The 71628-nt window shown below is 45.8% G+C and overlaps 3 protein-coding genes and 1 long non-coding RNA gene across 5 annotated transcripts; 1 reads left to right on the forward strand and 3 right to left on the reverse strand.

Annotated features, from left to right (window-relative positions):
• Positions 1-36009: 36009 nt before the first annotated feature.
• Positions 36010-43151, forward strand: LOC123077387 (pyruvate decarboxylase 1). The gene is made up of 6 exons (XM_044499656.1): positions 36010-36577; positions 37808-37971; positions 38063-38713; positions 39119-39236; positions 42295-42483; positions 42642-43151. Exons 1-6 carry the CDS (start codon positions 36089-36091, stop codon positions 42810-42812), a joined length of 1782 nt encoding a protein of 593 aa, XP_044355591.1. The 5' UTR covers positions 36010-36088; the 3' UTR covers positions 42813-43151.
• Positions 39510-42061, reverse strand: LOC123077388 (uncharacterized). The gene is made up of 3 exons (XR_006436612.1): positions 41517-42061; positions 41254-41320; positions 39510-41075 (listed from the first exon to the last, which is right to left on the reverse strand). It is a non-coding gene; the product is annotated as an uncharacterized lncRNA (long non-coding RNA).
• A 1335-nt stretch (positions 43152-44486) lies between the features above and the next one.
• Positions 44487-46582, reverse strand: LOC123077389 (GABA transporter 1). The gene is made up of 6 exons (XM_044499657.1): positions 46368-46582; positions 46167-46289; positions 45653-45940; positions 45436-45566; positions 45139-45354; positions 44487-45044 (listed from the first exon to the last, which is right to left on the reverse strand). The coding sequence occupies exons 1-6, from the start codon at positions 46561-46563 to the stop codon at positions 44661-44663; spliced, it is 1338 nt and encodes a 445-aa protein (XP_044355592.1). The 5' UTR covers positions 46564-46582; the 3' UTR covers positions 44487-44660.
• Positions 46583-61296: 14714 nt separating this feature from the next.
• On the reverse strand, positions 61297-62907 carry LOC123077390 (transcription factor bHLH51). Of its 2 annotated transcripts, XM_044499658.1 has the most exons (3): positions 62739-62907; positions 62366-62659; positions 61297-62020 (listed from the first exon to the last, which is right to left on the reverse strand). In XM_044499658.1, the coding sequence occupies exons 2-3, from the start codon at positions 62384-62386 to the stop codon at positions 61517-61519; spliced, it is 525 nt and encodes a 174-aa protein (XP_044355593.1). In that variant the 5' UTR covers positions 62387-62659; positions 62739-62907; the 3' UTR covers positions 61297-61516. The 2 variants fall into 2 exon arrangements, with proteins under 2 accessions (XP_044355593.1, XP_044355594.1); XM_044499659.1 differs by having other exon boundaries at positions 62366-62745.
• Between the last annotated feature and the right edge of the window lie 8721 nt (positions 62908-71628).

Genomic DNA, 71628 nt, shown 5'->3' on the forward strand with positions numbered 1-71628 from the left:
GAACCTATACAATTTACCATTGTATCGGGTGTGTTGGGGACACGAGAGACTCTTTGTTATTTGGTTGCAGGGTTGTTTGAGAGAGACCATCTTCAACCTACGCCTCCCACGGATTGATAATCCTTAGGTCATCCACTTGAGGAAAATTTGTTACTGTCCTACAAACCTCTGCACTTGGAGGCCCAACAACGTCTACAAGAAGAAGGTTGTGTAGTAGACATCAAGCTCTTTTCTAGCGCCGTTGCCGGGGAGGTTAGTGCTTGAAGGTATATCTTTAGATCTTGCAATCGAATCTTTTTGTTTCTTTTTTTATCACTAGTTTAGTCTATAAAAGAAAACCACAAAAAAATGGAATTAAGGTTGCCTCATATGCTTCATCTTTTTAATATCTTTCATGAAAATAAGGATTCCGATAATTGTGCCAAAATGTTAGAAGAAGAATACATTAAAATGTTTGGCACTAAATCTTTGAATAATGAGCATGATTGCAATATTGTTAGTATGAACTCTTTGAATATTCATAGTACTAATGATGATTGCACTAGTCATGATGAAAATGTCTCTTATAAGCATGTCAACTTTTGTGGAGTACATATAGTCTGCAAGTACACACCAAATAGGGAAGATAGATTTTGCAAGAGGCATAAGTATTTAGAAACTAAATTGTTGCAAGAAAGGCTAGATGTTTGTGCTGAAAAATTAAATTTTCTTAGCCATGCTTGTGAACTTGCAATGAACGTGGTCATTTAAATATCCAATGCAAATTGTTTCATGATCGAATCATGTTCGAAAATTGTGATGACTTGATTTCCCTTGCACATCATAATGAACTTAGTTTGCTTTTGGGTTATGAAGAAATGAAACGTATAACTAAGAATATTCCAGAATTTTCCCTTGAGAGAGTTCTTGATTTTGATCTAGAAGAAATTTTTATGTATTGTGCGGTGAATTGTATTGAAAATCCTTATATTGTCAATTACATGAAGACAAGAAAACAAATAGAAGATGAAGAGAATACTAATGAAAGGGAAGAGGCTTCCCAATATCCTCCTATTATTTCTTATGATGAATCAGGTAACGAGGAGGAGCCTTCTATTCAACCAATCTCATTAATAAGGAGCTCCAAAAAGAGGACTAAACCCACACATAATGTGAAGAAGAAAAAGAAAAGACGGAGAAGAAAAGGTAAAAAGGTATCCCTCCCAAATGATGTTGCTCCTATTACTCATTGTGATGATGATAATTGCTATACTATTGGTGCTATCCGTACTATTAATGATGAGAGTGATTACACTTATGATATGAAAAGGCCCAAGCTTGGGGATGCTATGTTTGATGAGAATGACATGTTTGAGAATTTATTTTCTGCAATTAATGTTTGTCCCAAGCTTGGGGATGCTATGTTTAATGAAGATGATATTTTTAGCCTCCCAAGTCTTGAAGCAAATTTATTATGATGATAGCATGCCTCCTATTTATGATGATTATTGTGATGACACTTATGCTATAGAAAGTAGTGATGATTATATTTATAAAACTTGTCATGATTATGATTACCTTTTTTCTTAACCTTACTCTTTTAATGTGGAAACAATTTACAGTATTCGAGTTTCTTATGATACTCCCACTATTCCGAATGAGAAGAATTTTGCTTATGTGGAGAGTAATAAAATTTCTATGCTTGTAGATCATGAAAGGAATGCTTTATGTGATGGTTATATTGTTGAACTAATTCATGATGCTACTGAAAATTATTATGAGGGAGGAATATATGCTTGTAGGAATTGCAATAATATCAAGTTTCCTCTCTATGTGTTGAAAATCTTGAAGATTTGCTTGTTTTACCTTCCTATGCTAGTTGTTTCATGCTCCAATAAGTTGTTTGCTCACAAAATCCTTATGCATAGGAAGTGCGTTAGACTTAAATGTTCTAGTCATATTCTTCATGATGCTCTCTTTATGTTTAAATTCTTATCTTTTATGTGAGCATCATTGAAATCATCATGCCTAGCTAGGGGCGTTAAACGTTAGCGCTTGTTGGGAGGCAACCCAATTTTATTTTTATTCCTTACTTTTTGTTACTGTTTAGTAATAAATAATTCATCTAGACTCTGTTTAGATGTGGTTTTATGTTTTCATTAGTGTTTGTGCCAAGTAGAACCTTTGGGAGGACTTGGGTGAAGTCTTTGCGATCTTGCTGTAATAAACAGAAACTTTTGCGCTCACGAGATTAGATGCCATTTTTTACTAGAGAGTGCTTTTAGGTTGATTCTTTTTGAAGATGATTAATAGACAAATTCTTCACGTCCAACAATTTATTTCAGAATTTTTGGAGTTCCAGAAGTATTTTTTTAAGTCAGATTACTACAGACTGTTCTGTTTTTGATAGATTCTGTTTTCTATGTGTTGTTTGCTTATTTTGATGAATCTATGAGTAGTATCGGAGGGAATGAACCATAGAGAAGTTGGAATACAGTAGATATTACACCAATATGAATTTAGAATGAGTTCACAACAGTACCTAAGTGGTGATTTATTTTCTTATACAAACGGAGCTTACGAATTTTCTGTTAAGTTTTGTGTTGTGAAGTTTTCAAGTTTTGGGTAAAGATTTGATGGACTATGGAATAAGGAGTGGCAAGAACCTAAGCTTGGGGATGCCCAAGGCACCCCAAGGTAATATTCAAGAACAACCAAGAGCCTAAGCTTGGGGATGCCCCGGATGGCATCCCCTCTTTCTTCTTCGTTCATCGGTAACTTTACTTGGAGCTATATTTTATTCACCACATGATATGTGTTTTGCTTGGAGCGTCATTTTATTTTCTTTTGTTTTGCTTGCTGTTTGAATAAAATACCAAGATATGAAAATCTTAAATGTTAGAGGGTCTTCACATAGTTACATAATTATTCAACTACTCATTGATCTTCACTTATATCTTTCGGAGTAGTTTGTCGTTTGCTCTAGTGCTTCACTTATATCGTTTTAGAGCAGGACGGTGGTTTTATTTTGAAGAAATTGATGAACTCTCATGCTTCACTTTATTACTTTGAGAGTCTTAAACATCATGGTAATTTTCTTAGGTTATGAATTTAGTCCTAATATGATGGGTATCCAAGATGGGTATAATAAAAACTTCCATATAGAGTGCATTGAATACTATGAGAGGTTTGATACTTGATGATTGTTTTGAGATATGAAGATGGTAATATTAGAGTCGTGCTAGTTGAGTAATTGTGAATTTGAGAAATACTTATGTTGGAGTTTGCAAGTCCCATAGCATGCACGTATGGTAAACGTTGTGTGACAAATTTGAAGCATGAGGTGTTTCTTTGATTGTCCTCCTTATGAGTGGCGGTTGGGGACGAGTGATGGTCTTTTCCTACCAATCTATCCCCCTAGGAGCATGCGCGTAGTGCTTGGTTTTGGTGACTTGTAGATTTTTGCAATAAGTATGTGAGTTCTTTATGACTAATGTTGAGTCCATGGATTATACACACTCTCACCCTTCCACCATTGCTAGCCTCTTCGGTACCGTGCATTGCCCTTTCTCACCTCGAGAGTTGGTGCAAACTTCGCCAGTGCATCCAAACCCCGTGATATGATACGCTCCATCACACATAAACCTCCTTATATCTTCCTCAAAACAGCCACCATACCTACCTATTATGGCATTTCCATAGCCATTCCGAGATATATTGCCATGCAACTTTCCACCATTTCGTTTATTATGACACACTTCATCATTGTCATATTGCCTTGCATGATCATGTAGTTGACATCGTATTTGTGGCAAGGCCACCATGCATAATTTTTCATACATGTCACTCTTGATTCGTTGCCCCTCCCGGTACACCGCCGGAGGCACTCATATAGACACATATTTTGTTCTAGTATCGAGTTGTAATCATTGAGTTGTAAATAAATAGAAGTGTGATGATCATCATTAATAGAGCATTGTCCCATGAAAAAAAGAAAGTCCAAATAAAAAAAGAAAAAAAGAAAGGCCAAATAAAAAAAGGAAGGCCCAAAAAAAAAGAAGGGACAATGCTACTATCCTTTTTCCACACTTGTGCTTCAAAGTAGCACCATGATCTTTATGATAGAGAGTCTCTTATTTTGTCATTTTCATATACTAGTGGGAATTTTTCATTATAGAACTTGGCTTGTATATTCCAACAATGGGCTTCCTCAAATGCCATAGGTCTTCGTGAGCAAGCAAGTTGGATGCACACCCACTTAGTTTCTTTTTATTGAACTTTCATACATTTACAGCTCTAGTGCATCCGTTGCATGGCAATCCCTACTCCTCGCACTGACATCAATTGATGGGCATCTTCCTAGCTCGTTGATTAGCCGCGTCGATGTGATACTTTCTCCTTTTTTGTCTTCTCCACACAACCCCCATCATCATATTCTATTCCACCCATAGTGCTATGTCCATGGCTCGCACTCATGTATTGCGTGAAAGTTGAAAAAGTTTGAGAATACTAAAGTATGAAACAATTGCTTGGCTTGTCATTGGGGTTGTGCATGATGGGAGCATTTTGTGTGACGAAAATGAAGCATGGCCAAACTATATGATTGTGTAGGGATGAGCTTTCTTTGGCTATGTTAATTTGAGAAGACATAATTGCTTGGTTAGTATGCTTGACGTATTATTATTATTATTATGTCAATATTAAACTTTTATCTTGAATCTTTCGGATCTGAACATTCATGCCACAATAAAGAAAATTACATTGAAAATTATGTTAGGTAGCATTCCACATCAAAAATTCTGTTTTTATCATTTACCTACTCGAGGACGAGCAGGAATTAAGCTTGGGGATGCTTGATACGTCTCCAACGTATCTATAATTTTTTTATTGTTCCATGTTATTATATTATCAATCTTGGATGTTTTATATGCATTTATATGCTATTTTATATATTTTTGGGACTAACCTATTAACCTAGAGCCCAGTGCTAGTTTCTATTTTTTTTCCTTGTTTTTGAGTTTTACAGAAAAGGAATACCAAACGGAGTCCAATTGACCTGCCAATTTTTGTGGATTTTTTATGAACCAAAAGAAGCCCCCGAAGTAAAAGAGTTGGGCCAGAAGAGTCCCGAGCTGTCCATGAGGGTTGAGGGCGCGCCCTACCCCCTGGGCGTGGGCCCCTATCTCGTGGACAACTCGGAGACCCCCCCCCTGACGTGAAACCCACGCCAAAAATTCCTATAAATACAGAAACCCCCAGAAAGAAACCTAGATCGGGAGTTCCGCCGCCGCAAGCCTCTGTAGCCACCAAAAACCAATCGGGACCCTGTTCCGGCACCCTGCCAGAGGGGGGATCCCTCACCGGTGGCCATCTTCATCATCCCGGCGCTCTCCATGACGAGGAGGGAGTAGTTCACCCTCGGGGCTGAGGGTACGTACCAGTATCTATGTGTTTGACCTCTCTCTCTCTCTCTCTCGTGTTCTTGATGTGGCACGATATTGATGTAGCACGAGCTTTGCTATTATAGTTGGATCTTATGATCTTTCTCCCCCTCTACTCTCTTGTAATGGATTGAGTTTTCCCTTTAAAGTTATCTTATCAGATTGAGTCTTTAAGGATTTGAGAACACTTGATGTATGTCTTGCATGTGCTTATCTGTGGTGACAATGGGATATTCACGTGAGCTACTTGATGTATGTTTTGGTGATCAACTTGCGGGTTCAGTGACCTTGTGAACTTATGCACAGGGGCTGGCACACGTTTTCGTCTTGACTCTCCGGTAGAAACTTTGGGGCACTCTTTGAAGTTCTTTGTGTTGGTTGAATAGATGAATCTTAGATTGTGTGATGCATATCGTATAATCATACCCCACGGATACTTGAGGTGGCATTGGAGTATCTAGGTGACATTAGGGTTTTGGTTGATTTGTGTCTTAAGGTGTTATTCTAGTACGAACTCTAGGATAGATCGAACGGAAAGAATAGCTTCGTGTTATTTTACTACGAACTCTTGAATAGATCGATCAGAAAGGATAACTTTGAGGTGGTTTCGTACCCTACAATAATCTCTTTGTTTGTTCTCCGCTATTAGTGACTTTGGAGTGACTCTTTGTTGCATGTTGACGGATAGTTATATGATCCAATTATGTTATTATTGTTGAGAGAACTTGCACTAGTGAAAGTATGAACCCTAGGCCTTGTTTCAACGCATTGCAATATCGTTTGTGCTCACTTTTATCATTAGTTACTTTGCTGTTTTTATATTTTCATATTACAAAAACATATATCTACCATCCATATTGCACCTGTATCACCATCTCTTCGCCGAACTAGTGCACCTATACAATTTACCATTGTATTGGGTTTGTTGGGGACACAAGAGACTCTTTGTTATTTGGTTGCAGGGTTGTTTGAGAGAGACCATCTCCAACCTACTCCTCCCATGGATTGATAAACCTTAGGTCATCCACTTGAGGGAAATTTGCTACTGTCCTACAAACCTCTGCACTTGGAGGCCCAACAACGTCTACAAGAAGAAGGTTGTCTAGTAGACATTACTTATACTCTTCCTTATGTGATGTCATTACTCACCATAAGATTAGAATATAATATTTTTCATTTATTTCCTTTCTTTTTATTTAAAATGGAAGTAAAGAAAATAAAACTCAAACTAAACTTTATTATATATCTCGCACACGATTACAAGGATAGATCACTAAGCAAACACTCGAAAAGAAAGAATCAAACTAAACTTTTATTCATCTGAGGAAAAAGATAACTATGGATCGAACTAAGATAAGTAAAGGCAAAAGATAGTGGAGGTGATACGATGCCAGGGCACCTCCCCCAAGCTTGGCACAAGCCAAGGGGAGTGACCATACCCGATACTCAAGTCTCCTTTGGTGATGAAGAAGAAGGTGTTGGTGGTGAAGTGGTAGTAATCTCATCCTTCAGGCTCAAAAGATACTCCAATCTACTGATGACGCTCCGGAGGGCGATGATGTGCTCTTACAATAAAATATTTTCACAAGTAAGATATTTATTTTGCACATGAACCGTTTCAATGATCCGAAAAGCTTCAATCTCAGTGGGGGTAAGATGATCATAGTAAGGTTTAAGGATATCTTCTTCTTCCTCCTCAGCAGGCAAGGCTTGCTCAACCACCGGCGCTTGATCTCCAGTAGCTTCCTTGCACTTGTTCCCCTTGAAGGCTTCTTTGGGTTCTTCTCTCTTTCAACCTTCATCAACCAAGCATCCTCTTCTACATTGTTGGAGGAGGGAGTAGACATGATGTCTGGCTTAACAGATCTGATAGAAAACAGCGAGAAAAGAAAACAGAAGATTTCTCCGCAGTACGGAGGTCAATGGGTTTGGGGGTATATAAATATTTTTTTATCTTGGGAAACAAGCAAACGGAAGAAAAAAAACAGAGTCCGGAAGGTACCCGAGGTGGGCACAACCCACCTGGGTGCGCCTGGTAAGCTGTCGCGCCCTGGTGTCTTGTGCGCACCAGGGGTGCCTTCCTGGTTGTTTATTATTTTCCTAATTTTTAATATATTCGAAAACTGACAAAAAATATTTTTGCGGGTTTTTCGGAGTCCGTTTACTTACCGTATCACGTACCTCCTCTTTTTTCACGATTTTGGAGTATTCCGGAAGGTTTCATTTATGTGTTCTTCCGGTGTCATAGTTTTGATAATATTGCTTTCAACATTAATGGGTGTACCTGAGATATAATGTTTTATTCTTTGCCCGTTGACAACCTTTGGGTTAGTACCTTCGGCATTATTTATTTTGATAGCTCCAGATCGATAAACCTCCTCAATAACATACGGTACTTCCCATTTGGAGAGAAGTTTGCCTGCAAAGAATCTGAAACAAGAGTTGTACAAAAGAACATATTCTCCAACTTTAAACTCACGCTTTCGGATTCTCTTATCATGCAATCTTTTAACTTTTTCTTTAAATAACTTGGCATTTTCATAGGCTTGGGTTCTCCATTCATCTACTGAGCTAATATCAAATAGCCTCTTTTCACTGGCAAGTTTGAAATCATAGTTGAGTCCTTTAATTGCCCAATATTAATATGCTTTATGTTCTTACTCAAGAGGCAAATGACAAGCTTTCCATAAACCATTTTATAAGGAGACATACCCACAGGATTTTTATATGTTGTTCTATAAGCCCAAAGTGCATCATCTAATTTCTTGGACCAATTCTTCCGGGACCTATTGATAGTTTAACTTTATTTCTCTATTGCTTCAAGTTCAACTTGACCACTAGACTGAGGATGATAGGGTGATGCAATTCTATGGTTGACATCATATTTAGCAAGCATTTTACGAAAAGCACCATGAATAAAATGTGAACCACCATCAGTCATTAAATATCTAGGGACTCCAAACCTTGGGAAAATGACTTCCTTAAGCATTTTAATAGAGGTGTTGTGATCAGCACTACTGGTTGGAATAGCTTCTACCCACTTAGTAACATAATCAACATCAACCAAAATATGTGTATACCCATTAGAGGAAGGAAAAGGTCCCATGTAATCAAATCCCCAAACATCAAATGGTTCAACATCAAGAGAATAATTCATAAGCATTTCCTGACGCTTACCGATATTGCCAATTCTTTGACATTCATCACAAGATAAAACAAACTTACGGGCATCCTTGAAGAGAGTAGGCCAATAAAAACCAGATTGCAATACCTTGTGAGCAGTTCTATCTCCTGCATGATGCCCTCCACAAGCTTTGGAGTGACATTTCCGTAGGATTTGTCCCTGTTCATGCTCAGGTACACAACGTCTAATAATACCATCTACTCCTTCTTTATAAAGATGTGGATCATCCCAAAAGTAATGTCTTAAAGCATAGAAGAATTTTTTTCTTTTGTTGGTACGTGAAACTAGGTGGTATATGTTTAGCAACAATATAATTAGCATAGTCAGCATACAAAGGAGTGTTATGAGAAACATGTATTGCAATTGTTCGTCAGGAAAAATATCATTAATAGGTTGTGGGTCATCAAGAATATTTTCTAGCCTAGACAAGTTATCAGCCACGGGGTTCTCAGATCCCTTTCTATCAGTGATATGTAAGTCAAATTCTTGTAGCAAGAGAACCCACCTAATGAGTCTAGGTTTAGCATCTTTCTTTTCCATAAGATATTTTATAGCAGCATGATCGGTGTGAACAGTCACTTTAGAATCAACAATGTAAGATCTAAATTTATCACAAGCAAACACCACTGCTAAGAACTCTTTTTCATTAGTAGCATAATTGCGTTGGGCACTGTCTAGAGTTTTACTAGCATAATAAATAACATTTAGTTTCTTATCAACTCTTTGTCCTAGAATAGCACCAACAGCATAATCGCTAGCATCACACGTAATTTCAAAAGGCAAGTTCCAATCAGGTGGCTGAACAATAGGTGCAGAAATCAAGGCTTTCTTAAGTGTTTCAAAGGCTTCTACACAATCATCATAAAAAACAAATGGAACATCCTTTTGTAAAAGATTTGTAAGAGGCCTAGAAATTTTAGAGAAGTCTTTAATAAACCTCCTATAGAAACCAACATGACCGAGGAAACTACAAATACCTTTGATATCTTTAGGACATGGCATTTTCTCAATTGCATCAACTTTAGCTTTATCCACCTCAATACCTCGTCCAAATATTTTATGCCCCAAGACAATACCTTCATTAACCATAAAGTGGCACTTCTCCCAACTCAAGACAAGATTAGTTTGCTCACATCCCTGCAAAACTCGATCAAGGTTGCTTAAGCAATCATCAAAACAAGTTCCGTAAATAGAAAAATCATCCATGAAAACCTCAACAATCTTTTCACAAAAGTCGGAGAATATAGCAGTCATACATCTTTGAAAGGTAGCAGGTGCATTGCATAAACCAAAAGGCATACGTCTATAGGCATAAGTTCCAAAAAGGATAAGTAAAGGTGGTTTTCTCTTGATCAGGTTGTGAGACAGGTATTTGAGAAAAACCAGAATATCCATCAAGGAAACAAAAGTGTGTGTGCTTTGATAATGTTTCTAGCATTTGATCGATAAAAGGCAGAGGGTAATGATCTTTTCTAGTAGCTTTATTTAATTTTCAAAAATCGATTACCATTCTATAACCAGTGACAATTCTTTGTGGAATAAGTTCATTCTTATCATTAGGAACAACGGTAATATCTCCCTTTTTAGGGACACAATGAACGGGACTTACCCATCTACTATCAGCTATGGGATAGATTATACCTGCTTCCGGAAGCTTTAGTATTTCAGTTCTTACCACTTCTTTCATCTTAAGATTTAAACGTCGTTGGTGATCAACAATGGGTTTAGCATCAGGCTCCATATTGATCTTTTGCTGACATAGAGTGGGACTAATGCCCTTAAGATCATCAAGAGTATATCCAATAGCAGCACGGTGCTTCTTCAGAATTTTTAATAATCTTTCTTCTTCATGTTCTGAAAGGTTAGCACTAATAATAACAGGATATATCTTTTTCTCATCAAGATAAGCATATTTCAAAGTGCCTGGCAATTGTTTTACAAAAACAGGATCACCTTTAGGTGGAGGAGGACCTCCTAGAGTTTCAATAGGCAAATTGTGTTTAAGAAGAGGTCGTTGTTCGAAGAAATTTTTATCTATTTCATTTCTTTCATGCAGATGCATATCATTTTCATGGTCTAGCAAATATTGTTCTAGTGGATCAGTAGGGGGTACGGCAATAGAAGAAAGACCAATTATTTCATCCTTACTAGGCAACTTGGAAAAATTAAACTCATGAGACTCATCACCAAAACTTACACCGACGGTTTGTTTCTCACAATCTATTTTAGCATTAACGGTGTTCAAGAAAGGTCTACAAAGATAATGGGACAAAAGTCATCTTGTGGGGAACCAAGAACAAGAAAATCAGTAGGATATTTTATTTTCCCACACAAGACTTCAACATCTCTAACAATCCCAAGTGGTGTGATGGTGTCTCTATTAGCAAGTTTAATGGTAACATCTATGTCCTCTATTTCAGCGGGTGCTATATCATTCATAATTTCTTGATATAAGGTAAAAGGAATAGCACTCACGCTAGCACCTAAGTCACATAAACCATGATAACAGTGATCTCCTATTTTGACCGAGACAACAGGCATGCCAACAATGGGTCTATGTTTATCCTTTTCATTGGGTTTGGCAATTCTAGCAGCTTCATCACAGAAGTAAATAACATGCCCATCTATATTTTCTACCAGGAGATCTTTAACCATAGCAACACTAGGTTCTACCTTGATTTGTTCAGCAAGCTTGGGTGTTTTAATATAGCTTTTATTGACCACAGTTGAAACTCTAGCATGTTCCTTAATCTTAACAGGGAAAGGTGGTTTTTCAATATAAGCAATAGGAACAATTGGATCAACATTATATATAATAGTTTCATCTTTAGCTATTACCGGTTCTTTAATTTCTTCTTTAATAGGTGGGTGATATTTAAACCACTTCTCCTTAGGGAGATCAACTTGAGTAGCAAATGATTCACAAAAGGAGGCTACTATCTCAGAGTCAAGTCCATATTTAGTGCTAAACTTTTGAAAAGCATCGGTATTCATAAAAGATTTAACACAATCATATTTAAGCTTAATACCTGACTCCTTACCTTCGTCGAGTTCCCAATCTTCAGAGTTGTGTTTAATTCTTTCTAAAAGATCCCACCTGAATTCAATAGTCTTCTTCATAAAGGAACCAGTACAAGAAGTATCAAGCATGGATTGCTCATCACGAGAAAGCCGGGCATAAAAATTCTGAATGATAATTTCTCCTGAGAGCTCATGATTGGGGCATGAATATAACATTGAATTAAGCCTCCCCCAAGCTAGAGAGATACTCTCTACTTCACGAGGCCAAAAATTATATATATAATTCCGATCACGATGAACTAGATGCATAGGATAATTTTTTTGGTGAAATTCCAATTTCAATCGATTCCAACTCCAAGATCCAATATCATCGCATAGCCTATACCATGCCAATGCTTTTCCCTTCAAAGATAAAGGTAAAACCTTCTTAGCTTCATCTCTGGGTAAACCTGCAAACTTAAATAATCCACAAATTTCATCCACCTATATCAAGTTCATATCAGGATGTTCGGTTCCATCTCCTGCATAAGGATTAGCTAGCAGTTGTTCTATCATACCCGAAGGAGTTTCATAACTAATATTTTCAGTAGGTGCAGTAGGTTGAGGTAACTAATTGTGGTTCCGGTCGAGGTGAAGATACCCCGAACAAACCCCTCAAAGGATTGTTCTCCATAGTAACAAGTGACAATAAATTTCAGCACGTAGTAATAATTTTTCCTTACTGATTTCCACTTGCCAAGAGCGCTTCACTCCTCGGCAACGGCGCCAGAAAAGAGCCTTGATGACTCACAAGTATAGGGGATCAATCGTAGTCCTTCCGATAAGTAAGAGTGTCGAACCTGTGACGCCCGGATAATCAAGCTACAGTGAACCTCTGTTAATGATGCCACGTCACCTCGATTACTGTTGATAAACTCGCGTTGTTTCAAACCCCGTTCAAATTCAAATTTTAAAATCAAGTCGAGCTATAAAAGTTTTCAAACTTTAAAACTAAAATGTTTGAATAATTCTATAAATTCCCCTGATCATCTTGATGTTGAAACCGACTTCATTGGGCTCACAAATAAATACCTAGGAAATTAATAAGTGGTCTAACGGAAAATAAAATGGCCTTTTCAAAATAAGCAATTATTTATTTAACTCCAATTGCCTCCAAACATTGTGTGATAGCTCCTAATAATACAAAGTATTTTTGGGAAAAGTTTTAGTGGCAACAAAATTCATTTGATACAGAAATTAATTACAAAACATGAGCAATAAAAGGAAAAGAAAATAGAAACTAACCTACTGTGCGCCTGGGCCTTGAAGTGAATAGGCAAGGCCCAACCCACCTAGAGCTTGTCCCCAACCTCTCTGTTCATCAGAGGCTGGGTGGACGCCGCTCCTACGTCCGTGGCCATGGATGGCCACGTGCCGAGCATCCAGCCCCTCCCTGACGTCTATAAGGCCCCCCTAGACCAGTACGCGAACCCTAGTCCCCATCATCTCCCCCCTCTCGTGCCATCATCATCGTTTTTGTTCGCACCCGAGCGCTGCCCGCCATGGCCTTCGTCATCCTCACGCCCGCTGCCATCCCCGCGTGGTGAGGCCATGCCCGGACGCTCCTTCCTCGTCCAGTACGTCTTCCTCAAGGAGCAGATCGAGCAGGAGAGCCCCAAGTCGCCAGATCGAGCCGATCCCCTCCTCTGCTGTCGCCGGCGTTCGTCGATGGTCCCGGCGCCCTCTGCCGCTCCTAACCTTCCAACGAGCCACCGTGCGCTCCTACATAAGCACCCCGACATTTCCCCTCTACCAGCGCCATCAATCTTGCCCTCTAGTTACCGTCGCCATTGCTGTTGCTGCTCCACCGCCGCTGTTGAGCTCACCGTTGTTGCCCTCGTCCACCTCGGGATGAGCTGAAACTACTGCCGTGCTGCTGGGGCTCCAGTGAAACGCGTAGCTCCTTTGGTTCGTCAACAACATGTGGCCGTGGCCTCGATTTCCATTGAACCGGAGCCCCTGCCTCTGCCTTAGCACGTCGTCGGTGTCGTTTCCGGTCGTCTCCGGCCAAGATGCCGCCACCGTTCGACGCAGCTCGTCATGCCCGATCGAAAGAGCCCAGTCGTGCATCCGCCCGGGGCCGCCGTGGCCGCACTCGTGCTCCTGTGCGCGTCTGCTCCTGCTCATGTCCATCCCCACGCACCTCCTGGCCACGCGCGCGCATGCGGCAAATTCTGGCCGCCACCCCCGTGTGTCGCTGCTGCTTCTTCTGGCGCGCGCCTGCTCGGCTGCTGCGCTACCGCTTCTCGCTGATGCTCGGCTGCTGCGCTAGTGCTGCTGCTTGCTGCCGCAGCTGCACTGCTGCTCACTACTACTACTGCTCATGCTAGCGGCTGCCTTGCTGATGCATTGTTGCTGCTGATGATGATGGCCATGGCCGCCGTGGCGCTGCGCCTATGCGTACTGGCCATGGCAACACATCCGTGGCACATCCACTAGATGTGAGGCCGGCCCTTGCTCAATTAGTGCTAGCTTAGATTAGGATTAATTTATTGATTAATTAGTACTCCCTCTGTCAACTTTTATAAGAGCGTTTAGAAAGTGCAGTTCAAATTTCGTAACGCTACGCAAATTGTGTCGTTTCCCATTTTGCCCCCGCGCTCACTCACTCATTTCTCACTCGCTCTGCTGATTCCCCTCCCTCTTACCGCACTCCCTCCCCAAATCCCTAGCTCCCTCTCGCCGGCGCCGCTTTCCCTCCCGCCGGCGCCACTCCCTAGCTCGCCAGCGTCGGCGTCGCCCCTTCTCCCTTTCGCCTGCGCCGCTTTCTCCCTCTCGCCGGCGTCTCCTGCGCCACCTTCTCCCGCTCGAGGCAAAGTTTCCTTTTTTTACCAAGGTCGAGGAGGAGCGGGAGGACAGCCTTGTCCTGCTCAACGACGGTGACGGTTTTCTTCTGCTCGACGAACACCGGCACTCCTCGTCACTCTCGACCTGCAAGGAGGAGCGCCTACCCCATGTTGGGCCAGAGATCTGCTGGAGAAAGGAGTGCGTGAAGAAGCCCCTACAGCGGCAGAAGCAGGGGCGGGGGAGCGCGGACGCCGGGGTCGTCCACGGCATCGTCGAAGCAGAGCAGCGGTGGGTCCTCGTTTAGGCTGCGGCAGCTCCTCAATGCGCGCCGCCATCTTCCTCTGCTGTGTCGACGGTGGATTGCGGCGAAGTCTGTGTGTGTAGGTACTCTTCTTGCTTTTGTATGGATGTATGGATGATTCGAGGAGTACTATTGTCTAGAGAAGTGCATAGAAGAATTGCTCTAGGAACTCACGGATGCGAGTGGTGGGCTTGCTGCTTTTACCCCAGAAATAATCATACTGCATCTAGGAGTAAAATGCCAAATAGGAATGCCAATGATGTCATGCTGCTTCTTTTCATACTACGCTTCTTTTCATACTCAGTTTGTATCGCCAATTTTTGCAAGAACACATGTGCTATAGCAAATGCAGTGGAGCAGGTATCCAACCAATCACCTGTCATTTGCTACTATTATAACAAATGCGGTCTTATCTACCGCTTTTGTGAATCTTTTGTTCGAGTACAAATGATGAAATGTGGGCATTTAGTTTATAAGAAAATGCCAGTGCGGCAAGACTCTCAACAGTGTATGCTTTACATTGCTCTGCTTATGACCATGAGCAGCCTGACCATGATCTTTTAATTTTGTCCAATTAATCTACCACTAGAACGAGTACTCTTTCATTAGCCTATTTATCTACTTCCACTAGAGGCATGTTTGTGTTATTTTTTTCTAAGAGGTGCAGGAATAAAAGAAGGCTGACGGCAGAGTAGCATCTTATTTGCACAAGCTTATTTGGTGAATTATCAGCCGAGTCCTATTATATTAGTTGGTGAATTATTAGCACAATATTAGGAGCTCCTCGTTCATGTTGAATCGATGTAGAAAGGACCAGGAGTAATTATCTTCTCTCCTACTCCAACAAACAAAAGGAAATTTAGAAACTCTCCTCTCCAACAAACAACATAAAATTCAGAAATTTGCATACAATTCAGAATATTTCAGAAAATGTAATCATACAAACGATTGGAGTGCCTTCTAATCTTGCGAAGCTTGAGTTTCTTGTAGAGTGTAATATGACTGACACCCAATTGGCGAGCAAGTGACCTGAGAGTCGACCTTCTATTCAAAGGAACTGTGGGGATTTGGGATAGAGTATCATCCTTTCCTTTCCTCCCGCATCTTCGTTTCCTTCCGCTAGATACATCCACCTCTTGACCAAGCGCTTTTTGTCGCTCTGCTATCGTCCAGATTTTTCGAATATGTTGAACACCAACTTGAAAATTTTGAGAAACATCCTTCCTGTCATTTCTTTTGAACTTGCCACCCCTAGCCAGATGCAAGGTATGTAGTGCCATGTAGCCAGCATATCTCTGCTCATCTGTCATTGACTTTCTTTGCCTACGCAATTGCTGACCACCTACAGTAGCAAAAGAAAAAGAAACTTAGGGAAATGATGGAGGCCTTGATGATCACAAGATAGACCACATGTTGCGGGTAGCTAGCTAGAGTGGCCAGCAGGAGTACTTGCTGCTTGACCATGCACTGCTTCTTCTTCTTCTTGGAGTTCCATATCAACTTCTTCTTAGAGTTCCATGTCAATGTCTTCTTGGAGTTCCATGTCAACTTCTTCTTGGAGTTCCATATCAACTTCTTCTCGTGCAGGTGGAGTACTTGCTTGAGGTCCAGGTTCATCCTCTTCTGGTGGAGAACAATTTAGGTCAAGGTTCAACATCTTCGTGTTGCTGTTGTTGTTGCTATTGCTCTTGATATTGTTGATGTGTGCTGCTAATTTACGCCTGATGCTGCTACTAATTTGATGCAGCTGTTGTTGCTTGAGCTACTGCTGTTGCTGCTGTGTTTGTTGCTGGAGTACTTGCTTGAGCTACTGCTGCTAATTTGTTGATGGAGTACTTGATTGAGCGACTGCTGCTGCCATTGTGTTGCTGCTTCTCTTGCTTATATCTGCATGAACAAGTCCATCAAATGACACAATCTTTAGTTTATATGGTTCAGAACTGGTTAAGTTTATAAGCTAAAACATCAGATATGCAGATATTTGAACTCTCTGAAATAAATTTATATGGGGTATCATTAGATGCTGCTACAAAGATTCTGCTCTCTCTAAATTCTGCTAACTGGTAATTTTAATATAGACAAGTGCTATATATGATGTTCCTGACCCACAATCAGTAGGAGTACAATGCTCTTACAAATTTTGCATACTGTAGAAATTAAACTTGTGAATGTTGCACTCATACTGTTGTAGAGATTCATGTTGTGACAGTCATAGTTGATCCATTTAGACAAGGAGTATTGTGCAGTAGGAGTACAATAGTCTGTATTTTGACAGACAAGTGCAGCATCCCATAGTGAATTCTCCTGTAAATTTTGTAAATAATGCATAGATAGACAAGTGCAGCATCTAATGTGTGACATGCATAACTGAATCTAATTGATCCTTGTACTGATACTTGAGTCTGTTTGAAGAATTTACAGTAAAATTTACTCCAGGGAGCAAGATCACATTACTGCAGTTAGGTACTCCCAGCTGCAGTTCATGATTTACTTTAGCAAGATCACATTACCGCAGACAAGTACTCCATGCTGTAGTTCATGATCTTACTGTGATTACAGCATGAGAACAAGGAGTAAATTCTTCTGTAAATTCAAGGAGTAATTTCTTTCATGGAATAATTTCTGTTGTTGTGCAAGGGGCGAGGCGAGGAGAACCTGCCTGGAGACAACGTGTTGCGTGCGCCAGCGACGAGCCAGGTGGGCTGGGCGCAACCAGGACCAAGCTGAGGGGGTGGCGACCAATTTCGCGTGGCGGCGACGAGGCCGTGCCGGCTGCGACCAAGCTGGGGGCGGCGACGACCAAACTGGGCGCCTGGGCACGGCGGCGACCAAACTGGACGAAGGGGTTGAGCACCTAGAGACGGGGCCGAGCACCTGGATAATGGGGACGACTCGAGCTCGTGGCGGAAGACGAGGAGACGAGCTCCTAGAGGAAGGGGACGGTGCGAGCTCCTGGAGGAGGGGGCGACCCGAGCTTCTGGAGGAAGGTGAAGACACGAGCTCTTAGAGGATGGGGACGGCGCGAGCTCTTGGAGGATGGGGACAGCGCGAGCTCCTGGGGGATGGGGACGGCGTGAGCTCCTGGAGGATGGGGATGGGGCGAGCTCCCGGAGGAGGAAGACGGCTTGAGCTCTAGAGGAGGAAGACGACGTGAAATTCAAATCGGGGTAAAATAGTCTAATTCGCCATCTATCGGCTGTGTCCTAAAATTCTAAACGCTCTTATAAAAGTTTACAGAGGGAGTACATAACAAATGACGTGTGAGACCACTTCGGTTATTTAACCTTTTATTAAACTAAAGTCAATGACAATCGGGACCCGCTTACACTATTCACATATTGACCAGTCAATCTTTGACTGGGTCAAACCAACCCCCACAGGCCCCACTGTCATACACTGTGGCTAGATAGCACTAGGTAGCAAAATTATATTCTATTTATTTTAATAAATCCAGAGAAACTTTAACCTTTAAAAATTAATAGAAAATAAACCGTAGCTCGGATGGAAAAACTTTGTACATGAAAGTTGCTCAAAAAGACGAGAGGAATCCGGATACGCAGCCCGTTCGTCCGCCACGCGTCCCTAGCATAGCAAACCTGCAACCTTCCCCCTCCGATTCATCTGTCCAAAAACGCAGAACACCGGGGATACTTTCCCGGATATTTCCCCCCTTCGCCGGTATTACCTATCCCTGCGTTAGATCACCTCTAGCACCGCGTATTGCCATGTTATGCTTTGTGATGCTTTGATTGCTCTGTTATTTATTGTGCTCCCCTCCGTTACTTTTTCCGATAGACCCCGAGACCGCTGCCGGTACCCCTGTGATCGACTACATCGACGACGAACCCTTCTTGCCAGAGCAACTAGGCAATCCCCCTCCTTGATCACCAGATATCGCCTATTCCTTCTCTCTACTGCTTGCATTAGAGTAGTGTAGCATGTTACTGCTTTCGGTTAATCCTATTCTGCTGCATAGCCTGTCATTGTTGCTACAGTTGTTACCCTTACCTGCTATCCTAATGCTTAGTATAGGATGCTAGTGTTCCATCAGTGGCCCTACACTCTTGTCCGTCTGCCATGCTATACTACTGGGCCTTCACTTCGGGAGGTGATCACGGGCATATGCTATATACTTTATACTGTTACATTACTTATGATACTGTTCGGAGATGGGGGCTGAAGGGGCAGGTGGCTCCATCCCGGTAGAGGTGGGTCTGGGTTCCCGACGGCCCCCGACTGTTACTTTGTGGCGGAGCGACAGGGCAGGTTGAGACCACCTAGGAGAGAGGTGGGCCTGGCCTGGTCGGTGTTCGTGGTTACATCAATTAACACGCTTAACGAGATCTTGTTATTTGATCTGAGTCTGGCCACTGGCCTATACGCACTAACCAACTACGCGGGAACAGTTATGGGCACTCGACGTTGTGGTATCAGCCAAAGCCTTCTTGACGTCAGCGACTGAGCGGCGCGCGCCGGGTTGGACCACGTAACGCAACTTCCTTTGTAATGGAGGTTGCTAGGTCTGCTCTTCGGCCGCCCATGCAACGTGCAGGTGTGCAATGGATGATGGGCCCAGACCCCTGCGCGCATAGGATTTAGACCGGCGTGCTGACCTCTCTGTTGTGCCTAGGTGGGGCTGCGACGTGTTGATCTCCCGAGGCCGGGCATGACCCAGGGAAGTGTGCCGGCCAAATGGGATCGAGCGTGTTGGGTTATGTGGTGCACCCCTGCAGGGAAGTTTATTTATTTGAATAGCCGTGTCCCTCGGTAAAAGGACGACCCGGAGTTGTACCTTGACCTTATGATAACTAGATACGGATAATTAACAAAACACACCCTTCCAAGTGCCACATATAACCCGGTGATCGCTCTCACGCAGGGCGACGAGGGGAGGATCGCCGGGTAGGATTATGCTATGCGATGCTACTTGATGAACTTACCATCTACTCTCTTCCACATGCTGCAAGATGGAGGCTGCCAGAAGCGTAGTCTTCGATAGGATTAGCTATCCCCCTCTTATCTGGCATTCTGCAGTTCAGTCCACCGATATTGCCCTTTACACAGATACCCATGCATAAGTAGTGTAGATCCTTGCTTGCGAGTACTTTGGATGAGACTCACGGTTGCTTTTCTCCCTCTTTTCCCCCTTTCCATTCTTCCTGGTTGTCGCAACCAGATGCTGGAGCCCAAGAGCCAGACGCCACCGTCGACGATGACTCCTACTACACCGGAGGTTCCTACTACTACGTGCAGGACGCTGACGACGACCAGGAGTAGTTTAGGAGGATCCCAGGCAGGAGGCCTGCGCCTCTTTCGATCTGTATCCCAGTTTGTGCTAGCCTTCTTAAGGCAAACTTGTTTAACTTATGTATGTACTCAGATATTGTTGCTTCCGCTGACTCGTCTATGATCGAGCACTTGTATTCGAGCCCTCAAGGCCCCTGGCTTGTATTATGATGCTTGTATTACTTATTTATGTTTTTAGAGTTGTGTTGTGATATCTTCCCGTGAGTCCCTGATCTTGATCGTACACGTTTGCGTGCATGATTAGTGTACGATTGAATCGGGGGCGTCACAAGTTTGTATCAGAGCCGGCTGCCTGTAGGAATCCCCCTTGCCAACTCCTTGGCCGAAGTTGAGTCTAGTCATTGCAAAACCTTTACTAACATGGCTGTGAGGCCTATGGGCCCACATCGCCATTGGGCGGTATTAGGATCTTTTATTCCTCGTCTATGCTCTGGGACTCTTATCTCTCTTCTACTCGGGTTAAATGGTTTTACTAACTCTAACTCTAGGTTCTCGTAACTACTTCCTCCCAGAGAGCCACTCGATACACATGATCGCTTGATGCACTAGAAGATTCCGAAGTTACTCTCCGATGTTCCCTCGATACTTTGTACCATCGCTTTTGCAATTACATTCCATCGATAAACCCCAATTGATAACCAAGTACACTTGCCATTCATACAATCATTCCTCGTTGATCTTGCTATTACAAGATACCCCAAAATTCTCTCTAATGTTCCGATAATACTTTGTGCCTACTGCCTTGCAGTTCTTTGCCACATGAATACCCCTACGGATAAATTTCTTGCACTTACCGAGTATCCACTCATCCCCAGTTGATTCATGAATGTCACCAATCTTCGAAATACCATTCGATCTTCCGAAAATCCTCAGTAGCCTATTGCTCTTGATCTTCTTTACCTGCTTGCATAATGGTTACTTCCATATGTCTCGCAATATTCATTAAAATACTTTGTGACCGACATTCTGATCTTGTTGATTCAACATGTGTGTGAATGCACACAATCATCGGTTATTCCCTGAAAATTATCCTTCCGGCTTAGACGTCATTTTGAACATGAGCTGGTTCTCAGCCAATTAAATTATTGTCGATTGTACCCCTAAGTCTATTCAAATTATCCATCCTTTATCAGAGCGTTTGCTTCTGATCCCTTGGTTTGGAAATTTTAATTCCTTTTGCATTTGAGCTTGACTTAGTCAGTTGTTTCTATAATCAGATCTCCTTGCATTCTTTCTTCTTCTGGTTGAGTACCGATGCTCACATCAAATCCCTTAGGGACCGCCAGGTCCTTTGTTGGATTTTGTCCGACACCGTACTTCGTATTCGTTAACCTTGTGAGCCTTTCCTCAGATACATAATGCCTTTGGTAAATTGTATCCCTGCTTTTGTCAACCATGCTCTGCTCCCGAGCTTGAGTTATTTACTCCGAAGTTTGTGGTATATATTCCTAGATGCCCCGATGGGTTGAACCATTACCTCCCTAATCTGTGTGGACCCGAAAGATTTCACGGGTCATACTTATCTGGTATTGCACCAGGTAAAACGTTCAACAACTAATGTCATTTTTGAAATACGAGAGGTGAAATGGAAGGTTATGCATTGAGGAAGTGGGAGTCGACCTTGAACCTTTGTGTTCATGCCCATGGACACGATGTAGACCCTATCATGGAAGCTTCTTGTAATAATAACTATTTCATTGATATAATATCCTTTGGTATCGGTGAATTGATCCTTTGCAATCGTGGTTCCGACCATATGTTCTTCTTTGATCCCATTTCTCGGGCAAGTTTAAGCACTTGTCTTCTGTGGATCAATACACTTGTCCAACCTTTACTTTGGTATATCGTCGAGTATTACCCCCCCCCCGGTATCTCGAGATTGTCACGGAACTGCATAACTTCTTATGAGTTCTTCGTCAAGTACTACATTCTCACCGATTCCAAATTTTTTTCACGGGCTCTAAGTTATTAAACCCTCAAGGACACCGATAACTGAATCGAGTCTGCATCGCGATTAAACAAATCTTAGTAATCTTCTTTACTTACGAGTTTGTACTGATCATGTCATCCCAAGCCTGATCGGCTATATCAGTATTGTGCTGATTTTAACTATGCTACCTGGTCCTTATTTTCGGAGCACCACTTTCGGTGATGAGCTAAGCTTACGTCGATCTTCCTTGTCTTGTCGTTTCACCTCGAACAACAAGCTTGATTCTGAGTTGGTGTCGTATTCATGGTTCCAATAATCTTTCTCTGCATTAGTCATGTTGCTTGATGTAGCCGTTGTTCAATTGCTTCTTCGTGGAGCCTCTCGACAAAATTTGTCATGATCATCATCAGCATTCTGAGCTCTTCCAGGATATCAATCGACTTCATGATGAGAAATACCATCCTTGCCCCTTGATGATTTGTGTTATCATCGACAACATTAATGCCTTCCCCCAATACAACCTTGTTCATGTTATGGAGCTCCTTGCTATCCAGCTTATGTTATGTTCTACCTTGGAGTATTACCGTCTTTAATGTCAAGAATGTAGCGAGAATTTCACCACCTAATAAGAATTCTTGGTACAAGTGATACTTCTCACCATCTCCGTTCATTTCTTGGTCCCCGTGTTGTTTCTAACTGGAATACCGACAACTGAACTATGACGTGTGAATTCAAAACTTCTACCAACTCCATTGCTTTGAAGTGAGTGGACGATAGCTTCAATCTAAGTCTTTTGGTTATTGAATCACCATTCTAACATTGATCGTGCTACTATAAGCCCATAATTCGGGCGCACCTTTCAACCAATGGTTAATGGTGTATGTTTTCCTCGAGCATACATCATTATACCATTTGATCTGACAAATGTTATCTCCTTGTTCACATCATTGTGGAAATCCATCTTGTTGGAAATCTCAATGAAGTGTCGCTGAGACCATCAGCCACCTCCCCATCCTCTCCTTGGTTTAATGATGAACTCTTGTTTTGGACTCGCTCCCATGGTTCATTTCTCGAGAATCTTACATTGTCATCTCGTCAATTTGTGTTGCACCTTTTCTTCTCTGGCATCCTAAGTCAGAAGTATCCTGACACCAATCGGATCTGAACCTCGGTCAGATATGATGGTTGGGACATATTTCCAAGAGTTATAACATTGGTCTTTATATGACTCGGTAAGGTGATGTCATGCCTAGCACACCTGACCGGAGGACCTATTGTTATAATTTCCTTTTTAGCAAGGAGAACCATTCTTCCATGAGGAAATTGGATGACTTGTTTTATAAAATTTTCCTGATGGATCCCTTGTATTCCAACGTCCGACCTTGCTCGAAGACCATGTCAATGCTATCTCGAAGCATGTCTGTGGTACTCCGATTTTCAACAAGAAGATTTGAAGCCCAATGCTAAATGCTTCTTGCTCAATTATCCAAACACTGTTGTAGGGGTAATGTCATGAAATTTCTCTCCACTTACCTAAAGAGTTTTCTACATTATGTCTTGTCACAGATATCATGCCCTACTTGTCCTTGGGAAGGATATACCCCTGAAATACGTGTTTAAACACAATTTCCTTTCCGTTGTTCTGTTTAATCTGTTGATCACAATTTCCTTTCCATTGTTTGGTTTAACCTTTCATGTGATCTATATGATCTAAGCAGTAATATTCTCCTGCTTATGTAAACACCTCGGTGTACAATTCTGTCAGCAATACCCTGTTACTATTGTTGATGACATTCCGGTAGCCACCGATGGACGAGAACTTTGCCTATTGGTCCGCCTCGTTCAACGAGCAGGAAAATGGTTCTCTTCGTCCCTCACCCTTGGTACAGACATTGTTGCCGACATAACTGACAGGTTATCCTCTGACATGCCTTGCTTACATGATCGTGCAAGACGTCACCATCCTTCCTACTTTTAACCCACGTGGTGGGCCCATAACCCACATTTCCACATGATCAAAACTTGACTCTCGTGTACACCCCCTATTCTCAAGGTTGTTCCTCGCATGGGGCCTCGTATGAAATTCACGAGCCACCTTCCGAGGGATCATCAATTTTGGTATCAGACAAAATACTTATTCCCATTGCTTTGAACTCCTTTCACGCCCTATATCAGGCATCGACCGATTGCCTGCCTGCTCGAAACTTCCCATGATACCTCCTTACTTTGCTCTCGATATTTTCCTAAGTTTCAATTCGGGAGTTGCTTTCCGCCACCAACCCCGTTATTTTCGACCAAATAGTCAACCTTGCAGAGGTTCGTTCTCCCGGACTACCCCCCTTATTCTTTCGTAAGTACGATGGAGTTCCTGAAGAAAGGATGCTGACCTCATCATGATGACCCGAAGCAGAGAAATGAAGACATCAATGTAATGGATCGACCTCTTCGAGAAGAGCAACCAAAACCGACAAGATCCGTTAGAATTTCGTAACCAGAAACCCCCTTACTCCACCTCTTAAATCTCGGGACGAGATTTCTTGTAGTGGAGGAGAATTGTGACGCCCGGATAATCAAGCTACAGTGAACCTCTGTTAATGATGCCACGTCACCTCGATTACTGTTGATAAACTCGCGTTGTTTCAAACCCCGTTCAAATTCCAATTTTAAAATCAAGTCGAGCTATAAAAGTTTTCAAACTTTAAAACTAAAATGTTCGAATAATTCTATAAATTCCCCTGATCATCTTGATGTTGAAACCGACTTCATTGGGCTCACAAATAAATACCTAGGAAATTAATAAGTGGTCTAACGGAAAATAAAATGGCCTTTTCAAAATAAGCAATTATTTATTTAACTCCAATTGCCTCCAAACATTGTGTGATAGCTCCTAATAATACAAAGTATTTTTGGGAAAAGTTTTAGTGGCAACAAAATTCATTTGATACAGAAATTAATTACAAAACAGGAGCAATAAAAGGAAAAGAAAATAGAAACTAACCTACTGTGCGCCTGGGCCTTGAAGTGAACAGGCAAGGCCCAACCCACCTAGAGCTCGTCCCCAACCTCTCTGTTCATCAGAGGCTGGGTGGACGCCGCTCCTACGTCCGTGGCCATGGATGGCCACGTGCCGAGCATCCAGCCCCTCCTTGACGTCTATAAGGCCCCCCTAGACCCAGTACGCGAACCCTAGTCCCCATCATCTCCCCCCCTCTCGCGCCGTCATCGTTGTTTTTGTTCGCGCCCGAGCGCTGCCCGCCATGGCCTTCGTCATCCTCACGCCCGCTGTCGTCCCCGCGTGGTGAGGCCATGCCCGGACGCTCCTTCGTCGTCCAGTACGTCTTCCTGGAGGAGCAGATCGAGCAGGAGAGCCCCAAGTCGCCGGATCAAGCCGATCCCCTCCTCTGCTGTCGCCGGCGTTCGTCGACGGTCCCGGCGCCCTCTGCCGCTCCTAACCTTCCAACGAGCCACCGTGCGCTCCTACGTAAGCAACCCGACATTTCCCCTCTACTAGCGCCATCAATCTTGCCCTCTAGATGCCGTCGCCATTGCTGCTGCTGCTCCACCACCGTTGTCGAGCTCACCGTTGTTGCCCTCGTCCACCTCGGGATGAGCTGAAACTACTGCCGTGCTGCTGGGGCTCCAGTGAAACGCGTAGCTCCTTTGGTTCGTCAACAACATGGCCGTGGCCTTGATTTCCATTGAACCGGAGCCCCTGCCTCTGCCTTAGCACATCGTCGGCGTCGTTTCCGGTCGTCTCCGGCCAAGATGCCGCCACCGTTTGACGCAGCTCGTCATGCCCGATCGAAAGAGCCCAGCCGTGCATCCGCCCATGGCCGCCGTGGCTGGACCTCGCCGTGGCCGCACTCGTGCTCCCCGCGCACCTCCTGGCCACGCGCGCGCGCATGCGGCAAATTCTGGCCGCCACTCCCGTGTGCCGCTGCTGCTTCTTCTGGCGCGCGCCTGCTCGGCTGCTGCGCTACCGCTTCTCGCTGATGCTCGGCTACTGCGCTAGTGCTGCTGCTTGCTGCCGCAGCTGCGCTGCTGCTCACTACTACTACTGCTCATGCTAGCGGCTGCCTTGCTGATGCATTGTTGCTGCTGATGATGATGGCCATGGCCGCCGTGGCGCTGCGCCTATGCGTACTGGCCATGGCAACACATCCGTGGCACATCCACTAGATGTGAGGCCGGCCCTTGCTCAGTTAGTGCTAGTTTAGATTAGGATTAATTTATTGATTAATTAGTACATAACAAATGACGTGTGAGACCACTTTGGTTATTTAACCTTTTATTAAACTAAAGTTAATGACAATCGGGACCCGCTTACACTATTCACATATTGACCAGTCAATCTTTGACTGGGTCAAACCAACCCCCACAGGCCGCACTATCATACAATGTGGCTAGATAGCACTAGGTAGCAAAATTATATTCTATTTATTTTTAATAAATCCAGAGAAACTTTAACCTTTAAAAATTAATAGAAAATAAACCGTAGCTCGGATGGAAAAACTTTGTACATGAAATTGCTCAAAACGACGAGACGAATCCGGATACGCAGCCCGTTCGTCCGCCACGCGTCCCTAGCATAGCAAACCTGCAACCTTTCCCCTCCGATTCATCTGTCTGAAAACGCGGAACACCGGGGATACTTTCCCGGATATTTCCCCCCTTCGCCGGTATTACCTATCCCTGCGTTAGATCACCTCTAGCACCGCGTATTGCCATGTTATGCTTTGTGATGCTTTGATTGCTCTGTTATTTATTGTGTTCCCCTCTGTTACTTCTTTCCGATAGACCCCGAGACCGCTGCCGGTACCCCTGTGATCGACTACATCGACGACGAACCCTTCTTGCCAGAGCAAGTAGGCAAGCCCCCTCCTTGATCACCAGATATCGCCTATTCCTTCTCTCTACTGCTTGCATTAGAGTAGTGTAGCATGTTACTGCTTTCGGTTAATCCTATTCTGCTGCATAGCCTGTCATTGTTGCTACAGTTGTTACCCTTACCTGCTATCCTAATGCTTAGTATAGGATGCTAGTGTTCCATCAGTGGCCCTACACTCTTGTCCGTCTGCCATGCTATACTACTGGGCCGTGATCACTTCGGGAGGTGATCACGGGCATATGTTATATACTTTATACTGTTACATTACTTATGATACTGTTCGGAGATGGGGGCTGAAGGGGCAGGTGGCTCCATCCCGGTAGAGGTGGGCCTGGGTTCCCGACGGCCCTCGGCTGTTACTTTGTGGCGGAGCGATAGGGCAGGTTGAGACCACCTAGGAGAGAGGTGGGCTTGGCCCTGGTCGGCGTTCGTGGTTACATCAATTAACACGCTTAACGAGATCTTGGTATTTGATCTGAGTCTGGGCACTGGCCTATACGCACTAACCAACTACGCGGGAACAGTTATGGGCACTCGACGTCGTGGTATCAGCCAAAGCCTTATTGACGTCAGCGACTAAGCGGCGCGTGCCGGGTTGGACCGCGTAACGCAACTTCCCTTGTAATGGAGGTTGCTAGGTCTGCTCTCCGGCCACCCACGCAACGTGCAGGTGTGCAATGGGCGATGGGCCCAGACCCCTGCGCGCATAGGATTTAGACCGGCGTGCTGACCTCTCTGTTGTGCCTAGGTGGGGCTGCGACGTGTTGATCTCCCGAGGCCGGGCATGACCCAGGAAAGTGTGTCCGGCCAAATGGGATCGAGCATGTTGGGTTATGTGGTGCACCCCTGCAGGGAAGTTTATTTATTTGAATAGCCGTGTCCCTCGGTAAAAGGACGACCCGGAGTTGTACCTTGACCTTATGACAACTGGAACCGGATACTTAATAAAACACACCCTTCCAAGTGCCAGATATAACCTGGTGATCGCTCTCACACGGGGCGACGAGGGGAGGATCGCCGGGTAGGATTATGCTATGCGATGCTACTTGGTGAACTTACCATCTACTCTCTTCTACATGTTGCAAGGTGGAGGCTGCCAGAAGCGTAGTCTTCGATAGGATTAGCTATCCCCCTCTTATTCTGGCATTCTGCAGTTCAGTCCACCGATATTGCCCATTACACAGATACCCAGGCATAAGTAGTGTAGATCATTGCTTGCGAGTACTTTGGATGAGTACTCACGGTTGCTTTTCTCCCTCTTTTCCCCCTTTCCATTCTTCCTGGTTGTCGCAACCAGATGCTGGAGCCCAGGAGCCAGACGCCACCGTCGACGACGACTCCTACTACACCGGAGGTTCCTACTACTACATGCAGGACGCTGACGACGACCAGGAGTTGTTTAGGAGGATCCCAGGCAGGAGGCATGCGCCTCTTTCGATCTATATCCCAGTTTGTGCTAGCCTTCTTAAGGCAAACTTGTTTAACTTATGTCTGTACTCAGATATTGTTGCTTCCGCTGACTCGTCTATGATCGAGCACTTGTATTCGAGCCCTCGAGGCCCCTGGCTTGTATTATGATGCTTGTATGACTTATTTATGTTTTTAGAGTTGTGCTGTGATATCTTCCCGTGAGTCCCTGATCTTGATCGTACACATTCATGTGATGATTAGTGTACGATTGAATCGGGGGCGTTACAGAACCCAACGAGGAGCAGAAGGAAATGACAAGCGGTTTTCAGCAAGGTAATGTCTGCAAGCACTGAAATTATAAGTAACGAGTAGTTTGATAGCAAGGTAATTTGTAACGAGCAAGTAACGGTAACGGTAATAAAAGTGCAGCAAGGTATCCCAATCCTTTTGAGGCAAAGGACAGGCCAAAACGGCCTCTTATATATGAGAAGCAAAGTGTTCTTGAGGGTACACGGGAATTTCATCTAGTCACTTTCATCATGTTGGTTTGATTTGTGTTCGCTACTTTGATAATTTGATATGTGGGTGGACCAGTGCTTAGGTGTTGTTCTTACTTGAACAAACCTCCTACTTATGATTAACCCCCTCGCAAGCATCCGCAACTACGAGAAAAGTATTAAGAATAAATCTAACCATAGCATTAAACTTTTGGATCCAAATCAGCCCCTTATAGAATAGCGCATAAACTAGGGTTTCGGCTTCTATCACTCTCGCAACCCATCATCTAATAACTACTCCACAATGCATTCCCTTAGGCCCAAAGTATGGTGAAGTGTCATGTAGTCGACGTTCACATGACACCACTAAGGGAATCACAACATACATACCATCAAAATATCGAACACATATCAAGATCACATGATTACTTGCAACAAGATTTCTCCCGTGACCTCAAGAACAAAAGTAACTACTCACAAATGATAATCATGCTCATGATCATAGGGGTATTAAATAGCATAATGGATCTGAACATATAAGCTTCCACCAAATAAACCATATAGTAATCAACACTACTAGTCACCCACAAGCACCAATCTAAGGTTCCGATACAAAGATTGAACACAAGAGATGAACCAGGGTTTGAGAGGAGATGCTGATGTTGAAGATGTTGATGGAGATTTCCCTCCCTAAGATGGGAGAGTTGTTGGTCATGATTTCCCCCTCCGGGAGGGAAGTTCCCCCGGCGGAATCGCTCCGCCGGAGGGCAAAAGTGCTCCTGCCCAAGTTCCGCCTCGAGACGGCGGCGCTTCGTCCCGAAAGTCCCCTCCTGATTTTTTCTAGGTCAAAATGACTTATATACCAGAAGATGGGCACCGGAGGTGGGCCGAGGAGGGCACAACCCACCAGGGCGCGTCTGGCCTCCCTAGCGCACCCAGGTGGGTTGTGCCCACCTGGTGGGCCCCCTCAGGTAGTTATTTGCTCCAATAATTCTTATTTACTCCATAAAAAATCCTCGTGAAGTTTCAGCTCATTTGGAGTTGTGCAGAACAAGTGGCCTGACGTAACTGTTTCAGGTCCAGAATTCCAGCTGCCGGTATTCTCCCTCTTTGTGTGAACCTTGCATATTATGAGAGAAAAGGCATTAGAATTACTCCAAAAAGCATTACTATGCATAAAAACATTATAAATAAAGTAGGAAAACATGATGCAAAAATGGATGTATCAGAGTGGTCAACCTCAGGTAAAGGTCACGAGGATCTTCATCATCATTCATCACAAACTCATTGGCCTCATCACGTACCACTTCAAAGTTGGAGTGTTGAATGCTCGAGCTTCCCTTGTACAAAGAGACAATGTGTTCCCAAGCATCTTTTGCAAGAGTGAATGGCCGCAAGTGAGCTAGCTCTTCGGGAGGCATTGCGGCTTGAAGAATGAACAATGCAGAGTGATTGTATCGGTTGTCCACTTCTCCTCTTGGAATGAAGTTGCTTGGATCATGAGGGTAGAAGCCTTGTTCAATGATTCTCGAAAGATGTGCCGAGCTGTGATTCAAATGAGACCTGATACGAAAAACCCAATTAGGAAAATCATTTATCACAAGCTTAGGAGGAGGACCAAGATGGTTGATATGAGGTTCATGGACCGGCGCTCCATAGGTCAGGGGAGGAGCAACCGTGGCATGGATGCTCGTCCCATTCTTTCCTTGAGGCAATGGATTCTGATCACTACTAGCCCCCTCGTTATCGGAGTTGGCATCTGACTCCGTGGTAGTGGGTTTAACCACTTGAAGTGGATCGGTAGAAAGCTTGATACCATCAAGGAAATCTTTACCCAAGGATGTGACCTCGGTCATCATAGAAGTCCTAAGTGAAGCACTAGCCTCATTTAGGTCCTCTCGAGAGACTATGGCCACTTCCTCGACCGTGGGTAGTTCATCCACTCGAGGCCCGTCATCAACCATACTCTTTGGGCGGTTAAGCCCTTAAAAAGAGACGAAGCTCTGCCAATTGAAAGGATCGATATGGTTGACTAGAGGGGGGTGAATAGGCAACTACCAACTTTTAGTTTTTCTTATCAAATTATGATTAGCAACAAAAGGTTGTTAAGATATGCAACTAGGTGAACAACCTATATGATGCTAACAACAACAACACGAGCAAGCAAATGATACAACATAATACAAGCTTGCACAAAGTAAAGGTAGGAGATAACCACAAGTGGAGCCGGTGAAGACGAAGATGTGTTACCGAAGTTCCTTCCCTTAAGGCCAACTCCACCGCGCGACCCCATTTGTCCGCCGGACGCAATTTGGGTAAAAGCGGACACATGCAACGACCCAGCGGCAGACCCCATTTTACTTTTTCGTCCATTTCACCCCATCCCTGGACCAAAGTTGGTCTTGCTTTGGGGCCAAAGCGGACAGAAAACGGACGCAGCGGCCTCGTCCTCGTCCGCTCGTGTCCGGCCGGGCCCATATGTCAACCTTCCTCCCACCTACCCCACTTTTCTCTCTCTCTCCTCTCTCTTTCTCGCGCCCCTGGCCCGCGTCCCCCGACAACCCGGCGACGCAGCTGCAGCATGCCGCAGCAGTAGCAGGAGCGGGTGCGGCGGCGGCGAGCGCGTGTGGCGCGACGAGGCGGCGGCGAGCGGGCGCAGCGGCAGGAGGGGCCGGGCGAGCGCAGCGGCACTCTGGAGCGGAGTGGGGTGCCGGACGCGGCGGAGCAGGCGCGCGGGGCGGTCCGGAGTGCGGGCGCATCGGCCGGAGCAGGGCCCCGCTTGAACGCGCTGAAGCTCGAGCGCTTCGGCCGAAGCGTGGCACCGCATGGACGCTCTGGAGCACGGACGCCACGGCGAGCGATAGGAGTAGCTAGCTAGACGGCGAGATGCGGCACGGGCGAGCTGCTGCTCTGCTAGCGAGCTAGGCAAGCGGGCGGGAGGCGGCCAGTGCTGCGGGGGCGGCAAGGCGAGGAGGCGGCCAGTGCTGCGGGGGCGGCAAGGCGAGGACGCGGCCGCGGGCGCTGCGCAGCCGGAGCAGGGGCTGCGGCGAGGTGTACGCGAGCGTGCGCGGCAAGATGCGGCGTCGGCTAGCTGCTAGGCAGGCTGGGCGCGGCTGGTGAGCACGGGCGTGCTTGCTAGCTAGCCAGCCAGCCGCCGCGTTCGCTTGCGTGCTTGCTAGCTAGCCAGCCAGCTGCCGCGTTCGCGTGCGTGCTTGCTCGCTGGCTAGCCGGCCGCCGCTGTGTGCGAGCGCAAGGCATGCCCATCCATCGAGCGGCATAGTGCATGGGCGAGCGCGTGGGCTGCGACGAGGCGACCGCGGCGGGTGGCGGGTGGCGGCCGGTGGGGCACGGCCTGGGCACGAGTGCGGCGAATCCGGACAGCGTCGGTGCTCCTCGTCGACGCCAACGGCGGCCGTCCGTCAAGTGTTCAATGAATGTCTAAAGCAGAACACAGCCAGACATATTTTGGGTTGGGTTGGCCGCGGTGGGTGCCTCGATGGCGGGACGACCGCATGCGGACATGCATGTCCATTTTCCTACCCCAGATGGACAGAATCCGGTCAAACCGGACATCCGTTTGGGGTCATGCGGTGGAGTTGGCCTAAGGGGGAAGTACGTCTCTATTGGAGCGGTGTGAAGGCACAATGCTCCCCAAGAATCCACTAGGGCCACCGTATTCTCCTCACGCCCTCACACAATGCAAGATGCTGTGATTCCACTCGTGGTGCCCTTGAAGGCGGCAACCGAACCTTTACAAACAAGGTTAGGGCAATCTCCACAACTTAATTGGAGGCACCCAACACCACCACAAAGCTTCACCACATTGGATTGTGGCTCCGAGGTGACCTCATCCGTCTATGGTGCCCAAACACCCAAGAGTAACAAGAGTCGCGAGGGATTAGTGGGGGAATCAAATTTCTCTCAGTGGAAGTGTAGATCAAGGCCCTCTCAAGCAAACCCTAGCAAATCAACAAGATTGAGTGGCTATGGAGAGAGATCGGGCGAAAAAGAGCATTGGGAGCAACAATGGAGCTTGGGGGAAAGAGGTGAGTCAACTTGGGGAAGAAGTCCCCCTTTAAATAGGTGGGTGAAAATCCAACCATTTTCTACCCACTGGTCGTGCACAACCGGCCTGAGCGATACTACCGTTGCGTGCGGTAGTACTAGCCCCAACGTGCAATAGACAGAGTCATAGAAGCGGTAGTGCCTTCGGAGCGGTAGTACCACTCCCACCAGCGGTACTTCCACTTAGTGGTGCACATGGGACTAGAACTGTGGTGGTAGAGCAGGTAGTGCGACAGTACCGCGCCCGGCAGTACTACCGCTGGTTACTGCCGCTCTACTTCCGCTGGAGTGGAAGGAGGCAACAGAAGTAGAAACATAAGCGGAAGTACGAGCGGCCGAGGAGGCCAGTAGTATCGCATGAGCGGTGCTACCGCTCTGAAGAGCGGTACTTCTGCTTAGTTCTTTAGAGCTGAGTGAACTTGAGGTAGTAGGCTAGTAGCATAGGTCGTAGTACTGCATGCGCGACACTACCTATAACTACCGCCCTACTACCTCCCGTTTACAGAATGCCTAAAGTAAACGGTAGTGATAGGAACACTGGAGAGCCGTAGTACCGCGAGCGGTACTACCGCTCACCTGCGAGGTACTACCGCTTATCTGCTTCAAAATGGCCTCAACAGAATAAGGATGGATCTCCGAGTTGCCGGGAAGGAAAAGGGTGCAAAGAAATAAAGTGTACGTGTTATTCCACCCTAGCCTTTCCAAATGCGGACCCTCTCTTAATAGTATTGATTTCCTACGACTCAAAGCCACCAAAAAGAAATCGCCAGAAACAACCGTCTTCACTCTAAATTACTGAGGGGAAGTAAGCCATCTTGTGCCACCTGATAATCTCTGAAAGCTCAATGCACACGGTTAGTCCGCAAAACGCATTATCATCAATCACCAAAACTACTAAGGGTGAAATATGCCCTAACAATGTGGTTGAAGAAACCAAACATGTCTACCTAAATCTAGAGAGAAAGAATTTGGCTAAACTATCTGCTTCATAATTCCTCGTCCTACTTTCATTAATAAAATTACAATAAATGAACTATGTTACTCCAGCCTTAATCTACTTGATAATAGCATCATATCTTTCTTCTTCATCACTTTGAGATCCTTCATCATGGTGGCACAATCAAATGAAACAATAGAGAGATGCTTGGAGATCATGTGCCAACGCTAGCGCCTCGCGACAAGCCAGTGCTTCTAGAATTGGTGCATCAGTGATTCCTGAGAAAGTAATGGAAGAAGATCCCATATAGATACCATGTTCGTCATGACAAACCACCACCACTGAACCTCGATCACTATTTTTTTCCATGGCGCCATCGATATTGAATTTCAGAAATCCAGATGGGGGTCTGATCCAAGGTTGCCTAACAAAAGCCCGGACTGGCGCCGCCTGCAGTGTTGTCTTCTTTGGAGAGATGATCTCAAGCTCAGATAAGAACTTCTTAACAAACAAGTGGGTTGATAAAGGTGACTGAAATTCTTCATAAATTGCTTTTCATCTCCAGAACCATACCGCCCACAAGGTGACTACCATCTCCATGTAGTGCACATGTCATAACGAGTCTTACAAAGTCGAAAGCCAGAGTTTCATTTTGGTATCCTTATTTCATTCAAGTGTTGAACCATCTCCTTGCTAGCCAAGCCCCGAACGCATCTTGCCAAGGAGCATTCCACCAACGCATGACGCCGAGAATCTCCAGAGCCACGGAGAGGCACCAGTGTGTATCAGCCATATTTCTATGCTCCAAATCATCAAAAGTTGGGTTTGACCATTGTGCCAAACGCCATAGAAATACTTTGAGTTTTGACGGTACAGAAGTGCCCCATAAATTTGTGAGGCACTAAGGAGCTAAGGAGCCGTTACGCCTTGAGGGGGGGGGGGGGGGGGCTCGAGGAATCACTTTTGGTGGCCTAGGAGCGGGCCAAGTGATGCGTCCAGCAGTCGCCACATGTCATGTACTGGACGCTCCCTCTGGATTTTATTTTTTTCTATTTTTCTATACACATTTTCAGGTTTTAGATGATTTTTTTTTCATATATTTTTTGGATTTTCGGTTTTCACTTGGTTTTCCTAGGTTTTGAAATTTTTTTGCGAAGCACAACTGTGCTTCTTGATAATAATAATAATAATAATAATAATAATAATAATAATAATAATAATAATAATAATAATAATCTGTGCTTCCATGAGAAGCACAAATTTACTTCGCGCGGAAGAACAGATTCGCTGCAAGATGTGCTTCTCGAAAAAATGCACTTGCATGAGAAACACAGATTGGCTTCTCGTGGAAGCACAGATTTACTTTCGTGATGTGCTTCTTGGGACAAAAATATGCTTCCACGACAAGCACTAATTTGCTTCTATATGCTTCCATGAGAAGCACAAATTTGCTTCTCGTGGAAGCATAGATTTGGTTTCACGAGTTGTGCTCCTCAAGAAAAAAACCTGTGCCGCCATGAGTTGTGCTTCTTGAAGAAAAAAAAACTGTGCTTCGACGGAAAATATAAATTTACTTCCGATAGTGCTTGTACGAAAAAAAGCACAACATGTGCTTTAATATTTTTTGAAAAGCGCAACCTGCTTCCCTGCTCCTTTTTTCTTTTGTTTTTTTTTGTATTCGGTTTTTTTGCGAGAACACATTTTTCCAGTTTATTTTTTTTGGATTTTTTTTATTTTGTGAAGAAAAAGTATGTCAAAACCTGTAATCAGGGATCTAGTTTCAAAGATCCCAACACAAAAAATCCAACAATGAAAACAGTTTGGTATTTGACACGCGGTTCAAGAGATAAAACCTTTTAAAAAATAAATCTAGAAAAAAAAAGAAACTTTCAGGCTGCGAGAATTGGCGCATATGAAATGCGCCGTTTGTTGCCAAATCCGAGAAGAGGGGGAGTGATTTTTGCAAGAAGTGTCCTTGACTTGACTAGTGATTTCATAAATTCGTCCATTGCTTAGCCGCCGAGACCATGATGTGAAGGCTGGGTCTTTAATTTCTAAAGTTGGGCCTTTGGCCTTTTCTCGAATGAAAAGGAATAAAATGGAGCCACGCGCCACTTGTTCCCTTCGTCTAGAAGCCCCCTGCGTTGCCCGGCGATGTGTCGCCTCGCCACTAGCCTCCAACTGTCCGACGCCTACATCACGAGCGCCAAGCAGCCAACTTTTCCAAGCACGAACCTTCTCCCCTCCTCCACTGCGGCCAAGAACAACCTCCGCGCCAACCGCCACCCTCCCTACCCTCGCCATGGACATCGGCTCGATTCCTTCCCCGGCCGACGCCGCGGCGCCGCCCTCCGCGGCCGCCACGCCGCGGGAGGCCACGCTGGGGCGCCACCTCGCGCGGCGCCTGGCCGAGGTCGGCGCGCGCGAGGTCTTCACCGTGCCGGGGGACTTCAACCTGACGCTACTCGACGAGCTCGAGGCGGAGCAGCCGTCCGGCGGCGGGGTGCGGCTCGTCGGCTGCTGCAACGAGCTCAACGCCGCCTACGCCGCCGACGGCTACGCCCGCGCGCGCGACGGCGGGGTCGGCGCCTGCGCGGTCACCTTCACCGTCGGCGGGCTCAGCGCCATCAACGCCGTCGCCGGCGCCTTCAGCGAGAACCTCCCCGTCATCTGCATCGTCGGGGGCCCCAACAGCAACGACTACGGCAGCAACCGGATCCTCCATCACACCATCGGCATCCCCGATTTCACGCAGGAGCTCCGCTGCTTCCAGAACGTCACCTGCTATCAGGTACGTCTCTGTTGTTCAGTTTTAATGTCGTTCCTCAAGACGAAATGCTCTGATTTTGTTAGGGATTTTGGCACTGCTTAGATTTTAGGTTAAAAAAATTATTTTAGTTTCTGTTTGGTCAATGGACTGGATCTGTGGTCTATTTCGCAATTCACTTTGTGACATGTTCAGTTTGTGATATTTTCTGATTGTTCCTCCATGTCCAGTAGTCTGGGTTTTGGGGTTTAGTTGTTTTTCAGGGAATGGCTCTGCTGCAGTTCTAGCACTGTCTGTCTGTCAGCACGATGCTAAAATTTGTAGAGACTGAGATAGGAGCGGTTCATGCTTTCTTGAGCTTAGGGATTAATGATTTTGTTTATACTGCAACTATGAAAATCTCTTTAGTGAGATAAAATTGTTCTCTGAATATTGAGTTATTTACTAGGGGGTGCATGTAAAATCCTTGACTGGAGATCACCGGATTCATTGTTGGACATGTTGTCTGCTCCAAACTAAAAACAGGCTTTCCAGACCAATATACAGTACTGCCTCCGTTCCAAATTATAAGATGTTTTGGATATTTCAATATTAACTACATACGGATTGGATTTTCTTTAAAAAGAAAAACTACATACGGATTGAAATGAGTGAGCGAACACACTAAAACATGTCTATATACATCCGATTCAGGAAAAAGTTAGAACATCTTATAATTTGGAACAGAGGGAGTAGCTGTTAGCCTGTTACACTTATTGGCTTATTGGTTCAGAAATAGGATTCTCCAATATAGAAATAGGGACACTACCCCATTTTCGAAGGATAAGTCCTTCTGTCTTCTGACTTGGACTATGCTTAACAACTTCAAGCATAACTTTTAGTCCATTACAGTGCTTGGTGCATCAGTTGTATCTCTCGCTTGATTATCCATTACTTCTGTACTTCTAAGTTAGTTTGGATGGCGTATATGAATAATATGATAATTCTGTAAGACAATTAAACTGCAAGAATGATTTCACTGTACACGCATAAATTTTTGTATTAACAGAATGAGGAAATAAAGCGTTCATATACGGGAAATTAAATGAACATGTGTTACTACATAGAAGGTTAAGAGGAGACTAAACCTTTACCTTCCGCAGATGATATGTATGCTTGGAATTGTGAATTTATTTTCAAAAGTGGGAATTCAAGATATCTATATGAGCATTGCGATTTTTTTCCTATTATATGACCTCATTTCATAAATTGCAGGCAGTGGTGAACAACTTGGAAGATGCACATGAACAGATTGACACTGCCATTTCCACTGCACTGAAGGAGAGCAAGCCTGTTTACATCAGTATCAGCTGCAACCTCCCCTCGATCCCGCATCCTACCTTTAGCCGCCATCCTGTCCCTTTCTTTCTCTCCCCAAGGTAAGTTAGCATGCTCCCTGTATGCGCATAACGACGATGAGATGGCAGTTGGCTTGGCATCACTGATGTTGATGAACTGTTCATTTGTCAGACTGTCAAACCAGATGAACCTGGAAGCAGCAGTGGAGACTGCTGCAGCTTTTTTGAACAAATCAGTCAAGCCGGTCCTTGTTGGCGGACCGAAGATGAGGGTGGCCAAAGCATGCGAGGCCTTCGTAGAGCTGGCTGATGCATGCGGTTATCCGGTTGCAGTGATGCCTTCTGCAAAGGGGCTTGTGCCGGAGCACCATTCTAGATTTATCGGCACATACTGGGGTGCTGTGAGCACTCCATTCTGCGCTGAGATTGTGGAGTCAGCTGATGCCTATTTGTTTGCTGGCCCGATATTTAATGACTACAGCTCGGTTGGGTACTCGCTTCTTCTCAAGAAGGAGAAGGCCATCATTGTCCAGCCGGACCGAGTCGTGATTGGGAATGGGCCTGCATTTGGGTGTGTTCTGATGAAGGACTTCCTGCATGCACTTGCAACCCGGCTGAAGAAGAACACAGCTGCCTACGACAACTACAGTCGGATTTTTGTGCCTCAGGGCGAACCCCTTTCCTCTGAGCCTGGAGAGCCTTTGAGAGTGAATATACTTTTTAAGCATATTCAGAAAATGTTGTCTGGCAGCTCAGCTGTTATAGCAGAGACTGGGGACTCATGGTTTAACTGTCAGAAGCTGAAACTACCAGAAGGCTGTGGGTAAGCTCCCCTGAAATATTTCAGAGCTCAAACTTCTGTCTGAGTTTTTTTAAACTTCCCGTATTGGTTGTTGGTCACATCCGTTCTTTTAGTATTTTTAATTTAGGTATAGTTGGATTATATCCAGATATTTTATTCTGTTTTTTTTTTGGTTATTGATTATTTATCCGGGTGAATTTGATAAAATGCCTTATAGTAGTTTGAACTTCGATAAAATAACCCGTGATGTGTCACCGATTAGTGAGGCCATATTATCAGCTGGTTTCATGTAAGAATCTCGAAAATGAATGATAGAAGTCTAGACTAATTTTACATTGGTAACAACTGACAAGCCTTGTTTGTGTCAGTAACTAGGATGTATACTGTTCAGTTTATGTTTAATTAAACACCATTTTCTTTTCGCAGGTATGAATTTCAGATGCAATATGGATCAATTGGTTGGTCTGTGGGTGCAACTCTGGGATATGCGCAGGCTGCTAAGGATAAGCGAGTCATTTCCTTCATTGGAGATGGCAGCTTTCAGGTATGAAAAATTCAGTATCACCAAACGTTCTGTCTTATACCATTAGATTTAAAGCTCTATCAAAACTAGATGATTCCCCGCGCGTTGCTACGGGAAATATTGCTATAAATTGTTGTTTTACTTAGCAAATTAACTCTCCTAATAGGATCACCAAAATAATGAAAAATTTATCCTGCTTTGGCAACAACACTTTAGAATAATATACATCATTGTAGTGGTACATAAATAGGGTCGATCCTCCTAGTTATATCGTTCAACTTTGGCAACAATACTTTAGAATAATACTCCCTTTGTAAAGAAATATAAGATCATTTAGATTACATCATTGTAATGGCACATAAGTAAGGTCGATACTCCTAGTTATATCATTCAACTTCTGTTCGGTAGACGAACAATCAGATTAGATAAATATTACCCATGGAACTAATTTATTTATTACAAAGTAATGTCATGAGACATTCATATTCAGCAATACTCTCATGATAGTAAGATCTTTGCCGATGTGATCCTTCAGGGGGAAGAATAGAAGTTGCATCAAGTGGATGATAGCATTGCCTTCCTCGATGGTTAAGTAACTTGGCAGATAAAATCTAGGATTTTGCAGAAACACAAAGACACAAATGTATCAGGGAACATTAGAACAAACGTAGCACTTTTGCATATCTAAAATCAGGGAACATTAGAACAAACTTAACAAATGTATCGGGATCTAGGGTGTACCTAGAATCCTAGATACCAGTTACAACAATATCTTTGTGATTTGAGTAAAACTATGAAACCAGGGAGCTCTTTCGGTGTGATTAAGAAAATAAATTGAGCAAAAATAGCAAGGGAATGCTCAACAAAGTAAAATCCTTGTCATAAGAGACGATAATGATTATAATGTTTGTCCCTGAAAAATTGTTTAGGATTTTCAGAACAATGTTCTCTGTTTGAGTGATCGGCTATCAACCATACGAATGATAAAACTGTAAAATAATCTTTTTATGAATCCATAGTACATGATATTTACCATAAATCTACATGGAACACAAACACATGGAAGTACAAAGGAACGGTTGTGAAATTAAGGAATGAAAGGATGCACGGCATCATTATTTGCAGTAAGACATGTGACAAACTCAAATAAATTTCCATATACCTTCACATTGTTGAGTGTGAGGGAAGTAATCTGCAATAAGTAAATTAGAAAAAAAAATCAGAGTTAGACTGCACGAACTAAGCACTTAAAAATTGCATGGGTTATTATATCTATGCCTTAATCAAAGTAAATAAGTTGAAAATCAAAGTAACTAAGTTGACATCTCAAAGAATAAAAGGTAAATAAGTTTACTAACTAACCATAATCTCCTTTTTAGCATCTTCTTCGTGAACTATAAGCTGCACATCATACTGAATCAAACAATGACGGCTTGATGTGTAAACATATTAATTGGCCCTCGTGTTTTTGCCATAACAATAGAAAAAAAATCCACTATGCAGCATTAAAAAATTGTATGAGGGTGAATCGGATAATCTAAGAAAATGTGATATGTACCATCATTTTTGTTATGATCAGGGCACTCAAACGTAAGCCCTATCACTGAAACTGATATGTGAGTTCTGCACCTATTGATGCGTACAATTTACCACTATTGAATATGCCATTGTAGAAGAGAAGTAATCTGAACCACCAACATATGAAAATAAATTCTGACTACATGTTTACATTATGGCACCTATATATTGTATCAACACCAGCTTACCATCCATATCCGTTTTCCCAAGTATAGTATCGAGTATGAAATGGAAAGGGCTTTGGTTCTTTGCTCAAGGGCTTGACAAACAGGTCTTTGTTCTCTGGCAGCAGAAAATAAAAATTCAGAATGCGTCAGGTTGGAACTCACAATAAGCAATGTGGCATATGTAGCTGCAGAGAGAAGAAATCATGCAAGCAAGTAGGGGGGGGGGGGGGTATAGGATGAGATAAACAAATAAAATAAAAATCGAGTCTCGAGGATACAGGTGGGCTTCTCACCATTCGGAATCTAATATCCGTCAACAACAGCCTGAGTTATGATTTCCGCAGATCTGCAAGAAAGAACCTACAGTAGAATTTAACCAATATATCATGATGTATTCCAAGAAAATAATTAGAGAAGAAATAAACAATTCCCTTGCATAACCAAACATAATTACTACTTCCACGCAATAACCAAGCAACCAGGCAAGGAAAAACGACTATGTTGCATCACGAACCAGAATTACCACATTGAAGCAATGGCAAGGAGAATTACTTACAAACTGGAAGCAATAGTCTGAAGATGGCCGCAACACGCTTCTCTCTCACGCGCGCGCGTCGACACAGCCGACGCCACAGCCTGACCCTGGAGAAGCCGTCTTTTGACCTTGAGATGAACGCATCATGCTCCCCTCTCATCTCATGTCGACACAATCACCGCCATGATCCCTTGCCTTCTCTCTCCCACACAGCCTCCACATGCCCAATTCCTCTCGCGTCTTCCTCTCGAATCGCCCAAGCAGTAGCAAGAGCAATGAGCGGAGTGGTGGCCGGCGGAAGGGATAAGAAGCGGAGGCTGATTTGGCCTGGACTCGCGAGCGTGGGAGGGGGTGTCTCGCACTGGTGGCAGGCGAACCAAGAAGACGGAGCGGGGAGGCTGGACTGGATGGGAATTAAAGTAGGAAAAGTGGAAGGGGAACGGCTTTGGAAGGCACTGATGGTCTGCTTTTGGGAGGTGAGGAGCCGAGGAAGATGGAATCAATGCAACACGATGTAGCGCGGGGGTGTTGAACGCATGAGCCTGGACGCGATCCAGGGGAAGAGGGGGCGATGTGTTCATCTGATTCAGGGACAGGGAGGTTTGTAGTCAGCCTTTTGTGGGTCCACTGCTGGTAACAGAAAGCAAACGTGGCTGGTATAGACTCTGGTGGGTCCCTCATGTAAGCTGGTAAGAAAAAACTGATGTGGCTAGGCTGCTGATGTGGACATGCTGCATGTCAAGATTATACTAGATTATAGATATGCGGCTAAGAAAGATTTAATTGGGCTGGTATATAGGTGACGGCACAAGAAGTGTCGACGATGCTCCGGTGGGAACAGAACAACATCATCTTTCTCATAAACAACGGGGGTTACACCATTGAGGTGGAGATCCATGACGGCCCTTACAACATCATCAAGAACTGGAACTACACCGGCGTGGTGGAAGCATTCCATAATGGCGAGGGCAAGTGCTATACGGCCAAGGTTGGTGTTACAGTTGTAATCTATATTTATTTATACGGCTAAAAAAATTAAGAAGGTTTTTTGAAACTGTTACCGGGAGAAAGACTCCCCACCTGAATATATTTTAAAATATTTAAAAAGTACTGCATTGCAATGAAATTTCACCCTTGTGTCTGTAGGTCCGAACAGAGGAGGAACTGAAGAAGGCAATTGAGGCATCCCTAGGACCCAACAAGGACAGCCTGTGCTTTATAGAGGTAATTGTGCACAAGGATGACACTAGTAAAGAGCTTCTTGAGTGGGGTTCTAGGGTTTCTGCCGCGAATAGCCGGCCACCAAATCCCCAGTGAACGCACCAGGTCACCAAAGATCCTCATCCAGCTTAATGATGTCATGTGGAAGTTCTGAATAGATGTTACTGATCTTTAAATAAATCATCCATTTGAGTCCACTGCTGTTGCAAGGGCTCATGGTTGCTGTACATAGATGGTCTTAGTTCAGGAACCTGTGCTTGTATATTACTTCAATAAATCTGAAATCGATGTCATAGCCAGCTAAAGACGCCCTTGATTTTGGCATCTTTCTTGATTTTGACAACAGTTTCAGGCTTGTTGTGTTTCTGAAAAGCATTTGTAAGACAAAACAAGTTGCGTTTCTAGAATGCGAATAAGATTCAATTATGTGGTGAACTAGCAGAGTAAACTCAATGGTGCACTCCTGGGTGAAAACAATTTCTGAATGTCAAAATATTACAGAAAGAACACTGTAAATTCACTAGTTTGTTTTGCGTTTGTAAACTTTCATGGGAGACGGTTATTTTGCGCCCTGTGCAAAAATAAAGAAGAAGTTTCAGTGCTCTTTTCCTATGAAAATTTACATGGGTGTAAGAGTGTTATGACCGGCATAGTAGGGGCTCAGCCCAGTGGGTTATGGCCCAAGTTATCTTATCGTTATTAGGGGCTTAGCCCAATTATCTTATCGTTATTAGGATCGTTGGCTTAGGAGCCAAGTAAACCTCTCTATATAAGGAGAGGAGATGTATCAATCTAATCAAGCAAGAAGCAATCAATATTTGCTCGGCTTCCCTTAGGGAGCCGGGAGACCTAAACCCTAGCCGCCTCCTGCCTTCGCCGCCGCTGCAACTGTCGCAAGGACGGCGCCACGCCGCCGGCCACCGCGCACCAGCCCTCGTCCTTCCCCCTCCTTCCCCTACAACCTACGCCCTAGATCCGGTAGGGCCCTAGCTCCTACCGAAGAATTTATACCTAACAAAAGTAATAGACAAAGCAGTCCTATTCGTTTCACATCTCTACCTAACCTAATATTAAAGGGAGGTGTCTCTGTCGACACTTTCACATCTCTAACTTAATATCTGTCTCTACCTAATATTAAAGGGAGGTGTTTGTCTCGACACTTGACCATGATATTTAGACCAAATTTAGCAGTACTGACATTTGGGACCAGGAAAGTGGCAGTTTTCAAAATGTTTTCCAGCTGGTATGATTTAATTTTATTTCTTCCAAACCATTTGCAGCAGCCCAATTTTGTACAAGCAATAAACAAACTGTCACGTGAAACCTTTCTCCTCATTCACCTCACAAACCTCGGCCAATTCTAAGATTGATGAATTTAGGCTGCTGTTCACCTCACAAACCTCGGCCAATTCTAAGATTGAGAATAAATTATTGGCGAAATTTAATGTGTCCTAGTCCTACACTTTGTGTTTAGAAGGAACTGTACTATTGTTATGTACTCCCTCTGTGAAGGAATATAAGAGCGTTTAGATCACTACTTTAGTGATGTAAACGCTCTTATATTTCTTTACGGAGGGAGTATGATGTTCATAATTTATATGACAGCATCCATCATGTGTGCTTTGCTCTAGGTTCTTCTATTGGAGTGGTATGCTTATTTGTTGCTTTCTTGATATCTTTTTTCCTGGAATTGTAAATCGATTTATGTGGTCATCGAATTGTTTTTGTAGGCAATAGATTATAGACTTACTGATTGGTCTGAGATGTCTGTGTTTTGATTCTGATCCTATACATGTTTCAAAAATGTGACTCAACTTACAAAATGAGTCCCCATGTACTATTGTATATAACATTGCATATTACCTGGCATCTAGCACTGCCACACACAAACCTACATATAAGTGAACTGATGCACAAGAGCAACCTGATATAACTTAACTATGATCACATGTCATGGAAGAACTTGTAGGTCTTGACGTCGAGCACAATTGCTCTGATGGCTCCAATGCATGCAAGAACTCCGATGGCAGAGAACAAGACGGCGACGGCACAGCAAAGGGCCTTGACGGTACGCCGCAGCCCCAGGTTTTTGGGCAGCTTCCCAGCCTTCAGAAATGCTAATGCAGGCAGCACAAAGTCCAGTGGGGTGAACCCAACCGCTCCACAAACTGATACAAAGTCCCCAAAGAATGGCATTGCGGCGGCAACAAGGGTGATCGTCGCCATGTATGCAGAGGTGTACATCAGTCGCCACAGCCATGCTCTGTACGCCATATTCTTCGCCTGAATGCGCTCTTCGAAGTGCGCGTATGTCGGCCTGCAGTATATCTTTGTGAAGAAGAAGAAGAAGTAGAGTTAGTTACTGGATGGTTGGCAAGAATTTCCTGATGGAAGTAGGAGGTTTGCCATAAGTTACAGTTACCTGAAAGCAACCTGTGATCTGAACAACTGCAAATATGTTTGCCATTACAATTGCCCATCTTGGAACGGTCAGGGAGGACAAGATGTATGGCTGGACTCCAGAGCCGAATGCCCAATAGCCACTGAATGCCAGTGTCCAGTAGGACACGACGATCAATGTGTACGCCGTCGACACACCCTTGTACATGTTTGTTGTTGCCGGTTCTCGCACAGTGCTCTGCATTTCAGCCAATTTTATGCAAACAATGATTGTTTGTACACTAAGTTCATCGATATGGACAGAATTTCAGATGGGCACCTGGATTTCTGGCAGCATTGCGTCACCAAATGAGAAGGCTATTGTGCCCAATGCATTGAAACCTCTGAAGACCTTGGTTGCGGTGCTTCCTTGCAGACTGTAACCCACATCATTTCGGTCAATCCGATATCCTGCAGTAGAGGATGCCGTCGATTCCTTTCATCTTCAGTAATTTCAGTACTTTATGTATGCAGAATAAAAATTTACTGAATTTTACCATCGTATATCGTGACACCGATGGCCGTCCCTGCAAACCCAATGGTGGAAGCAGTGCAGGTAGCATTCACCCACCGGAGCGAATGGATGTCAGGAAGCTGCGAGAGAAACAGCTCGAGCATGCCGAAGAGGAGGATGAAGTGCTGCAGCGTCATCGCGCCGTGGTCGGCGGCGTAGTAGTGCTTGTAGACGGCCTTGAGGCTGCTGCCGGCCGCAATCTGGATCGCAATGTTGTTGCCAACCGAGGCCACTTGCTGGAAGAATGACACATACCAGTAGCCCCATGGACCTGATCAACAAAGTACAGAGTCACTATCAAAGGTAAATTTTCACAAACTGATGTGATGTTAACAGTTGCTTGTTGAATCATAAGTGCACCATTGATGAGAATTACAGTTAAATGATCAAAAGAACATTTCTCTCAGTAACTTTCTTTTGCAACAATAAAAAAGGTTTCTGCAGTTAACAGTATCGTCAGATGGTAACTATTTGTTGGAAGAAAAAATTGCACTGACCAAATATGCTTTGTGCGAGCAGCCGGTAGCTGGTGTGCTTCTCTCCGTTCCACTGCCACAGTGAGGCAACGGCCAGGCTCGAACACCAGGTGACCAGCGTCCCTATCACCAAGCAGCAAACACCTGTGGGAAAAACAGAACTGCTAATCACCCGATCAAAAATAACCAACCAGAGAATCTACACCATATGGCGCTGCTAACCCAGAGGCCAGCCCAGGGATGCAAGAGCAAAGGGCAGGGGAGCGTAGGCTGCCGGCGTGGCGATCGTCGTCGCCACGTGGAACGCCGCGTGTCTCCACGTGCCCTTCCCTTCCTTGGCGCCGCCGTCCTTGTCCACGCCGGCTTCGCCGGGCTGGTAGTCCTCCTGGGCACCGCCTCTCGCCGTCGCCGGCGACATGCCCACTGCTGCTGCTTCTCTTCACTGGACTTTGGAGTAAGAAGAGCTTGAGAGCGAGTGATCCAGTAGCTTATGTCACGCCTCTTATCTTGTGTTGACGTAGGCGGTTTCTGCACCGATCGAAGAGCAGAAGCCAGAAGAGGAGAAAGATGGGCTCGTATTGGATTGGAGTAGCGTGGAAACGGAATACATGCTTTGGAATGGGAAAACAAAAACTAACCGCTTCTTTCCAAGCATATGCTATTGCTTTGTGAGGAAAGTTAGAGCCATATATTATTACCAAGGACTAAACAAAGATTCAGTTCATTTCATTTTGACTGAACAACAGAAAAAAGGATTTTGAACTGAAAAATGTCATGTCAACTTAATAACATCCCCATGAAAAAATAGACATGGCAACTAGGAAAGCACTCCTTTTATTTATGTAAGAAAGTCACAACTTCATCGCGGAGCCGCCCCCCCCCCCCCTCCCCCGCGTCGCCTTCAGGGGCGGCTCGGGCGGAACCCTAGATTGAGCCGCCGCCGACCCCCCCCCCCCCCCATCCCTGACTCTCCCTTGCCGTCGCCGGATGAGGTCGCCGGACTAAGTCCACGCAGCGGACGGCGGCGGCGGGGCATCTCCTTGTCCTGTGGCTGAATCTCGCGGTGGAGGGAGGCTCGCCCTCCGGTGATGCGTCGTTGCGGGCTCTGCGGCGGTGCTCTCCAGGGCTGCGTCTCCGGCGGCAGCTGCCGAGGTATCGGCGTCGACGGGTCACTGGGCTGCGGCCCGGTGCTCTCACCGGTGCGTCGGGGCGGGGTGGCGGCCCCCCTTCCAGCCATCTGGAGGCTCCTCCACGCGCGTGCTCTGGATGGTGCTGCGTTGCCGGCGGCTGCTGCCGTGGTGACGGCACCGACGAGCTCTTGGGCTATGCCTCGGTGCTCTCGCCGGCGCGTCGGGGCGGGGTGGCGGCCCCCCTTCCTGCCTTTTGGAGGCCTTCGCGCGCGGACCGATCTCTAGTGGCCTGTGCGTTGGTGCCGCAGCAGGAGGTTGCTGGATCTGTCTTCGGATTCGGCTCACCTGTGTCTGCCGGCGGCGAGGTGGTTGCTCTTGCGTGGGATGGCGTCGTCTCCATGCTTGAGGTGCTTGGACCAGCGGGTGTGCGGGCCTGTGGCTCTTCTGTCGGGGCGAATAGCTCCCATGCGACGTCGTTGGTGTGAATTGTCTCTCATGCGACGTCGTTGGTTGTAATAGCTCTCATGCGACATCTGCGTTGGAAAAAATAGCTCCCATGCGACACTGCTGTCTAATCAAAAGACACATGTTTAAAACTCGAATCAGGTGAGCGGGACCCACAGCGTGGGACCCACTAACTTATCCAACTCAGCGTTGGTCAGGTGAGCGGGACCCACTAACTTATCCAGGTCAGCATTGGTACAAGAGGACACGCCGTGCCCCGAGCCGTGCAGCACCCGAGCCCATCCTCCCCCCCCCCCCGACCGTTGTTGTTCTTCTTCTCCGGCGACGACGCGCAGCAACGCCGTTCCGGGCCGCGACCTAGCAATGTCGAGCTCCGCTTCAGCCTCCCGCCGCTCATGGCCGCGCTATGGCGCAGTGCCCATGACAAGGTGCCCTGCATGCCCACGTATCGCACCCCTGAAGCGGCTAGTCACAACGACCGACAAGAATGGCAACCTTGGGCGGGAATTCGTGAAATGCGAGAGCAAACCAGAGCAGGGAAAGGTGAGATTTTACTTCTCAATATGCCAATTTTGGTTTTTGTCTCCCAATTTCATATTTGCCCATTTTTCATCGGATTTGGGATTTAGGGTTCATCTTTCCGATTTCAGAAATTGAAGCAATGCACCCATTTTGAGTGGCTAGATGAGTACATAGAGCGGATTCAACTGGAGGGTGCATCAGGGGAGCTCGATTTACCGTTGGAGGCGGAGAAGTTGGGCAAGTTTGGATCGGGCGCGTCTGGATCTGGGGCCCCTGGATCTAGCAATTCCATTGGGGGCGCCCATTCCATTGGTGCTACTGTGGGGGATGCAGGAGTGATGGCAGAGCTGAAGAAGCTGAACAAGCAGATGAAGAAACTCATCGAATTGCAGAAGCAGGGCAATTTGATGGGGCTGATGGCCGGACTTTTTTTATGTCTGTGTAATTGCTCTCCAATTTGTTTATGTGATGATAATTAGTCGTAAGTGAATAGATTGGGCATCATTTGTAATCGTAATGATATGGATATTTGAATAAAAGTGTTGCGTTGTAGGAATTCGGCATGTCTTCTCCACTCTGTTTCGGCCCCGTTTTTTCAGTTCTTCAGTTCGTCATCAGTTTCAGTTTCAGTGGTAGAGGGAGAAAAGAAAAAAAAGAGGTTCGTCCACAGTTGCCCGAAAAGGCCAGGCCCATATAGAAGTTAGGCAGGGCCGAATAGAACATACCCAGGCCCATTGATAAAAGAAGTGTAGCTAGTGCAAAAAAAAGTGCACACGGTCATTGACATCGATATATCTTTTCGGCTTTAGGTTATTTCACAAATTTTAAGTTTCCTGCAGTCATCTTTTTTGAGATAACTCATCTGATAATTATTTGAGCTATTTTTATGCATAAGCTATCGTGTCCGATGGTAGGGTCCCGTGTTGTTTCGGCTAAAACAAAAGGTTGGTTCTAGTTAGCTGTCTAACTTGCAGTCTTTGTAAACCAAAAAAGTTGCAATTGTTTGGTTCTAGTTTATTTCAACCAAGCATCTTTTTTAAAAAAATTTGATTTGTGCTATGGTGTTTTCAAAGTTTTTACTCGTGTGTTTCAACCGAAAAAGGTTGTGCCCCTCTCAAAAAAAGAAGACATCTAGTGTGCCCCTAGTAGCATCTCCTTACAACATAGAGGGGCATCCCCTTACAACATATAGTGCATAAAACATAAAAGGAAGATAATTAACTAGACACGTGCTAACAACAACTTATATGATTGGATCATGTTTTAGTGCATTTTTTAGTTCACATGGCCACATAAATAAAATGCAATGGAGAAACTTTAGGCCCGAAAAAACATTAATAGATAGCACGATAGAGGGGCATCGGGTACCCTAGTAGCATAGATAGATAGAACATATAGAGGGGCATCCCCTTACAACATATAGTTCATAAAACATGAAAGGAAAATAATTAAAACTAGATAGATAGAAGACACGGGCACACACGGGCACACACGCCCGAACCAACACAAACACAAGCTAGATAGATAGATAGAAAGACTCGCACTCGAACAACTCCTTGGCCCCTCCTCCTTAGCCGGCGCCCCTCACTCGTCGTTCTCCGGCATCTGGTAGGGGAGGGTGTGCATGCCGTTGGGGTGAGGGAAGATGTGGTGGAAGTTGGTGAAGATGTTGTAGGTCGTGAACGCGATAAACTCGCATCCACACCAGAACACCTCGCCGAGGAGGTGGTGAGCGTCATGGGGGTTGGTGAAGGTGACATAGAGGCCGATGACGAAGCCGTTGGCGTTGCCATCATACTGCTCGTGGAGGTGGAACATAGGCAGAGTGCCCGGAGGGAGGTGGCGGTAGCCGGCTTGGAGGAAGAAGCGAGCCAGCTCTCTAGGGCCCCTCCACCTTGAGATGGCCCACACCCTCAGGCTATTCTCGACGATGACTCCGGCCGGGTACTCCCTCTCCGGCACGGTGCGAGGGCGACGGTAGGTAGGGCCGTTGAACTGCATGGTGGCTCGAGTGGTGGATTTGGCTCGAAAAGAAGAAGCGGGGGAGGCTTGAGAGATGAGTGTGAGAGGGATGAGGAAATGGTGCCCTTTTATAGCCGCATTGCAGCCGAGGTCAATGTGTACACGGTGCCTTCTCGGTCGTTTTCTCTTCTCTGTTCGTACTGGCATAAGTAATTGCGGGCATTAATTCAAAAACGGCGGGCAGAGCATCCAAAGAGGCACGGGCGGCACAGGCGAGATGCATCGTTTCGTGCACTTGCATCGGCGGTGACGCCGCGTGGGAAACAGGCCCGTTCATCCGCGCGTGACACTGAAAAAGGAGCTGCACCACCGACGCGTCCGTCCCGTGTCTCAGGTTCAAACATGCATTTGTTAAAATAGCTTAGATGCGACATACCTATACGCTGCGCCCCTGCCGCTGCTTTACTGTGTCGATGCGTGCATGCAAGCCCGCATGCAAATGGCTAGGTTGTGTCACAGCGTTCACGAGCACAGAATAGCTAGGCTGCGACGTTGCATGGCATGCATGGGACAGGGATGGCCCACATGTCATTGACCGTCTCGCATGCAGCCCATCCCCCCCTCTCGACGGCCGTGCGCACGCACGCCAGGCTCTGCCGGGCCCGATCCGCTCGGCCCAACGGTCACTGAGATGCTCCCCCGCTCAACGTTATCTGTTCGTCAGAGAGAAAAAACGGTGGCCAATCAGATTGAAGAATCAGGGCTCCCACGGATCGCCCCCGCGGAATCCTTCTAGAAGGCCTATCCGACGGCCGCAGTTTGGCGTTAGGGTTAGATCGACGATGGACATTTGGCGCTAGGGTTACATGGGTTTTGGAGGCAGTCAACGGGGTTTTGAAAGGTTTGACCGAACATTCAAATGTGTATAACTAATTCAAAAAAAACTAAGAAATGAAAAACATGCGCATATAGTCTTGTTATGTTACATAGTTATGATATAAAATGATAAACTTGATCTAATGATCTTTGCATGAAAAAACCTTCACAAATTGGACTATCTCGACTGAGGTTGCATAGAGTTCAAAGGAGTGAGAAGAGGGTTTGAGGTTTTGAAAATGCAAAAAATCAAAAACCTCACCTTAGCTTCATTTTGGAGTGACTAAGGAGGAACTGAAGTTATTTTTGCATTTTAATTTTTTAAACTTGTTTTATTGCTGACTTTGTATTAAAGGGTGTTTTTTCAAAAATAAATTAATAATATGAATACTTATTCAAAAAAAGGTGAGACTTCGTATTGATCCTATATAGGTATAATATAAGCTAAGAAAATCTTTTTTTGTGATTTTGAGAAGGTCGAAAAAAACTTGCTTAGAAATGGGGTCGTTTTCCCTTACTTTGGAGCCTGTTTGGACAACATTTTCAGTGACTATGAGTTGGACTTCACAAAAAGGGTTGGATTTATGAACTAAAGTGCATAGTAGTACATAAAACAATGCAACATCACAGAACAAACAAATGAACTCCAAAAATATTGGAGATAGGTTCAAATTTGAATGTCGGTTCAAATTTGAATTTTATTTCAAGTCAAATCAACATCATAGCACATAAGTTTTCACATGAAAGAACATAAGTTTTCACATCAAATGACAACAAACATAAGTTTTCACATCAAATTTGAATGATTTCGACTCTATTTCTTTTGCTTCTTTCTACCACTCGATTTCTTCTCCTTTTTTCCACCGTTTGGTTCCACGGCGCATAGTTTGTTGATGCTGATGCTCTTGCTTTTTGGCCCCTTGGTTTTCTTGCCAACTCCACTAGGCCCCCTCAACTTTTGCCCCTCACCATGTCCCACTTCTTCAGTTTGCACTTCTGCAGCTTGAGTAGATGGCACACATTGTTCAACTACTTCAGTTTGCAACTCAACACTTGGCAGCACAACCTCCAAACATGGCAACACAGCTGTCAAAGCAGACTCGCATGGCAGCACAACAGTTGCTTCATCTGCAACAGTTTCAGATTGCCCTAGCGCCTGCAAAACAGATTCAGTATGCATCACATCGTCCAAAACAGAAACACTTAGCTCATGTTCAGCAGTAACAGTTTCAGTTTGCTCCATATCTTTGTCACCAAACATTATCTGCTTAGTGCTCTTCCTTCTAAAGCCATTGAGTCTTGCTTTTTTCACCGGCCAGCACTATTCAACAACAAGAGGTGGGGCTTTTTCTGCACGCTTCCTCCTAAAAAATAAAGCATTTCACTTGGTTAGATACTAGAACAAGTAGCAAAATCAAAAACTTGCAAAAACAGTAACATAAACATACTTTGGCCTCTGAGGAGTGTAGATGCATTTGGATGAACCAACTCTGTGCCCAAGTACCTCACACAACTTGCACCTATTTTTGTTACCTTTTTGAGCCCTTTTGGGCTTATCATTCTTTTCCTTTTCCTTTTTCCCCTTCTTACTACAACCACCTTTCTCAAACCAAGCTTTGAATCTGCTCTGTTTTGGCCTCCCAGCCTTTCTTCTAGTGACAGGGGGACACAAGGTAAATTCTATTTCCACCTTAGGCCACTGAGATTGGTCAGTCAGTGCAGGAATTGGACTTGCATATGCAGCTTTGAATTTTTGTACTGAATAATACTCATGCAAATATGGGTGCATATTTAACCTGGGTTTAGATGCCAAAAAAAGTATGGAATGCTCACATGGTTTTCCAGTGTGTTGCCACTCTTGGCAAGTGCACTCATGCAACTCAGTATTTACCACATGCCTCTTGCCACTCTTTGTATCTCTAACTTCAGCACCCCACAAGGAAGATTTCTCAACAGATAGATGTGAAAGATTTCTACTCCTGTTGACCACCTGTTGTGCCACTGCTGGAAGCTTGTCCCCTTCCAAAATATTAGCAATTTTTCCTCTCAACTCCCAGAAACGCATGATCATGATCCTTATTTGGTCCACCATGTCATGCACAGGCAAGTCTTTGTTGTTAAAACTTTCTGCCAAGTTGTTATTGATATGATCACATTTTATGGCAGTATTAAAACCTGATCTATACCACAACAGAGAATGGTGTGTGTTCAACCATGAAGCAAATTCATTATCACTACATGATGCCAATATCTTACCAAGGTGATAGGAATGTGTCTGTCTGGTGTAGGATCTTGCTGCTGGCCACATGCGCCCAAATTCATCTCCTCTGAATTTTTTTATCAGATTCATCCACATATGTCCAAAGCACTCCCTCTGCTCAGCATGGGGGAAAACATTTTTTTACTGCATTTTCCAACCCTTTACATGCATCTGTGTGGATGGCCAAAGGAGAAACTGGCCCTATGCATCTTTTCAGTTGCATCATGAACCATATCCATGATGCCTCTGTCTCTGATTGAAACATTCCTATTGCAATTGGGAACATCCAGTTGTGTCCATCTAGAGCATTGCATGCAGCCAACTGACCATTCCACTTTCCAGTCAAAAAAGATGAGTCTATGCTCAAATATGGACGACAACCTGCTTTGAATCCATCTATGCAAGGCTTCAAACACATAAAAAACTTGCTGAATAAAACCTTGCCATCCTCTGTTACCTATGTATCTATCTCCACCACACTTCCAGGTGATCTCTTCTCCACCTCTGCTTTAAAACTATACAACATCCTAAATGTATTTACCCAGTCACCATACAATGATTTCATGGCCCTTTGTTTTGCTTTCCACACTGTGGTATATTGCAGCTGGATGGGGTACAGCTTCTTCAAGTCAACTTTAAGCCTCTTTGCAGTAGTGTTTGGAGTCTTGGCTAAAATAGGAGTAATCTTCTCTGTAACCCAAAGCTGTGATGTCATCTTTGAAACTCTCTGTAAAGTGGTCATACATGTATGCTGGTGTGGTATTTGATTTACCCTTACTGTACTTCCATCAGGTTGTAGTCTGGCAGACAAGTACCATTTGCAAGGATTGCCACCACCATCATAACCTTTGCACCGAGCATAAAATTTATTTCGATCAGTCCACATAGTCTTGGCATCAAACTCTTTTTTCACTGCATAGGTCCTGAAAGACATCCTAAACTCCTTCATGCTTGGCCACAACTTTCCCACCTCAATAACTGGGTTCTCTTTGTCATACAAACAAACCAGCTCATTATCATCTGCATCATCCACATCATCTGCAGCCTCTCTCATCAGCTCTTCTTCATCCTCATTTGCATTTCTAGGGCATGTGTTACCATCAGCAGGCAAAGAGCTGTCATCCTTCTCCTTATCTTTGTCATCAACTTGAATGCCAAACATTTCGGCCATATCAATGTCAGATATTGGTGTAATGACCAAATCTGTTTTTTCATTCAACTCTACTACATTCCAGTCAACAACAATCTTCCTAGCACCATGGGTTCCCTCCTCTCCATCTACATCAATCCCTGTATCTTCAGCTACTACAGTCGGTTCAGTCAACAATGCCAACATCTTCTTTTGTGAAACCCACTCATTATCTTCCACCTGTGCAGCCATCTTTGATGGCACATAACCAACTCTGGAATGAGTTTGCAGATCAATTAGCTCAGCATAAAATGTTACTTGTTTGCTTGCCCACCCTTCTTGCTGATCAATTTCAGCAACCATGGATTCTCCATCTTCAATTCTCACATATTCACCATTATAGTTATCGAAACGTTGCAGAGATACCTCTTGTTCTGGACCCCAAACAATACTCTCCCCAATTCTCTCCACCAAACTGCCCACGGCCTTCTCCTTCATGCTCTCCAATTCCTGGGGATCAACATCTGCAAATTCGACATCCAACCTCACGGTGGTATCTCTATCAATGTCTTGGACACTGCCATCACTGAGCTTGGCTTTACAGGGAAAAAGTTTCACTATAATTGCGAATGTGGTGGCTGAACCTGAACCTCCCCTCTTTTGTCAATGGCAGGCAGCCGCAGCAGTGTAAGCGACAGTCACTACCAAATCGAGTTCGATAACAGCTAAAATAGAAAAGAGGGCGGCATTACCGATTTGAAGCACTGTCTCCTCGCTCCATCTCATTCAGCCCCCGCGCTCCTATCCAATCGAGATTCTAAAACGCCAAGAAACAGGGGCAGCATGAGGCCACAAATTTATCCAAAATTCTGGGGAATGGGACTAGAGTTTGGAAAATACTCACTCGCAATAGCCGCTGCCGAGAAAGGCACTCCACCACCGGGCGGGCCGCGGAGAAGAAACAGCCCCCGGATCCAATCGAGATTCTAAATCGCCAAGAAACAGAGGGGCAGCATGAGGCCACAGATCCCCCAAAATTCTGGGAAGTGGGACTAGGGTTTCGGGCTCACTCGCAACAGCTCTGCCGCTACCGAGAAATGCGCTCCACCACCGCGGAGAAGAAATCGCTGCCGGAGAAGATGCTTACGGCGGCGCCGCTCGCCCAGTCCAGCACGGGCGAGTCAAGCACGGTCACACAGTCACCGGTCGAGTCGTGGACGGTTGACTCTTGACTACGTGGCCCTAGGTGGACCTCACCAGTCAGAGCACATAACCCCCGGTGTCCTAACCAAACCTCAGCCTAACTAACAGCCAACTAGCCGCGTAAACGGGTTGTCTTGCTTGAGCTATTTCTGCGCTGGGAGACGTCGCATGAGAGCCATTACAACCAACGACGTCGCATGAGAGACAATTCAACTCAAAGATGTCGCATGGGAGCTATTTGCCCCTTCTGTCGCCGGCTGCGTGGGTTGGAGAGGATTGGGATGCTTCGGATGAGAATCTGCCCGGCTTTGTTGGTGCCGACGACGCGTCGCCTGTGGGCGTTGTTCTCCTCACTGGAGGGTCATTGTGGAGCTCTCCCCCCTTCTCCACCCCGAGTCATGTCCTTCGTGCGAAAGCCCAAGACTCCGTTGGAGTCGGGCGACGGCGTCGCTTCAACGTCGCTCCCCCCTTGAGGGCGTTGCCTTGAAGGTCATGGTCTCCTACGCGCCTCCCCAAGGGCTGGACGAGCACAACATCGCGGTCGGCAGGTGATCGACCGGCGGTGTGAGGTTGGTGTGGCGTTGCGACGTGTGTGACAACGACTATGGTGGCGAGCAAAGCCGAGTCGCGGCATGTCCTTCTGATGCCGACAGTCCGGTGCGTCAATGGGGGCGTCTATGCTGATTTCTGGCTGTGACAGAGAAGTTGAAGCTGTGGGCGGCGGGGCCACTGCGGCAACAATGACTCCATGAGGACGGTGTTTAGTAGGCGGTGCTCTCCGGATGTTGCGCTGGACTAGGTCGGTGCGAGGCTTGCAACTTTCTTTGTGAAACTCGTTAGCAAAATCGAAGATGCCTTGTTCTCGATGCTTTGGTCGACTGTTTGGCGTTTGTGGCCAGGTCGTCCGCGTGTCCCCCTTGTGGGGTTTGTAATCTAGGTTTTCGCCCGGTTTTTCTCTAATTAACCGGGCAACTCTTTTCTTCTTAATCAATGAAAATGGTAAATCTTTTGCCTCTTTAAAAAAAACAAGTTCATCACCAGGTTATGAAAAAAATTCTGTTTTTGCCATGACCTGAAGGGATACAGTTATTAAGTTGCCATATACTTATGTATCAAATGAAAAATGCCATGTTGACTGCTTGAAATTTGAAAAGCCACTAGTTGTACCTCATATAATCCCTGCTGTGCTAAAATCAACTGGTGACAAAGGCCGTGTTGATTGCTCAACTCAACTGATGAAAAAAAAATAAACAGAAAAAAGCTTCAGAAGAGAGCATGTTGAAGAAATCCTGTTGTGCTAAAAATGGCGACGCCGATCCCCAGCCTCCTCCCAGTGCCCCTAGCCGAGAAAGAACTCCTCCTCGCCCCCTCATCGAGGCCCGCCTCCCCCCGCGGCGGCCACCCGCACGCTTCTCGAAAGCAGCTGATTGATATGACAGCAGCGGGCCCTGCGAAGGTCGATGAAGACGAAGATGGGCGCCCTCGAGGCCGCTTACACGCCGCCACGCCGTGGGGGCGCACCCGTTGGCCAGCAGCACCTCCACACATGTCGGTGCCTCCTCATCGGAGCAGTGTGTGCTATTCCGATGACCACCTGCCTCAGGAATGGACGGTGGCGAGCGGGAGAGCGCGCGACACATAGCCGCGAGCTCGTGCAACCCCCGCACCACCTCGACGTCCCTCCGTGCAGTCCGCCGGTGAGAGGAGCGGGCGTGGCTGCTAGAAATCTTTCGCTCGCCCCACACCGCCGTCCCCCTACACGAACTCGCCGCCGAGCACCCACCTCCAACGACGCACGAAGGAAGACGGCTACCCCGCGAAGAGAACCTCGGCCGGTCGCCTCTCTCTCTCTCTCTCTCTCTCTCTCTCTCTCTCTCTCTCTCTCTCTCTCTCTCTCTCTCTCTCTCTCTCTTTCGTGTAAACGTCAGAAGACAGTCAGGTGATTTTTTTTTGAGGCCAGTCGATTCTTGAACCGTCGGATGGGAAATCAATGGCCCAGAGTCTTTTTTCAACCTCTGGACATATCTCCTTCCTTGAGCCGCCAGTCATCACTGGCCTAACCGCCGGGCCCCGCCGCCCGCGGCCCGCGGCGCTCCCGCGTCGCCTCGTCGCCCCGCCCTCCTCGGAACCACCTCCCACCGCCGGTCCTCTGCCGCCCTGGCCATCCCTCTAGGGCCCCTCGCACTGAGCTTTTTCTTCGGCGAACCCCCACACCACCGCCCCCACCATCGCCGCCACCACCGCCCTCACCCTAAACCCTAAGATAGACACTGGGGTGATGACGGCGGCCCCTTCCTTCTCCCAGCGAGTCCCCCCTTCTCCTTCCTGCTTCTTCCTTCATTCAAAAATCGATTGACGCTGAATTCGAATCAGCTGGCTGATGTGTAGCTAAACTGAAAGGAATAAGGTCGCGACTTCGTCAACTCTACTCGTTCGCTGGGGCTCACTCCGTAGCAAACGAGAAAGAAAAGCTGACATGGCTAGTTCATCTGCTTCAAGGTTCGTGAATCCAATCTAACGGCTGATACAAATTTGTGGGGAACATGAAAAATCCAACATTTCCCAGGTAAATATTCGAAACAAACTGTATGGAAGCAAATCCCATGCATGAAAACACAAAGCATGGCGCCCAATCAAAAATGCTAGACGTACAGTCTTTTACAGGGTCCTTTCAAACTTTCCAAATACATCCCCTGATTTGAATGGAAGTGGGCCCGTGCCTCTATTAATAACCAATTAAAAACTATCACAACACTCTGTAATCCCCTCATCCCTGTAACATCCTGTACGTGTAGCAAAGCTCGCGCCCAATATACGCCCTGATTTATAGGAGTAGTAGTTACGTACTCCCTCCGTTCCAAAATAAATGATCCAACTTTATATTAACTCTAGTTGGGTCATTTATTTTGGAACGGAGGGAATAGTAAACAAATTGATCGCATTTGGTGCAGAGTCACGCCCGCATGCGGCTCCCGGCCGGGTTCCTTCGCAGGATGTCAAAGACTCAAAGCCCAAACGCGCCGCCTTGGCCCGCGACCGCCAGCGCCGCCGGCCGGAACGGGCAACCGGCGGCTGGGCGTCTCTCCCCACGGACATACTCGGCCTCGTCGCCGACCTGGTCCTTGACGCCGCGGATTACGTGGCCTTCCGCGCCGTCTGCTCCGGCTGGCGCGAGCACGCCCACGCCGCGCGAGCGCGACCCGCGCCTCTGGCCCCGGGACTGGGTGGCGCTCTGCGACGGCGACGCGGTCCGCCCGGAGGACGCGCGGGAGATCGCCCTGCTCCACACGCGCACGGGCAGGCGAGTCCGCATCCGCCTGCCGGGGCTACGGGGCTACCGGATCGTCGGCTTCAGCGACGGCCTCCTCGTCCTCCTGCGCAAGAGCACCACCGCGCTCCGCGTGCTTCACCCCTTGACGCTCGTCGCCGTCGACTTCCCGTCCCTCGCAACCGTGTACCACGAGGAGGTCGCTGACATGGGCTCTCTCCGGGACATGAAGGCTGCCGTATGCAGCAGCAGCAGCAGCAGGGAGCCGTCAACGAGCTCGATCGCGGCCGTGGTCCTGTTCCCCAACGCCAACGGAAATGTGGTGGTCGCCGCTGACGGCGGCAAGGACCATTGGGAGGTCCTCCACCGCCGCCACGAGAAGCTCTCTATCCGGAACACCTTGCTCTTCCAAGGGAGGCTCTATGCCACCACTTTCCACCCGCCGTCACCGGAGATTGTGCAGCTGTACCCTCCCGGACCAACACTCGATAACATGGTCGCCACGGTGCCGGGAGCCGTGCGCTATTCGCGCTACAGTGACACCCTCCACCTTGTGGAGTCCGCCGGACGGATGCTGCTCGTCGTCCGGCATGTCATCGTCCGGGCAAGCACAACCAAGCGTCAACTGCTGACCTTTGCGATCTACTCGGTGGACTTCGACGACGAGGACAACAACGGCCGCCCGACGCTGACGCCGGTGAGCGGCCTCGGCGACCGCGGCTGTTTCTCGGCGACGGCGGGTGCCTGTCCGTCTCGGCAAGGGACCTCCCTTCGCTGAGCAGCGACTCCATCTACTTCTCCACGCCATTCTACCCTCTTCAAGTGCGCTCGGTGGCGGCCGCCGACCCCGGCCGTTGGAGGCGGTCCGAGGAGTTGGCGACGCAACGCCAGATACACGACAGGAAGGAGAGGATCCGACCCTCGGTGCGCCCCTTCACCATTGCCGACCATCTCCTCACCTTCTGCCACCCTCGTGAATGGACCAAAGGGCTCATGTTCCACGAGTACCATGTCATACCTGAATCTTTCAAGGAACTGAGGAAGAAGATCAGGGCGAAAGACTCCGCAGCTGCGGGTTCCACTCATCCCCAGCAATATCAAGTAAGCTAGCGCTACAAATTCCAGGATGCAATAATATGAGATTGCTTCGTACCATATTTGATTTGTGTCTTCCTCCAGGACAAGATGTCTCCTTAAATGCTACTCCCTCTGTAAATTTTTATAAGACATTTTAGTTCATTACAGAGGTATAGTAACTAATTTTGCCTATCATATACGCTTACATCCCACATTTTAATTGGATTTGGGATAGTACTTGCCAACAAAAACTTAAGTTTTTCTTTTCATACATGATCAACTAGGCACTACAAATCAAATCTCCTTCACTGCAAGAGTTTTGTCATTCATATATACAGTTGTGTCTTGCCTAATTGCGCTCCTCGAGCCTCAAGTCCAGTTCATGTAAATACACTGCTGTTGCTACTTCTCATGGTTATTGTACATAGATGTTCTTAGTTCAGGAACGGGTACCTGTATATTACTTCAACAAATCTGAAATTCATCAAAAGGCCAGCAATTGCTGGATCCTTCCAAAAAAAAAATCTGTAATTAGCTAGCTAAAGACACTCTTGATTTTGGCACATCCAACCGGCAACTGTGTACCTTTATACATCTAGGCATCTAGCTGCTTTTAGACAGAAGTTTCAGGCTTGCTGTGCTTTTCAAAAGCAAAAGTTAGGCATTAGTAAGAAGAAGAAAGCTGTGCTTCTAGAATCTGAAGAAGATTGAATGATGTGGTAAAGTAGGGTAAGCATAAGGGAGTAATTCAGTGGGGCCCAAGTTACCAAGTTTTTTTTGTTGGCAAACAAAGTTACCAAGTATAACGGGGTAATTGAATGCTGCCTACAATTTTTGCATGTCAATATATTATAAAGAGGATTTCAATAGTCTGTTTTGTGCTTGTAAATTTTCATGGGAAAATGTTTTTTTTTGCCCCATGAAGCTTCAGTGCTCTTTAGAGCACAAAACCTTTTCTGGAGGTGCTAAAATGCTCTATTTTGTTTGAAAACTTACATGGTGTAAAAACCTTGAAAACTCAGAATTTTTTTCATTTGAAAGTACTCCCTCTGTAAAGAAATATTAGACCGTTTAGATCACTCTTTAATGATCTAAACGCTCTTATATTTCTTTACGGGGAGTATTATTTTACTCCGTTGCTAGTAGCACCCGGCGAGCAGGAAAACTCGCTGATACCTAACATGACAAACTAATCATGGGGAGTATATGAGACACACGTATATCAATGAGGAGGTGCTGCATAGAGCCACTGCTGAATCGTCAAACTAATCATGTGACCCTGCGTCATCAATTCATTATCTAGGATTTCTGCAATCTGAATGTCGGCAGCCATGCTGCATCAGGCACACAGTGTAAACCCTGTTGCAATGATATCTATCCTGGAGTGACTGCATCTATCTATCTTATCTTACAGCACTAACGGCAGTCCCAACCTCAAATCTGGCACACAAAAATATACTCCAGAAGTATAGTTCTCATCTATATGGACATGATTGAGTAATGCGACTCAAGAATCCTCTGCCTCTTGCTCTGCAACTGGAGCGGACTGCCGCTGCCGCTGCTACCACCACACACCAGCTCTGGAGAAGCGACCTTGGCCAGAGCCAGCCTCACAGCCTCCTTCAGAGAAATCAGTCCAGCACGACCTGCACTGCCTCCCTCCTCTTCCTCCTTGCAGAGTGTGAAGACATGCTGCACCCTTCCTCCTAGGGAGGTCACCTCAGCTCTCACCGTCCTCAGCCTCAGGCCATGGAGCGCCTGGATGAGCCCGGCGACGAGGTCCGGCCGGTCGTCGCAGCTGACAGACACCTTCATGTACAGGCGTCTATCGTCGTCGTCGGTGTCCCCGGTGCAGCAGAATTCCACAGAGACCACGTCGGCTTCCGGCGGGACGGCCGGCGTTAGCTGTGCGGCCTCGCTTGCTCTCCTCTTGAGGTGCCTCACTTGGTCCACCACCCTGGCCAGCAAGGCGGCCTTGTCCATCTGCACAAGGGAAGATAAGAGACATTTTTCTGACAAGTCACATAATAGCAGTGTACCGCAGTGCCCTACTTTGTCTTATCATAGATGGAATTGCAGGGCTAAAAGTCTGATGAAATGTGAACACTTGCGCGAGTTTTCAATGTTCTTCTTCATAAAGCTCATGTCTGATGCTGACATAAAGGTCGATCAGAGTTGTTTGAAGAGAGACTTCTTAATGCAAAGTTAGTTTCTACTACCAGAAAATCTGATCAGCTAACGACAATAATTATGTGCAGCTGAGCTTTGTTTGGTTAATGCCTCACAGCACTGAAATGGTGGAATGGCTAAGATATTGTTGCCTCAAACCTGCTTGGTATCAGGGATCATCTTCCTGAGCGCGGCAAGATGAGCGTTGATCCTCACCCGACGCCGGCGCTCGGCCTCACTGTGGACCTTCAGGGCCCTTGCCTCCGTCGCGGTCCTTCCCGACCCTGTCGACGCCTCCGGCGGCCCAGCCGGTGGCGCCGAGGTGGTCTACCGGGGCAGCAGGGCCCGGGCTCCGTACACCGTAGGATCGCAGTCATCGTAGAGCTCATTCTCTCCTTGGGGAGATTGGCATGGAGCTGCCATCAAGCCAAGCATCTTTACAGCCTCTGGACACTGCAAGAACAAGGAGGAACGTGAACTTCTGAAGATGGAGAAGTGGGAGTGAGACGAAGCGAGTGGATAGGAGGCTCACAATAATTAGTGCGGCGGCGTCTTGTCATCTCATTCTCTTCATATATAGGATGGATATATAGGACGGTAGGAGGAGGCAGATGATGAGGTTGTCTGTGAGAGATGACCGCCCTACATAAATACGCATCTCTTTTCTCACATGTGGTGAGTAGTGAGTACCCCACTATGGGGATATATAATATAGGGGAAATTTGGCTGTTTGGATTGGCATGGATTTGGCCAATGGGTGAGGTGGCGTTTATGAGTGTGTCATGAGTCGGATATATGTGGAAAGAATCATGCCATACCAAACCCTTGTGAATGTATTGATTATACTGTAGTGTAGTATCTATGCAGCACAGCAGCCTGTGTGCATAGATGGTTGTCACTTTCAGTGAAATTTCAGGGAAATTTTGGGAAGTTTCAGTTATTTTAGTAGGTGCCAAAATGTTTCCGCAATTTTTAAATAAATATAAAAATAAATCGAAAAAAGTGGCTCTCCAGATATTCCTGGAACCAAACAAAACCTGATACTGACTTGGTTGACTGGAATATGATCCTTGGCGCAGTGCCTCTGAGGGCGAGAGGCAGCGACGGACGGCGACGACGCCTACTGTTGGGTAAGGGAAGTCATCAGCAGCAGTGTCGGGCTTGGCCTCTTGCAACCACGCTGGCTGCCCTGCCTCTCCTTCCACATCTGACCAGCAACTTCATTCACACTGTTCTGCTCAAACTTGGTAATTTTCCGATCGACGCCATTTCTCGACTGCCTGTGATCAGAACATGTGATGTGAAAGTCAGGAAATGAAACAGTTTTCCCTTTGACTTATGAACAGACGAACAGGGCCGCCTCTTTCACGACTGCACTTTCATTACATATATTTTTGTACAGAAGAGAAGGGCACGAAGATTACAATTTGCCAAAGCTGATTACACCCTAACACTCACTTTGCATAACCCTTTTGTAGATGTTCTTTTGGACAACCGTTTGTTTCCTCTTTATTTTACGTCCGTGGTATATAACTAACTAATGTACTGCTCATGCAACACAGATAATTGATCTAGTGCAATTCAATTAGGTACACGGGGAGTACTATCTTAGTCATATATACAAATTTCAAGCATTATTGAGGAAATCTTTAACGGATAGTTAATCGGTTGGTTGGCGGGTAGAGGATTAATAGGCTAATCGTTCAATTAATTAATTAGTCCGATGATTTATCAGTCTATCGACTATTCGGTGACCCTATAAGTAGGAATTAATTGGCAAGTTAACTGATTAATCGGCTGAATTTTTGAATAGGGATTTCAAGTATTATCCGTGTTAGCGTCCCACTTCCAGAGGCAGCATGAAAGGGATCGAGGAAGAGAGCCGAGGGTTGGAAAGAAGAGCTTGGTGCCGGTTTCAACCGTGATCCACTAGAACAGCTAATTCTCAGAAATTCTATATATCGTTCTTTTTTTTTTCTTGAGCAACTTCTATATATCGTTCTTCTTTTAGGGAACTTCATATATCGTTCTATGCTATCGTTATGAGCACAATCGTCTACAACATTTCAAAGAGGGCCGGCCCATTAATCCCTCCACCTGTTTGTCATACACGGGAAGGCTCAGAAGATTCCATCCGGTTTTGGGGAGCTTCCGGGACAATTTTTTCTCCTTTCTTTATTTCTCTATCGGTTTTCTGATTCATTCAAGTGGTTTTCCTTTTTTTCTCTTTCATTTATTTTCTGTTTTCCCTGTTTTTTCTTACTTTTTATTAAATTTCACAAATTTCAAAAAATGTTTAAAATCTTCAAAAAAATGTTTCAAATATAAAAAAACTGCCGGTGTTTTCAAATTTTGTTTGTATTTTTCAAAAAATGCTTGAAATTTGAAAATGTTCATGTTTGGAATTTAAACAATCACAATTTCAGGAGAATGTTCATAAATTTCAAAAATTGTTCACATACTCAGACAATTCTTTCGGGATCCCAAAATTTGTTCACTTACATAAAAGTTGTTCGTTTTTAATTCACATTTTTTAAAAAATTAATGATTTTTTCCGCAATCTGCGATCAATTTTCCAATCCGTGAAAAATTCGGAATTAAGTGAAATTTGTGACCATTTTTTGTATACATGAACTTTTTTTCAAATTCCTGAACATTTCACAATTCTTCATGAACATATTTTGACTAGCGAATATTTTTTGCATTTGTAAATTTTTTTGCCTTCAATTCATGAACAATTTTTAAATTCATGAACAGTTTTTAATTATACGTGAACATTTTTTGGATTCACAATCAGTTTTTGAATTTGTGAACACTTATTAAATTCGTGAACATTGTTTGGATTCATTAACATTATGTTTTTAAATTCGCCAACATCTTTTCAAAACCCAGTTGGAATATATAAAAGTCACACACTAAAATATTGAAAGAACGCTGCCGCCAGTGGCTGGCCCAAGTCGCTCATGTCCGGTTTTGTTCAAGCTCGTGAACCTTCTAGAAAGTTCCCAAACTGAGTTTTCTTAAATGTTCATGATTTTATAAAAAAAACTGTGAATATGAAAAATATTCATGATTTTAGAAAATGTTCATGGATTTTAAAGATGTTCTTAAAATGAAAAGGAATAAGCATGGAAAATAATAATAAACTAGCATGAAAAATAAAAAGGAAAAAGAAATTGAAAAAAAACAAAAAAATATAAAAGAAAGAAAAACCAAGGATAGAAAATAAAGAAAAAACCAGTTCAAATAGGGAGTCTGCCGTACAAGCCTCCTTGGGATGGCGCAATATGAAATTTAGCGACGCACGCATATCCGTTTAGTCTCTATCCAAAGATCGACGCTCCAAATAGGAGCCGCGATTACTTATAAGCAGTCGCCTTGGGGTGGTGCACGTCTGGCCCGACCCATGTGTTGCCTAGGGGCAACCCCAACTATGAGCAAGGGTTAGGGCAGGTTCCTAATATAACATCCCTCCCTCCTTGAACCTAGCCCATCCCCAAGCCGACGCCACTGATAACCGCTCGGATCCCATTGCACTTGATGTTTCCAGACTTGGTCGGAGTCGCGGTGGTACCACAGACGGGGTAGACTTCAACAAGGTAGTAGTAATCATGGCCGACGGAGACCCGGTTGAAGGAGCCGTCGATGAAGTGGTCGACATTAGCATAGTCTTAGTCGAAGCCGAGGTCATACTTTGGTCGAAGAAGACGACAACAACAATGACATCCCTCCCTCCTTTAAAATGATCCTTATTATTTCCTATTTACTGTCGGGGGGGAGGGGGGGATCAGAGGTTCACACGCCCGTAAACCTCCCCCTCTGTTTCTTTCCAGTTTGTGAAATTTTGGACATCCAGATCTGTTTGGACAAATTTGGTGACCATCATTGGATGACAAAAATGTTTGATCTGTATAGTTTAGACATTTAGGGGCGATTTGGTACCACCGCAAATGAAAAAATTAAATGGAAAACACAAAACTAAAGAAAAAATAAAAATAAAACAAAAATCCCCAAACCTTTTAGTACCGGTTGGCCCCCGGCGCTGGCTCGTGCCACGTGGTGGCCCTTTAGTCCCAACCCTTTAGTGCCGGTTATAGAACCGGCACTAAAAAGACTTACGAACCGATGCTAAAGCCCGGTTATGCACTAGGGATGAGAGGGTCCAACTCCCGGCGGCGGTTACCGCCCTCGTCAGGCGGCCGACCTGCCCCTCCAGACCACGAGCCTTTCTTCCAATACCGCCTTCTGCGCCTCCGAGGAGTTCACTAGGCCCGCTTCGGTGAGCACAGCCTTTCCCCTCGTCGCAGTTGCAGGGTGCTCCTCCGGCGGCAGCGGCATGCATGACGAGTCCAGCAAATGCGAGGGCAGACAGCACGGAGACAATGCCCGCACGAGATGCCATTGAAACCCCCTGAAACCTGACACCCAATTCAAAGACCCAAATCACATACCAAAGAAACAAATCTAGTGCTTTTTCTCCGTCATCAAAGATCAATTGATGCATCATATCAGATCTACAAGCTCCGTCATCAGTATAAAAATCCCACCCGAAATCTAGCTCTTTCTTTTTTATGAAAAACAGTGAGCGAGCGAAAATACAACCCATTAACGGTGGCGCAAGGGGCCATCTCTGGCGATAGCCACGTCATCGCACATACGACAAAAAAAAACAGCAGGTGGAGCGCGAAGGGCTACGCAGGCGCACGTATTGGGCAGAAAAGATCGTCTCGCATTCTCTCCCACGCACGCGACCTTCTCTCGTTCCACGCGCCAACGCAGCCGCCGCCTCCTCTGCTCCTTTCTCTCTGGATCGCCAGATCTGGGACGCCACCGGGAGGAGATCAGAGAGGCCGCGGCAGAAGCACCATTCTCGACGAGATCCTGCACTCAGCGCCGCTACCGCCCTTTTCTCTTGTTTACATACGCAGCGATTTCTGTGTTTCCTTTCCAACGAAGGCAGCTCCGCATCAGGCTGCACACGCACATCTTCGTCTCCACCTCTCCCCCACATGCCACCGCCTCCTCTCTCTCAACGCCGCCAGCCGCAGCCGCCTCTTCTTCCTCTCTCTCTCTCTCTCTGCTTGTCCTTGTCTCCCCCCTCGCTGAACAAGGCGCACACGAGCGGCGGTGGCAGCAGATCTGTGAGAAACATGGAAAAGGCAGGAGGTGGAAGTCCTCGCGGGAGTCATCGTCCATGAAGAACTGGATCGGAAGCAGTTCGCGGCATGTACGTCCCCGGCCAGCCGCCGGAGTCCCTCTGTCTGCTATGTGTGATAGCTTTACTCGCTATCTGTTCTATTTGCAGGAGGAGGCCAAGGGCCGGGAAGCGGTGGCACCGGCGACTGGCAAACCTCATCGGCTACTGCTGCGACGGGGTCGAGCACCTGCTCTTCGCTGAGTTCATGCCCAACGACACCCTCGCCAAGCACCTCTTCCACTATTCCACTATGTCACCGGCCTGCTCTCCCTCCCCTGCACCAGGCTCTTCGACCGGCTCCTTCGCACCGCCTTCCACTTCAAAGTTCAAACAGCTCAAAGACAAGGTAAGTCTTTTAGTTTGTTCTGGTGTGATGCCATGGTGTGCGCATGAGGCGCTCGACTAATTGACAATTGACCTCTTATTGCTATGTAGAAATTCAAGCGTTCTGTGCCTCTTTGAGGTATTTTTGGCTGTACCAAATTTCTGAAGAGGGATGACACATTCAGAATTTCAGATAGACTTGTGTCTTTTTGGTTGTAATGGCATATGCTTGCTACAATCTTTACTGACAATGAGCAGTTGGATTGGATGCAGCTACACTCTTTATTAATGCAAGAAACAAAAGAGCTATCTGAACTTGCCAATCATCACACATATAGATGTTCCATACTTGTAGCAGATGTTCTTTGCTGCGATGTGTGTCACTAAACTTAGCACCAACCATGGAACAAGCTGCTAAACCGAACTCATCATCTGCATTTGCTAGGCCTCATTTTATAGAACAAGAAACCGGCAGCAGTCAGAAAATTACATGCTTATAGTATGTACTAACAGTTGAAAACATATGCAGTTTGACTATGTATATGATCCTCCTGTTTACTTATTTATTTATTGTCTCAAATGTAAATCTGTGAGGTTCACCCTGGCCGTTGTCAAGTCCTGACCATGGCCACACTGCAGAAACATCAAATTCTGTTGATGTCGATTTTATTGATGATAAATGTCAGGTATAATCTTCTATCTCCTTTTCAGTTACATGTATGTGTGTCTTTATGTTCCGTGTTTCAAATTAAAGCATACATCTTTCCCTTTTGTGAGTCTCAAGTGAGCTTCTACGGGTATTCTCCAATTATACACCTACTGGCTATATATTTCCCTACCATGTTGCTTTTCCACCTCAAATACCGAACTGAATATTTATGTTTGTTAGAAGCTTATGTATGATCAGACCTGAGACCTTAAGTCCAAAATCACTGATGTGCCACCCCTGACCATGGTGTGTCCATGAAGGGCTAGGAATTTATGTTCTAATGTGATCTATTTGATCTGTAGCCAGACGAAATGCCGGCATGCCTGTGCAGGTTGCCACTGAGCACTCTTAATTTGGACAAGCTTCTTGAAACGATTGTAGACTACTTTATCTGTTGACTACATTGTTTAATCTTTTTTTTGAGCTTATATAATAGTTTCCGTCTCAGCTATTGGCACTACAAGATATCCTAATATATAATGTTTTGCCTGCCAGAAATATTGATGATATTATTGATTACAGTAACAAAAAAAACTCTTACCTATCCCTTATTCTATATATCTGATTTGGATTATTTGAGGAAGTAAACATTGGAAACGCAGTTTAGTTAATATTGGGTTCATTTCTTTGGAGCGCTAAGCCATGTATTTGCAATTTTAGTAACAGACTTAGTTTGTGTAAAAGAGATAAGCGTTTGCTAGCTTTTTAGGCATTAAAGAAAAACAATGAATCCCTTGCTACATATGCTAGGGTGATGTCCAGGTAAGGCCTTGGCTTCCTTTGTAAAGAAGCGAGTAGCCATTCTACTTTTGTGTAAGCTGAACATATGTTTTGATGTATTTCTTCAGTGAATAACACCAGATTTCCGTAGACTTGGCCTATTTATATTGTGATATATTTACATAATGCATTCACCAAGTAAATCACAAAGTATGATTCTATACTGGAAAGGAACCGCTCAAATCTGATGTCCATCAAATACTTGGGTCAATTGGTGCCTGTTCTTTGTTGCCCTCAGTGTGTTTTAGTTATGATTTTGCACCTTATTGTGTTTGATAATCTAGGTAGATTGATTATGCTCCTCGGTCATGGTATGTCTGACTGTAGGTGCTTCATGGTTTATAGATTAATGCCTCTAGAAATAACGAACTTGTTGAGTGAATTTGGATCAGTAAATGTGACTGATGAACAAAGACCGCAAAGAAAGTATGATATTTGTCGTCTTATCAATCCATGTCATGTATTTATGAACATGTGTCATGTGGGGCCAGCCCTATAGGCGTAAGGGACCTGCACGGGCCGGCCCTGCACCTGCCTAAAGATATGTCCTAGTTTAATTACAGTCTTTTTAGATTAGGAGTCTGGGTATTAGTTGGAAAGGTTTAGTCCCGAAGAAGGTTACCCTGCCAACACCCAATTGTAATAGGAGTCTTAGTCTGGTTTTGTAATTAGGCTATATATAGCCAGCCCTTGGATCAATAAACGCAAGCAGAATATCCTACAACCTCTCCTCCCTTGCTCCTGCGCCACGGCGCCCCTCCTCACCCCCTTCTCCAACCATAGGCAAGCGAGGGCCTCGCCCTCGTCCTCCTACCAACCACGACTACAACCTGCGCGGCAATCAGCCGGGCCGTGACAACTTGGTATCAGCTTCCTCGTCGATCCCAGCGGCCCTGTCTCCGCCACCGCCGCCGGCACCTCTACCGCAAACCCTAGCAGACCTCGCGACCAAACAGCACGAGGATCATGAGGCCGTGGTCGCCACTTTGAACAGCCTCTCGGAGGAGAACCACACTGCTCGGACAGAGCGCGCCGAGGACCGCGCCACCCTCCAGTCCATCGCCGCGACACTCAAAACCCTCCAGGACCAGCTGGCGGACACGTCACAGCAGCAGCGCGCGCAGAACCTGGCCCTCCTTTGGCTGGAAGGCAAGGGCACGCCTCAATTGGGTGGTACCGGGCTCCTGCGGCCCCCAGATGCGCCATCCCACATCGGGGCCCCGGCCGATCCAGGGGATAGGGCTCCGCGCCTCTACAAGATTGATTTTCCCCTCTTTGATGGGGCCAGTGATCCACGGCCGTGGCTGACACGTTGCAATCTCTTCTTCCTCGGGCAGCGAACGCCGGAGTCGGATAAGACTTGGCTCGCCTCATACCACCTCACCGATGTCGCAGCATTATGGTATGGCCACCTCGAGACTAAGCTGGGCCAGCGGCCGTCCTAGACCGAATTTCAAAAACTGATCGCCAACCACTTCGGACCGCCGACCCGCGCCAACCCCTTTGGCGAGCTGATCTCCACCCGCCGCTCCGGCATCGTGGCAGAATACTCCAAGCGCTTTCTAGAGAATCTCTCTCGGGTGCGCCCCATTGCTGACGACGATGAGCGGGATATCTTCACCAACAACTTGGGCGAGCCTATGAAAACTCAGGTCGAGATGCTGAAACCGGCGACTTTGGACGCAGCTATGGACTTAGCAATCTCCTTTGAGCACCTCAATACTATCACCAGCACCGCGACCACTCCGGGCCGGCCCAACCGTCCACTCCGCCCCATGGCTGCACCTACTCCGGCCTTGCCGGACTCCTCCAACTCCACGACCGCGCTCGTCTTTAAACGACTCACGCCCGCCGAGATGGATGAACGGCGCGCTAAGGGTCTCTGCTTCAATTGTGACGAGAAGTTCGCGCGGGACCATCACTGCAAACGACTGTTCTATATTCAATCCGCCGACGCCGAAGAGGAGTAGTTTCAGGATTTCCAGGAAGCACAAATCTCACTCTTGGCTGTTACCGGAATTCCCACCAGCGACACAATGCAGGTCACTCTTCGCATCGGGGACCGTGACTTGGTCGCCTTGCTTGATTCAGGCAGCACTCATAACTTCATCCATGAAGAGTTGGCCACCATCGTCGGGCTGCCTTTCTCCTCCAATCGTCGTTTGGGAGTCACGGTCGCTAATGGCAATAAGGTGACCTGTCGGGGACTCCTTCAGCAGGCTGCGATCACCATTGACAAGGAGCGTTTTGTTGTTGATCTGCATGCCATTCCATTGGGCGGGTTCGACATCGTCCTCGGTACACGATTCCTCAAAACTCTTGGGCTAATTCTCTGGGATTTCACTACGCAGTGGATGTCGTTTTGGCACTCGGATCACCGTGTGGAGTGGTCGGGCCTCGGCTCCCTCGGAC

This window comes from Triticum aestivum, chromosome 3D (genome assembly GCF_018294505.1).
Source record: "Triticum aestivum cultivar Chinese Spring chromosome 3D, IWGSC CS RefSeq v2.1, whole genome shotgun sequence".
NCBI classification, from domain to species: Eukaryota; Viridiplantae; Streptophyta; class Magnoliopsida; order Poales; family Poaceae; genus Triticum; species Triticum aestivum.

Coding starts and splice junctions, on each gene's coding strand:
- LOC123077387 (XM_044499656.1), top strand. CDS start 36,089: ATGGACATCGGCTCGATTCCTTCCCCGGCCGACGCCGCGGCGCCGCCC. Junction 37,972..38,062: donor CCTTTCTTTCTCTCCCCAAG/GTAAGTTAGCAT, acceptor TTCATTTGTCAG/ACTGTCAAACCAGATGAACC. Junction 42,484..42,641: donor GCAAGTGCTATACGGCCAAG/GTTGGTGTTACA, acceptor TTGTGTCTGTAG/GTCCGAACAGAGGAGGAACT.
- LOC123077389 (XM_044499657.1), bottom strand. CDS start 46,563: ATGTCGCCGGCGACGGCGAGAGGCGGTGCCCAGGAGGACTACCAGCCC. Junction 45,355..45,435: donor CAATGCTGCCAGAAATCCAG/GTGCCCATCTGA, acceptor GCTGAAATGCAG/AGCACTGTGCGAGAACCGGC. Junction 45,045..45,138: donor AGATCACAGGTTGCTTTCAG/GTAACTGTAACT, acceptor TTCTTCACAAAG/ATATACTGCAGGCCGACATA.
- LOC123077390 (XM_044499658.1), bottom strand. CDS start 62,386: ATGATCCCTGATACCAAGCAG. Junction 62,021..62,365: donor TGATCCCTGATACCAAGCAG/GTTTGAGGCAAC, acceptor TCCCTTGTGCAG/ATGGACAAGGCCGCCTTGCT.